The 72,089-nt window shown below is 33.9% G+C and overlaps 4 protein-coding genes and 1 pseudogene across 33 annotated transcripts in view; 1 reads left to right on the top strand and 4 right to left on the bottom strand.

Annotated features, from left to right (window-relative positions):
- The window catches only part of LOC147410704 (sodium/hydrogen exchanger 1-like), a 7,172-nt gene extending 2,351 nt beyond the window's left edge, over positions 1–4,821 (top strand). For 3 of the 22 annotated variants that reach the window (XR_015177515.1, XR_015177500.1, XR_015177499.1), the window contains 8 exons: positions 408–896; positions 974–1,581; positions 1,836–2,188; positions 2,351–2,469; positions 3,028–3,087; positions 3,198–3,244; positions 3,335–3,529; positions 3,607–3,671. Coding sequence is in view for 4 of the 22 variants with exons in the window: in XM_086439108.1 (XP_086295234.1) it covers positions 3,051–3,087; positions 3,198–3,244; positions 3,335–3,529; positions 3,607–3,687 (360 nt within the window). In the remaining 18 variants the exon portion in view is untranslated. Of the gene's footprint in view, positions 1–407; positions 897–973; positions 1,582–1,835; positions 2,189–2,350; positions 2,536–3,027; positions 3,088–3,197; positions 3,245–3,334 lie in introns of all 22 variants that reach the window. The other 19 variants (XR_015177518.1, XR_015177512.1, XR_015177517.1 and 16 more) reach the window with 17 other exon arrangements.
- Positions 4,822–15,634: 10,813 nt separating this feature from the next.
- Positions 15,635–23,991, bottom strand: LOC147410703 (ras-related protein Rab7-like). 8 transcript variants are annotated; one of them, XR_015177494.1, is made up of 14 exons: positions 23,842–23,991; positions 22,260–22,392; positions 22,054–22,184; positions 20,794–21,961; positions 19,635–19,781; positions 19,323–19,403; positions 18,572–19,223; positions 18,408–18,461; positions 17,935–18,327; positions 17,551–17,828; positions 17,155–17,471; positions 16,904–17,064; positions 16,063–16,811; positions 15,635–15,896 (listed from the first exon to the last, which is right to left on the bottom strand). XR_015177494.1 is itself a non-coding variant. In XM_086439024.1 (14 exons), the coding sequence occupies exons 5-8, from the start codon at positions 19,770–19,772 to the stop codon at positions 18,912–18,914; spliced, it is 381 nt and encodes a 126-aa protein (XP_086295150.1). In that variant the 5' UTR covers positions 19,773–19,781; positions 20,794–21,961; positions 22,054–22,184; positions 22,260–22,392; positions 23,842–23,991; the 3' UTR covers positions 15,637–15,896; positions 16,063–17,064; positions 17,155–17,471; positions 17,551–17,828; positions 17,935–18,327; positions 18,408–18,461; positions 18,572–18,911. The 8 variants fall into 8 exon arrangements, 3 of the variants coding, with proteins under 3 accessions (XP_086295150.1, XP_086295132.1, XP_086295141.1); XR_015177492.1 differs by having other exon boundaries at positions 16,063–17,064; positions 18,572–18,648; positions 18,741–19,223; XM_086439024.1 differs by having other exon boundaries at positions 15,637–15,896; positions 16,063–17,064; positions 18,572–18,915; positions 19,077–19,223; positions 19,323–19,414.
- A 2,396-nt stretch (positions 23,992–26,387) lies between these two features.
- Positions 26,388–37,518, bottom strand: LOC147410702 (anoctamin-like protein). The gene is given in 18 exon segments (XM_086438976.1): positions 26,388–26,669; positions 26,808–26,906; positions 27,361–27,519; positions 27,803–27,910; positions 28,028–28,110; positions 28,209–28,336; positions 28,420–28,490; positions 29,161–29,274; positions 29,367–29,499; positions 33,600–33,869; positions 33,973–34,077; positions 34,402–34,493; positions 34,593–34,663; positions 34,666–34,692; positions 34,767–34,893; positions 35,927–36,042; positions 36,168–36,237; positions 36,753–37,518. Coding segments are annotated over 18 exon segments (1,971 nt in total). The 5' UTR covers positions 36,933–37,518; the 3' UTR covers positions 26,388–26,651.
- A 1,117-nt stretch (positions 37,519–38,635) lies between these two features.
- On the bottom strand, positions 38,636–40,168 carry LOC147410701 (inactive glucose-1-phosphate adenylyltransferase small subunit 2, chloroplastic-like). Its single transcript, XM_086438994.1, has 3 exons — positions 39,698–40,168; positions 39,479–39,607; positions 38,636–38,950 (listed from the first exon to the last, which is right to left on the bottom strand). The coding sequence occupies exons 1-3, from the start codon at positions 39,764–39,766 to the stop codon at positions 38,834–38,836; spliced, it is 315 nt and encodes a 104-aa protein (XP_086295120.1). The 5' UTR covers positions 39,767–40,168; the 3' UTR covers positions 38,636–38,833.
- Positions 40,169–41,123: 955 nt separating this feature from the next.
- LOC147410700 (3-phosphoinositide-dependent protein kinase 2-like) lies at positions 41,124–43,749 on the bottom strand (annotated as a pseudogene). Its single transcript, XR_015177484.1, has 6 exons — positions 43,123–43,749; positions 41,985–42,164; positions 41,770–41,822; positions 41,519–41,620; positions 41,342–41,450; positions 41,124–41,257 (listed from the first exon to the last, which is right to left on the bottom strand). The product of XR_015177484.1 is annotated as a 3-phosphoinositide-dependent protein kinase 2-like (transcript).
- Positions 43,750–72,089: the final 28,340 nt, after the last annotated feature.

Below are 72,089 nucleotides of genomic sequence, written 5' to 3'. Positions count from 1 at the left end.
GAGATGCTGTAATTTTGTTATCGGTAAAAAATCTACTTTCTTTTTGTGTTTCCATTCAAAAGTTCAATCTACGCCCAATTATTCCAACTTAAAGTCCTCATATGTGCCGTAAGTTGGTTGTTTTGCCCCCATTAGTCTTTCCTTCAGGCTTTTGGCCATTCTTTACCTTAGCTCAATGATGGGTCTGAGGAGAATGGCTGAAAACCTACTGTCTGGGTACATACATCAAAGGATGGTCTGCCCCCATAATCTCTTTCTTGCTACCTCTTAATGTTGGACTTTCAAATATGGTTAGCCTTCAATTTGGTTTGGACCAGTGTGATCACCTCTTTTGGTCCTTCAATATTGATAATAAATATTAGGATTGCTCATTTTTTCTCATTCAATTCCTCAATCTATGGAACTAGGTCTGTGCAAGTGTATCATCCTAGCCTGTAAACATGAACGAACTGCTTCAGTGGAATGAACTTTACAGTGAGGGAGGATAATTATCTATACAAAAGGTATCATCTTTGTTCCCTTGGAGCTAGTGGGGCATGTATATAACATGAAAAATGACAACTACGTCAACAATTTGCATGGCTGACCTGCACTATTTCTGATTCAGTTTAATTTACATGCTATCGTCGACAACTGAGTCAGTCTGAAAAATGCCTTCTGTTATACATACAGTTAACCATAACCAAATTTTTGATAACGTGGTTGTTTCAAGCCCATGCCAGTAATAATAACTATTTCCTGTTATGTTCATTACAAGCTGGATTGGAAGATAAATAGTTCTAACCTTGTTCGTTTTACCAATGCAACACTACAATATGGTATGGGAAGTAAGACACCCATGCGCTCATCACGAACCCTGCTACATGCCTTTATGACTCCCATGAGAGATCCGAGAGGTTTGCTTCTTTTCATACCTCATCTTCATTTATTTATTATTTAAATCATTATCTAACTTAACTCATTCTATAAATAGCTCACTCTTAACTAATCAGATTACACCAAAAGAAGAAAGAAGAAAGAAGAAAGAAGAAAGAAGAAAGAAAATAATAATAAGAAGAAGCAGCCATGGAACTACAACTAGTTGCCAAGGTCTTCTTTTCACTTGCTTTGCTTTGTATATTAACTTTGTTTCTTCGTCTCTATAACGCACTTTGCTTAAAGCCTAAAAGGCTACGTTCAAAGCTCAAAAAACAAGGTATCGATGGTCATCAACCTTCCTTCCTCTATGGAAATATTCCTGAGATGAAGAAGATCCAATTGATGGTTCCAAAGGGCCCACAACAACAACCCATCACGAATCACGATTGTACTTTCATTATCTTCCCATATTTCGAGCAGTGGAGAAAAGAATACGGCAAAGTATTCATGTTTTCACTGGGGAACGTGCAACTGTTGTACGTGACCCACCCGGATGTGGTGAAGGAAATGAGCCTCTACACATCTTTGGATTTGGGGAAGCCAGCATACCAACAGAAGGAATGAGGGGCTTTGCTTGGACAAGGCATCCTCACCTCCAATGGTGCAATGTGGGCTCACCAAAGGAAAGTCATTGCTCCTGAGTTATACATGGACAGAGTTAAGGTAATTAAATAATAATAATAATAATAGAGAGATTCTATTGCCACACCTACTTTTGCTAACGCCACCCCAATATGCTTGCTCATTCTCAAGTCATGATTTACATATGAATTAGGGTGTTGTTAGCAAAAGTTGGTGTGACAATAGAACCTCTATAATAATAGGCTTTGTGCTTGTACTTTATTTTTTCTTCTTTAATTATGTTTACTAATGATATAGTTAATATAATTGAATAGCTATATATACTATTATTGTAGGGCATGGTGAACCTAATGGTGGAGGCAACCAACATTCTAACAAATTCATGGGAGACTAAAATTGAAAGTGAGGGTGGAGTTGCTGACATAAGAGCTGATATGTTGGTGAATGATGGAGAGGAGATTGTTAGGGAGTCTGAGTGCCCATATTGCAGAAGATTGTTTTGTGCACAGTGTAAGGTGCCATGGCATTCGGAGATGGTGTGCGAGGAATTTCAAAGCTTGGATGAGAATGACAGAGGAAGAGATGATCTTAAGGTCATAGAGCTTGCTAAGGATAACAAATGGATGAAATGCCCCAATTGCAAGTTTTATGTGGAAAAGAAAGATGGTTGCTTACATATCAATTGCAGGTTAGTTTGTTTTGATTAATTTATTTCCTGACTTACTCCCTAGCTATAGCTACTACATAAATATTGCATTCTCTTTTGCTGGGAGATTGGGCTTTAATTAATTTGATGATGTTCATACATATAAGTAAATTAAAAATCTTTTATGGTTGCAATTTGTTGCAGATGTGGATTTCAATTTTGCTATCGATGCGGATCCGAGTGGACTCAAACCCATAGATGTTAATTCGATCACAAGGGGAGCTTTGAGATTTTGAAGGATTATAGTTGGGGAACAATTCAAGGTCCAGTAATGTCAGTACCTTATTAAATATAAAACTATGTATGGTGGTGTGCCTTGGAAGATTAAGGTTGATGTTTTTATTATGTTTAATTTTCTTACTGTGCAAGGAACTAGTTCAATATTTTAATTTAAATAGGAAGCAAATATGTATCAAGTCAGTTTTCATTCCCAAGAGAGTTTCTATTGTTAATTTGTCCACATTAATCTCTATCAGACCTTGCCCTACCATGATTGAGTGATGTAGCATCATTGGTCCATTCTTTTTTATATGATATTTGGGGCCTTACTTCAATTATGGACTAGACCAAAGTCTCATGTAGGCACATTGTTACAGATTATTATTATTATTATTTTGTGATTTGATACAGCATCCAACGTGGATTGAACTAAAATCTAGATTTGAGCAGGCACGTGGATAGCGACAAGCTGTGTAACAAAGACACAGACATGTGCATAGGTGTCCTGCATTGATATGTTGATAGAAAACCATGACTTAGGTGTCCTGTATAATAGAGGTGTCGCATTTGTTTCTCATGATTTTCTCCAATGCATGACTTAGGTGCTAGACAAATATTTAAAAAGATGGACGTAGGTGCCCTGGAGATTGGAGATTATCTTGGTACTCTCTTTATTTCACTCTCTTCTTATCTCGCCTATATTTTATGCTGTCTTTTGCTTTAGTTCACCTTTTTTTGTGCTGTCATCTGTATCCCATTTGATTACGTTCAGCCATTGGAGCAATCTTTTCCGCAACAGATTTTGTTTGCACATTGCAGGTATGGAAAGACTTAAAAAGTTGTGTATTGTTTGAACTACTCAAAATAGGAATAAACAAACACTATAGTTTATTTCATTTGCTGGTACAGGTGCTTAATCAGGATGAGACACCTCTATTATACAGTTTAGTCTTCGAGGAAGGTGTTGTTAATGATGCTACATCAGTGGTACTTTTTAATGCAATCCAGACTTATGATCTCACTCACATCAATTCCAGCACTGCCTTGCATTTTGTTGACAACTTCTTATATTTATTTACCATAAGCACATTGTTAGGAGTGTTTGTAAGTCTCTCTCTCTCTCTCTCTCTCTCTCTCTTTCTTGTGTGTGTAAGATAAGCCTTCTTCTCTTTCTCTTGCAGAGTGGTCTACTTAGTGCATACGTTATTAAAAAATTATATTTTGGCAGGTTTGTTAATGACTCCACTGTTTACTTCTTATAGGCTATATCTTTAGAGTTATGTTTTTGTATTGGAAAATTTCTCTCTCTGTGTACCAAGTTAAATGTTGTTATCTTTACTTTTGGTACTTGGTATTTGGTAAAACAGTTTCCCTTAACATTTTAGGAGGTAAAAATTGTAGTGGTTACCCCGTAGACTACAGACTGTCTACCAGCCTCAGTGTAGCACATGTGGTGCATGTGCAAGAGAGTAGAACCTACCATTCTGTAAGGCTCCACCCTGTCTATGTATATCACATTTGGCACATCATCCTTGTAGTCTAACTGACACCACCTTCGTTTTTTTTTTTTTCCATAAAAGCTAAACTAAAACTTAGTAGCAATTAAATTAAAACTTGTTTGCAATATATGTTTCCCTACCCTCGCTCCCAAGTCCCCTCTTATACCACTCCCACTTTGTTCAACTAAGTTTGTAGTAAGACTGCTTCAACAATAACAAGTGTGAAATGGTGGACCCTCCTAATGCACCAAGTTTGAACTAGCCTTTTGGGGATTTGTTTGTTAATATTAAGACAATGAGATGAGCTCTAATCATTGACTGCATGTATCCTTTTTTCTCAGATCGAACACAATTAACTCCTATTAATTGTGACCAACCACAAGCCTTATCCAAATCTGTTTGTAGGAATATGGTCCTTTCAAGTCTTCCATTGGCGATAGTCAATGAGGTAGCTAGCAAGATGGATTTACATTTAGGGAATCTCCATGTACTTTATAAAAGGTTGCTCATTATTTAAGTTAGACACTTGGCAAGTATCTTGTCGATGAAGTTGAATGTTTTTTTACTAGATGGACTTGGTTGTAGTGGCACCCTTGAACTTTCAAATCAAGGTTATTAATGTGGGGTTGATTAATGTAGGAGTTGTTTTTATGACTAAGCTGGGATTGAACCATGTCCTGGTTAAACTAACTCCAAAAGGATAGGGATATGTGAGTTTGAAACTGGATATGGATAGATATGGAACCTTATGACATTGAGTGGTATTGCAGGTCTCTGTAGTATTGTAAGTCGAAATTGCAGGTTGATATGTTAAAATGTATGCTAAGTGGACAAATCGGGTAAATAAATAATTGCCATCTTGTTTGATTTTATCCATTTATTTGTTTCTTTGTATTTCAGGGTAATATGCCGAAAACAAGTGAGAGCATTCATTCACAAAAAGGTACAATGTGATTTTCTTTTACTTTCCATACTTCTGCATCACTTTCGCTAAATTGTTAATTAGATTACTTACCCAAAACAACGAACCTCACGATATCCAAGTATTTTGGTTGTATATGATTTATGGCTTTACCATTTTATTTTGCCAGAGTGAGCATGGAGATGGGGTGGAGTATGGGAGATGATTGGCTTCAAGTGCACACTAAATCCAAGAATCATATCACATTTGTTTATAATTCATAGAGTTGTCTCTTTTCTTATAGTGAAAATATTCGTGAATGCGTAATTTTTTTTTGGATTTCATAGATACATTTTTGGTAGATTGTAGCTTATGTTTGGTGAAATATTCATTTACAGGTTGTGGTATCTTTTTATAAACAAGTGATAAGTGAAATTTGTAGTGCCAATAGTAGCTTTTTTTATTTATATAATTGTAGGTTTTATTTTGGAATGAATATTTTATTAATATTTTTTTTACAACATAAGAGGCGGTTTTGAACTGCCTCTAATGTTGTTTTTTTTTAAAAACTAATTTGTTTTTAGGGGCGGTTTTCAAACTGCCTCTAAAATATAAAAACTGCCCTCAAATAATAATATTTCGAGGCGATTTTAAAATTGCCCTTAAATTATTATTATTAGAGGCAGTTTTCAAATAGCCTCTAAAATATAAGAATTGCCCTTAAATCATATTCTTTAGAGGCGGTTTTTAAACCGCCATTAAATTATTATTATTAGAGGCGGTTTTAAAATAGCCTCTATAAATATAAGAACCGCCCTTAAATCATATTCTTTAGAGGCGATTTTAAAACCGCCAATAATTATTTTTATTAGAGGCGGTTTTCAAATAGCCTCTAAAATATAAGAAAATGCCCTAAAATCATTATTTAGAGGCGGTTTTAAAATCGCCCTTAGTCGGCCACTAAAAGGAATCAGCGACGCCACTATAGTGGGCGGTTTGACAAAACCGCCCTTAATCATATTGGAGGCGGTTTATTCGAAATTGGAGGCGGTTTAAAACCGCCTCTAAATACCTCATTTTTTGTAGTGAGGAGAGATCTGCAAAGATGAAAATCTCATGTCTACACCCGACATAAAACTTGGTTTGAGTTCAAGACTCTCAAGTATGTGTGCTTCTATTGGAGGTTTAGATCTCATTTCTGTGAATTTTTCTTTTAAAATATTTTCACATTAATTGAAGCTAGTGTGGTAACTTCATCCAAAAATCTGTCTTATTTCAAGAACATGTTGTCTATTGGTAAATTTGGATCCTTGTATCCTCACATGTTTCTAAAAATGAGTCCACTTATGAATGATGAAGTCTCACTGCTTCCCATCAATAATTGACCAAGTAGACGTATATCCGTCTGACAATTTTTTGAATTTCGATTTTTTGCAACAAATTTGCAAATCTTGAGTGAAAATCGTTGTTGTACTCTAATAGGTAGATTTGAAGATTTGAAACCTCTTTGCTTCGGGTCAAAAATTGACTGGATGTATGTGTGAACCAAGCCCGTTGGTCCACATAATTTGAGCCAAATTGGTAAATTTTGACTCATTCAGTTCTCAGTTTATTGAATCTTATGACTCAACTTCTGTAGCCCAAGACAATTGGTGTTCGTAATAGTAACATCTTTTAAACTGTCTCGTGTGAGTATTCATATTGGTATATTTTTTAGCTTCTCACACATTTATCATGCTATAACTACTATGATCTTATTTGCATATCTTTACTAGCTTTTTAGCATGGTATGTTCTTTTGTGCTTTTGAAAATATTGCATACTTAATAGTAAAATCTGTATAATTTTATCATTTTGTGAATGTATGCTCAATAGGAAAAATTGTAATCATTCACATGAACTACATGCTCCTTGCATTTGTTCCTTATTGGCATATCGTTTAATAATTGCATTGTAGCATGTTAAGTATGTCTGTTTTGATAGTTCTATCTTTATGGACTGCTTGACTTGTCTTTGCCATGCCTAGTTGCTCCTATTGGTAAATCTAGCAAATAGCATGTCTATCTTTCCCCTAGGCTTATAGGTATTTTTTTGTGTTGGCATTGGGTTGATTACACTCCTTTTCAAATACTGATAAAAAGGGAGAGAAAGAATTCCACCTATGAAACAGTTTTTATGCAAGTATATAAGACGAATGCATTCCACCTATGACAAAGGGGGAGAATGATTTACGCCTATGAATGAACGACGATGCAGATAGTAAGGAGGAGATTCGCTTGAGGAGGAGAAATCCATATCGAGAAATCTATCTTCTTCATGTACATGTTCAACGGATGCAAAGATTGTAATCATTTATAGTTTTTCATTTTGTATTTGTAATTTTTTGTAAAAACTTTTTGTATGGGGATTTGAAAGTTTTTGGTCATTTTGAGAATATTTCCCAGTTAGTGGTTTCGATTGGTTTTGTCTCGTAATTGACAAAAAAAGAGATTGTTAGTACCTTCTTTTGTCAATCTCAAGTCAATCGCATGATGTCGAGTATGTAATAATAGGTAAACTTTGTTCAAGATACATGAAAACACATGTCGGACAAGTCATGACACATGGAAGACTCATTGTGACACATGGCGAACACATCGCGACGCACGGTGACACGTGCCGATGCAACTTAGACATATTGATGTGCACGCACTTCAACGACAAACCAATTGTGTGTCAAACCCAATCAGGTATATGCACCACCCCAAGACCCTTTAGACATACTCAAGAGACTTTAGAATGTGTCTGAATAGGTACATCATTTGTACGTTCAAAGTCCACCCCATTTGAGCCCAATTCTAGTGAAATTGGTGCTGGCGATAGGAGTGGCAGTGCCAGCCACAGCCACTGACCAATTATGGCTAAAATAGGGTTGGTAGTGGTCGAACCACTATTCTTGCGGTGCCACCACCAAGTTGGATGTTTCACCTCTAGCTATTGCCTCTAGTGCACTAACGACTTGTTTTTTTACCGTTGTGCCTCTGATGATGCCACTGCCAAGTTGGGGGTGCCACCGTCAGAAACTCAACCCAAATTACCTTTTCTATAAATTAGAAGCCTTGGCTTCATTTGGGTTTGATCAACACTTGAGAAAGAGTGCTCCCCATGTTCCTCACACTCTCTATAGCACCCTCAACACACATGAGAGTATACTTAGGTGAATCTCCCTTCAACCTTCCTAGACCTCTCATTTGATCTCACTTGCTCCATCAAACCTCCACCTACACACACATTGATTATTTAATGGAGCAAGGAGCAAAAGGAGAAGATGAAAAAGTGATCACAAGAAACCGACAAACGAAAGAACTTGATAGAGTCGAAGATGCACTTGTGGAATCAAGGACTCAAACGACTCAAGATCGGAATTGGTAAAATCGAAGGGTTGAGTCTTCCTTGATTCATCTTCATTCATCTATTCATCATCTTGCACGTATTGGCAAATCACTCGAAGTAAGGAGTACAAGTAGACGGATGACATGAAGACTCAAAGACTCAAAAGAACTCAAGATCGGAATTGGTAAATCTACGAATTGAGTGAGTCTTTGTATTTATTTTTTTTAATTCAAAATCATTGTATGTGGTTACTTGGTTCAACCCTTAAAAACCAAGGGCCCGTGTGGATACAGGAGCCGGAAGTACATAGAATATAAGTATTCCCAGAAGCACTTTTTGAAGTACTATCTAGAGTAGTTCTGACAGAGTTTTGTGTTTGGATGGAGGTTCTGAGAATTACTTCTGACAGAGTTTTGTAGTTGGGAACTATTCTGGATTATGTTAAAATGACCAGAATGCCTTATATATAACAATATAAAACAATATAAACATGTTGTGAATATTGAAAATGAATCAAATACAAGACATGCAACCTAAAAATTCCTCAATCGTAATCATTGACTCCTAAAAGTTTCTAAATTGATTCGCTACAAGTTGGACGAACATAGTGATGATAATCACTATTTTTTTAGGTAGTGGATGTTGGTTTGTGAGCAATGGAGGCCAGTGTAGGTTTATTGGTAGGCTCTCACAATAGGGTTGACCTGATTAATAAATTCAATTCACATGCAAATACATAAACTGGATACAATCACCACAATTACACAAGCTAGAACCTAATTCACCTACAAATACATAAACCCTAACCCTAAACCCATCAATTAGATCAGGTAAAGTATAGTAAAGTAAGGCGAATAATATGAAAATTGAAACCATACAAATTCAATTCAACCATAGAGGGCTAGTGACTATGGACTTTAGTGATTCTCTATGATTCTGTTAAAAACCCACAAAAATTCATAAATGGTGTCACCATGGATGATTGGACTTGTATTATTTGTGAGAGTTTTAATGTCCATTAATGACGGACAAGAAGAGAAGTTGATGCAAGTTAATCGCTAGAATTTTTGATGAATATCGAACCAGTTGAGAGGGAAAAAAAAAGAAGATAAAAAGAGATAGAGCTTACATGTTGAAATGGGTTTCCCGATGATGATGACAATGAAGGAGTATGGAAGGCAAGAGGACTCTGTCTCTGTCAATTTACGGTCTTCGCGATAAAGAGTTCTTAACTCTCACTTCTTATTGTGAAAGTTAAAAACTCTCTTTGTTGAGGGTTTCCAAAGGTAAACGATGAAGAGACGATGAATTCGCTGCTGCAATCTTCGGAGAGGTCTCTGTTGCAATCGTCGAAAGGATCGCCGTCGAAGTCACCTGAAGGAGGAGATGCGAAAGAGGAGAGGGTTTTTGTTGAGGGTTTCCACAGGTGAAGGATTTATATTTTGATGAGTTGACGAGGAACATATTGAGTAAAATGTAAAATTTCGTGAGGGTATAATTGGAACCGCTACTTATATTTGATGGACAAAATTGCTCCGTGCAAAAATAGTTTTGAAAAGAACAAGTCTCGGTACTTCTCTTAGAAGTACTATTTTTACTCTTTTGTGAAATTACTTCTCCAAGTGCTTATGTATCCAAATAATTGATATAGTGCTTCTGGCTCCTCGTAAAAGCTAGAAACACTTGGAAAAGTCAATCCAAATAGGCCCCAAGCTCTTGTAAGTGTCAATGACTCTTGACAAGAGTAGAGGCAAAATTTCGAGTGGACGCGTTCTCTCGATTTTAAGATTTAGGATTTTTCCTAGTGAAAAAATGCCATTTTGAGTGCATGTGTTTCACTTGATTTTAAGATTTATGATTTATCTTAGTAAAAATTTTATTTCAAGAAGATACTTTCTCTCGATCTCAAGGTTTAGAATTTGTCCTAAGTATAAAAATTTTATTTCAAGAGGATGCGTTCGCTTGATCTTAAGGTTTATAATTTTTCCTAAATATAAAGAATTCTATTTCGAGAGGATGCGTTCTCTCAATCTTAAGGTTTTTAGAATTTAGCGTAGGTATAAAATTTTTATGTATGATTCAAGTTGAACTATAAACTTCTTTAATAGTGAATACCAAGACCTTTGCGAAGGTGATCTTGGGAGTAGATGTAAGCATGTTGCTGAACCACTATAAATCTTGTGTCTCTTATGCATGTTTTATGATTCCACAATTTACATTTAAATGCTTTGAATGTCTTGAGATACCATGTATACCGAATAAATAAATCTTATATGAATGAGCTATTGAATGACATGACGTAATGAATGTTTATATTCTAAGTGTATATTCATTAAATGCAAATTAGAGACATAAGTGCAAAATCGAGAATCGGTGAATAACTTAGAACATATAGGAAAGTTATCAATCCAAATTAAAATTAGAAAAAATGGAATGAATTTTTAATTATCCTATTCCCCCCCTCCTCTAGGATTAGACACAATCAAAGCTTGTAATTTCAAGTGGTGCCATCGTATTGTCGGAAATTAGGTGAAACAAACTTCTTCGAGAATGGGTGTGAAAAGACTTCCATTCAGAATACTCTCCTATGATTCTTTTTCTTTCTTTTTTTCTTTTTTTCTAAACACACAAATCCTTCATCATTGTATGCATGACATTGTGTACTTCTAACATATTATTCAGAGATAAACTTTTTTGCAATTGTATCTCAAGTGAGTCCTCTAGATTTTTCGACAAATCTTTATTCTTTTTCCGGTGCTAATATATTATTATGTTTCTCCTTTCCTCGGGTTAACCTATTTATGGCTTCTCTCATCTGACTTAATTATGGCTTCAGGACTATTTTCCTATAACAGTACGTCATCTCTATCCTTATCCACCATGGGAGCTTTAGAGGTAAAGGCATTGTTCCATGTATTTATTTTCCAAACATCAATTTTTTCTCCCTCTCATCAACCCATAAAAGATATATTTACTACATCTAAATCCATCACTTGCTGATTTTTTGTCGGTACCCTATTAGCTTCACGACCTACCTTCTAACTGGTTAATCCCACCAGACAAACATATATTTGAGCATTGCCCTTGTACCGTTGGTATTGACTTAGAATTTCTTTTTCTTTAAAATCAGATCATCCGTGCTGAAAATTTAAGATTTTATTTTATTTTATTATTTTGATTAAAAAGGACAAATACTAGAAAAGATGTTTAGAACTACTAAAAGAACATCATTAACATGTTAACACTAACACTTTAGATGATCACATTATCAGTAAAGGCATAAAACCAATTTTGTTATCAGTTCACATTAATTAAAACAACAAACATTGATGCTTGAAAAACAATTATATTAACAACCAAATGACTTAAAGCTTCTTAAACCAACAACATTGCAAGTTTAATGCTTAAAATCAAAAGATAGTTATATCAAAAATTCAAAAGGATGATAAAACAAAGCAATGTAACATTCATAGATGATCAAAGTAGTCACATTAATGGTTGAAAGGCAACGTTATCATCTTTAGAAACAATTGTATTAACAATCAAGAAAATGAAATAACATTGTCATGTCGCTAGAAGAGAACCCATGTTTGATTTTCAGACATAAAGTGTGTACCAAAGAGTATAAAATAAAATATTCATATAGTAAAAGACTAGAAAAAAAAATTGGACAGCATGACGCCTTACAAAGGATTAAATGTTATCACATATGTGGCATCAAACTAAGTCTTTGATTCTCTCGAAAGAGAAAAAAATGACAAAGTAGTTACATAGCTCAAGTGATAATGTTTTCCCGAGGAAAAATGTGGGGTGTTACTCATCTCTCAATCCATCTGAAAAGTAAGAAATTAAAACAAAAAGAGAACAAGCATAAGGACAAGAAGCAAAATAAGGGTGAAAATTAAAGAATTTTTTTTTTGTTAGAGAACAAAAGAACAATAGCATAAAGAAGTAGAGAAAAGAAAACAAAAAAGATCTGAAAATCGCTATGTAACGATTTTTTGGTCGTTATATGTCAAAAATGTCCAAACCTCAATTTTTTGCAAGATTTGCACAAAAAGAAATACATGACATCTCAAAATGATAAAAAAAAAAAAATAGAAAATTAAATAAAATTAGAGGATTTTGCGTGAAATTTGGAGAAAAGACACAAAAAACGAGGTGAATCAAAGAAGAAACAAATGGAAAAAAAAAAGCTAAAATGATTATGATCCAGATTGGGATCTAAACCAATCACACAAACGAATGTAAAAAAAAAAAATACAAAACAGTAAAACAATAAGAAAATAAAATGGATACAAAGAATTAATCATTAAAGGAAGAAGAATTCAAGAGAAAAACAATAAACAAAGATCATAATTAGGTTTGATTGTGCATCAAAAGTAGAAGAAACAGAAACAAAATCTTCTAAAATAGAGAAGAACTCTAGATCTGAAAACAACATGAATTTTGCCTTAGAAAAATAATGAAAAATGGATAGAAATAGAGCATAAAATGCCCAAAGTAAGATCAATTGAAGAAAGAAAGAGAGAAGGATCCAAAAAGTGAGTAAAAATGATTAGAGGTTTGTTGTGTAACAAAAATAGAATCGAAATTGAAGCACATAATTGAAAGCTCAATTTGCCAAAATTGCATGTAAATTTGAAAGAAAATCAAAATAGAAATAACCACAATCAAGATCTCTCAATGAAAGCACCATTCATATTCCCCTCCATTTTGGTTTCATGTAGTTTCATCTCCTCCATTTTTGAAAACCTTGGATCTCTTCGAGACAAAACTTATCTTCGGAGCCATCTCGGAACAACCTTAGGAGAAGAATCTTAGGAGTCAAATAAGACCTTAGTGTCGACATAAGGTCGTTTGTAAAACACACAGAAAAACATTAGTGTCGAGTTCGACAACAATGATTAAATTATGATGAGTTAGACTCTACATCGAATTCGACTCTACAAGATTTAAATACTGTCAAGTTTGAATCTAGAAAATTTAATTATTGTCAACCTTGAAACTAAATTATTATTGAACTCGACACTAATTGGAACTACAACACCTTGACAGAAAGTATGTTTTACTCATTAGTATCGAGTTCAATACTTTATTATTGAACTTGATACTAATTAGTTGTGAATTTCAAGGTATCGAAATAGTTACAAACTTATATTAATAAAGATGGATTGACGATATTTCACAAGTCATGCACTTTTGCAATCAATTCACTACAGTAAAATAAGGATATAGCGACGGTCGTCGACCGTCACTAAAGAAGAAAACCGTCACAAATACATATAACAACAGCCACCCAGGCCGTCCGTGGTCATCGCTAAAACCTCTGACACATACTATCAACGGCCAATTAGTATATGTGAGACTTATAGCGACAGCCGTTATTGGCCGTCGCTATAAGGTATTTTATAAAAAAAATTTAATTAGGCCTTTAACTACGGTCGCCGACCGTCGCTATAGGGTATTCTTTTTTTTAAAAAATTTAATTTTACACCTGCCCCCCTCCCATGTTGCTGAATATTGAAGATACCCCTATGTTTTGAAATTGATGACCTAGACCCCAACTAGCAACATGAAAAGACCCAAATGCCCCTCGTCTTCAACTTTCATAAATCTAACTTGATGACCTTGACCCAAATACACTATGCCAACGCTATAGTGTATATAGGATGTTGAAGAGAATATTGTAGGCAAAGAGGGCTACATTTCAAATCTAGTACCATTTCTGGTCCGTAAGGTGCTGATTGATTTAACTTCCTAAATCTGTTATCAGTTTTTGCTGTTAGAATCTGCTGTCAGAAACTAAAACATTAAAAAGCTTGTTTGATAGAACTTTGTAAAAGTGTTGCGCTGTTGATCAGAATCTGGTAATTACTGTTTGATACAGCTTCAAGAATCTGCTGTATTAGGGTAAAATGATCAGAATACTCTTAAGGTTGATAATGCACCCATAATGCATTAAAAATTATCAGAATACCCCTACAAATATATAATTACACTAAATATATATAAATATAATAAAATTATATATACAATTAAAAAATAATTATTTTAATTTAAAAATATTTATAATTCTAAAAAAAATTATAGAAAAATTTATAATTCGATAGAAATTTTGACAGCATCTCGTCTTAAAAATGGACACATGAAATTTTTTTGATAAACAAAATACCTGCATAATACACAATCCAACATAATGCACCCAGAATGCATAAAAAATTACTTAAATACCCTTATAAATATATAATAATATTCATATACATATATGGGGCGGTTCATGGGACATATGTAAAAACATATATAAAAATAATGGTTATTCAAAATATGGGTTAGAGGTTTAGGATTAAGCTGATTTTTTGCGAGGTTGGCTACTATGATGAGAAGATCATCCTCACAAAAAATCAGCTCAATCTGAAACTTGTAAATCCATCAAAAGTGATTTACAAATTATTGACAAAAAAATCAACGGACCACATTCTAAATCACTTTAAATGGGGTTAGAAGTTTTAGATTGGACTGATTTTTTTTTTTTTTTTTTCAGATGATCTTCCCATCATAGAGATCATCCTCACAAAAAATCAGCTCAATCTGAAACTTCTAACCCATATTTTGAAAATTTATTATTGTTACATTGTTTTTACATATGTTTTTTCATATATTTTGAGTGAGGGGGGTTCAGTGTATATTTTCCTTCACTCTCAGGTATGTCAAACCCCAATTAACCCTGGTGGCCCTCTTATATTCCTAAATCTCCCCCTCTTCAATGGATCGATCTTTTGGAGTGGTATATTGCTTAAGATACTCCAAGCCTACTGTTCAGCTAACTATAAGTACCCCCTATTCTCAATGTTTACAAGTTCAATATGTTTTTTTTTTATTTTTATAGTAAGATTTTCATTTCAAAAGTAACCTCATTAGGTCCAGATTATAGAACGTTTTACTATCTAAGCTTCAACAGCTCAACCATAACTATGAGTCTTTGAAGGTTGTTGCTCAATCATCTGTAAAAATACCATGAGTGTCATGCCTCTACATCTTCAAATCTATTCCTTTTTTCTTCCAATTTTATATAAGCAGCTCTTATTTCTCAATTCATAGCCTTCAAAAATTCTAAATCCTTAAACCCAATTCACATCACCAGGCATATGCATCCATCACCATTTTAACCTTTAAATTCTCAACATATAACAATTCACGAAACCTCGAAATCATTGTGTTGTCCTACATCAAATTTGTATAAAATCTTCCAAATAGTGGTTTTCCAACACCAACCTCCCTGTTTATGTATTTGGGACCCTAAAATCTTTTAGAGGGTTTTCTCCAAATAGCAGTTTGTAACAAAACCAATTCATCCATTAAAGTGTATTAATAAGACATGCAAAACCATAATTCAACAAAAACCCAAAGAAATTTTTTTTTTGAAAAAATAAAAATAAAAACCTAGAGCCCAGATCAAAACAGTAATAAACTAAACGAACAACAATCCATCCCAAGTTACTCAAAACTACACAAATAAAAAATATAAATTCAACATTTATTCAAGTACAATACAATAAATATACCCAAAAAAAAAAAAAAAAAATCCTAAACTAACTCTACTAGCACACTGAGATTGTGCAGCTAATCCCTCCTTGGAAAAATCATTCTTTAAAACTTGATTTTTCTCACTACTCGACGATCCAAAGCAGAGGAAACACCTGCCTATTTCAAATCAAACAAACCCAGAAAGAAAAAAAAATTAAATAAAACCCAAAAGTTGCTCGAAACCACCACTATTCTTCATCTTCTACCGACCAGTCAAAGAGATTTTTTAAAATAATTTTTTGGGATCAATCACCAAAGAACCTAATGATGGAGACTTACCTAGATCATTTTTTCGATCGCAAACGGAGTCGTCAATGGCGTCGTCGCAAACAGGGTCGTTAATGGTGTTGATCGCAGACGGTGTCGTCAATGGCATCAATTGTTGTCGCAGACGTTGAACGAAAACAGTGTCGTCGATGGGTTTAACTTGAACGAAAATAGCATCGTCGTCGATGGGTTTAGGTTGAACAAAGAGACAGAGAGAGAGAGAGCACGTTGTGTGGGCTCTGTCGAGAGAGCACGTTGTGTGGGCTCTGTCGACAGAGGAGAGAAGATAAGAAGAGAAGAAAATGAGATCAAGGGCATTTGCGTCTTTTCATGAGACATTTTTTGGTAATTCGCGTCTCCGCAAACGCAATTTAAAAAAGCTCTAAAATACAGCTTTTCACATCTGCGTTTAGAAACGCAATTCAGCAACGCAAAATCGTAACGCGGAGGTTGGGTCGTGTTTGATTCAGCTTCAAAACTCCGCTTCACACCGCAAACACACCAAAATTTGCGTTTTGAAGCTGAATCAAACAGCCCCTAAATATCCCCTTAAGCTTGAGAAGCATCACACCACCATGCAAATTATTCCAAATTTCATCTACTAATATTCGTAACTACATTTGCCGACTTAAAATTCCTTTCATGCTCAAAGCATACCATACTCCATCGACTTGCTAGGAATTCATTTACTGCAATTGCAATCTGAGTGTACATTAGAGGAGATACCCAATATCCCCAAAGTCACCAACTATATATGTCCTCTGTTGTTCACAAAGTCAAGAAAGAGAATTTTAGTACAATATGACCACTCGACGAATAATTATATTGTGCAGAAGAACGGAAAGATTTCTACCTCTAGAGACTATGAAACCACCCAGAACAAATATGACAAGTACCGCGAAAGCCCCAAATGTGTTTGTAACAATCTGATTCTGTCCCAATGCCGCAATAAAACGGAAAAGAGAAAGTGACATTTGATGTAGGTTGAACATTAGGAGCAATTGACAAATAAATCTGGAAAACACATTATGTGATAGAATGTTTATGATTTAAAAATACAGAACCAAACCCGAATCACTTTAATTGAGATTAATCGAGACAAACCTTTCGAAGCTTGGTGCCATTCCAATTGTGTAGTAAGTAAGGATGACCCATACTGAAGACTCAATTAGTGACACTGGAATCCTTGTTATAAATGTAGGAAGTGAGTATGCCCAAGCTGGAAAGAACATGTAATCTCTCTGCTTGAAGAACACTGGTAACTTCATCAATGTCAATTAACCCTCGGCAAGCCCATTAATCATGTTGTTCACTAAACAGAAGAAAAGAACACCCATGTACTTTACCACATCTTCTAGAGTTTTGTGATCCATCTCTGTTCATATGAAAACCGTCATTGTTATTATTGCAACCATGGCGATCTGCACCACAAACAAAGAAACAAACTTTTGTTAGCTTTACAATTTCCTTAAAAAGTTGTTTTAAGTCTTATTTTCTCACTCGTATAGTTTTAAAGATGTAGATGAATGCACTCCTCTTCATCAACAGAATTTCTCGGTCAAAGCAGGCTTTAAAGAGTTCCATCTTTGTTAGGCCGTACTTTTTTCTTAGGAGAGCTGCCAGATGACACTTGGACTTGTCATAAGGAACATAAAGTTCAGATTGTAGACTTTTTCCAACATGGAACGAGTGGAAGGCTTGTGAGAATTCCTTGACAGTAATGTAGCGATATGGCTCTATTTTTAAATACCAATACTTTGATCTTTCCTCGACGTCACCTAATTTCACAATTCTTTCAATTTAGCTTGCAAGAGTGAATAAGTGAAGACACCTCCTCCCACACTCACACCAAAAATAAATAAAAATTGGCATAGGAAGCCAAACCTCTTGTAGGAAATCTGCTATGCCTTTCCTCTCCAGACATTTGAACCGCATTGTCTCAAAAAATTCGAGAATGGACTCACGAGGGCCGTGGTAAACTATCTGCCCTTCGCATACAAGTATTACATCATCAAAGATGTTAAATGTTTCCGGTGCAGGTTGGAGGAGAGAGATGACCATTGTGGATTGGAAGACACGGATGATAGGCTTGAGACACATGACAATCTGGTAAGTCGTTGAGCTGTCTAGTCCTGTCGATATCTCATCCATGAAGAGAGTTGTTGAAGGACCATTTATCATCTCACCTGTGGTCACTCTCTTCTTCTGCCCTCCTGATATACCTCTCCTCATGTTGTCTCCCACCATTGTATCACCACACACTTATAGCTCGAGTAACTGTTACATTCAGGGCTGCTTTGTGAATAAACATCTATTGTTCTATCTGTCATATATGAATAAATTACAATTTTCCTCACCTTCAAGGTATAATCAATGACAATACTGGACTTCTGTCCTTGAATCACTGCTGCCTGAGAAGGAACAAGATAAAGAAAGTGATAAATGATCTTTAGCAAAGCAAATCTAATTCTCTACTTTGAGTCATTTTGTCGTTTGTTATTGTTATTAGTAGCCTTTATACCTTCATAAAGAAATTGATATCTGGGTCTGGTTTAATTGATTGATGTTTCTCCCTTCTTGCAAGTTCAGTAAGAACATCTACACAAAGATTTGTCAAGAACATTAACAAGTTGATTTCTACAAACTTTTGCAAGATTTAATGTGGAATCTGTTGGGGATGGAAGATGTACCATGTCTCTGTAACCAACACCCTGACACCGAGCAGAGAAATCCAAGGTTTCCCTTACAGTCATGTCTCCCATATACAGATCATGTTGACTGATGCTTAATCCCAAAGTGTAGTTATTGCACTTTAATGTGTGCCCTTACGAGCACACGTTAACAAAACCCATATATATAAGTTATCTGGTCAGATCCAAGCATAATCAGTCTTATATTGGGCCTTATTTCAATGGCTGGATTATAACAGCAGAAATTGACTACTTAATCAAATGCCTATTAGTATAGAATTAATTATGGCAAGGATTTGATGATAATACAAACATATATGTAAATATCTTACTTACATTTCTTCTTCTTTTCCACTCTTCAAGGCATTCTTTGCTATGCATTGAAAAGCTTCTTCAATGTTAATGCCTTCCTTGGCGGAGGTCTCAAAGTATGGAATATTCCCCTTTGAAGCACACAATACCCATGTTTTTTTTCTCAGACACCTGGATTGATCCATGAAAACAAACATTACCATGTAAATGACAAATCAAAAGGAATAATAAACCATTAGAAAATATAAATACACAGATATTCTCCCATACCACTCTGCTGTTTCCACCATCCATGTCAACCTTGTTTCCCAAAACAACGAAAGGGAAATTTTCCGGGTCTGAAGGACTTGCCTGCATAAGTCCTGTTTTTTGTTAGCTTAACTTTTTAATAAAATTGTAGAGATGGATTGTGAGATAGTTGTAAAGCTTCTTTTATGGAAAATATACTACACCCTACATATGTGCAAACTTTTTAGTGTTTGTGGAGCTGTAAATATACTTTTTCGAAAAGGTCTTACACCTCAATAACACTACAGTAAAGTTACTAATAAAAGCGAACAACCTTAATAATTCAAAGCACACCTGAATAAGAAATTCTTCCCTCCAGTTGTTCAAGTTGTCAAATGACTTCATTACATTAACATCATATACAAGAGCACGGCAGTCTGCACCACGGTAGAAAGTAACACCTAGACTTTGGAATCTTTCCTGTCCAGCCATGTCCCATATCTGCCATAAAACAACAATTGACCAAATATTACTGCTTAAAAACTCAACCATCTGAGTAACCATCAGAATTATTAAAGAAATAAGAGGTGGTGCCCAGAGACACATCAAATTCTTTAACTAAAAAATTGGAAATACACACAATTGCAGAATTTATTGAAGGAAACAATGACCCCTGACATAACACCTTTACATGTTAACAACTTTAGAATCTAACAATGGTGTTGTTGCCAAGCTTAAACAAAATATGGTGTTTTCAATAATGCTAAAATCAGGAAGAAGCATTGCCCCTGCAAGGGAGAACATCTAGTGTTTCAAACTAATCTTAGGGAGAGGAAGATCTCGATCAATCCGTCTGCTCTGTTTAAAAACCCTAGAAATTCGAGATCGAAGTGATTGAAGATTCAAAAATTAAAGACAATTATAAAAAAATTTTACAAAACTCAAAAATACTCTAAATAGGACTTCTATAATCTATACGAACTCATCAAATAGTTGTTGAAGAACTTATAGGTTTTTCAGAATTGAAGAAAGCAGATAAGTACATCTATAGATACTTCAATAGAAATCTTCACTTAGAACATCATTTATGGAATAGGTCTAATAACTCGATCAACAACACTCCAAATAGAGCTTTTATGTGAACTCATCAAATAGTTGTTAAAGAACTTAATCCAATGCCCCACGGAGGATGAGTCAGGGCCTAAGATCGGGCCTAAAGGTGTAGTTGATGGACAACAGGCATGAATATTCCTGATATTTTTTGAATTAAAGAAAACAAAGAAGTAAATCAACAGTTACTTCAATCATGGACAGAACAGGTCAAATCACTCGATCAACAACACGCCAAATAGGGATTCCATACGAATTCATCAAATAGTTGTTAAAAAGCATTTAGGTTTTTCAAAATTGAAGAAAGAAGATCAGTCTACAACAATTAACAAAATATGTAGAAAAATCTAGGGTTTAGGATCGATTGGAGAGAAAAATTAACAAAATATGTGGGAAAACATACCTTAATTTTCGAGGCCGAGATCAGATCAATTTAGATTGAAACCTCACGCGTTTGAGAGATCGATAGAGAGATCTCCTCGACAGAGACAAATCTGTCGAGTATGAGATGAGAGAAAGACGGAGGCTTCGTTTTCGAGCTTGAGAAAGAGACTGATTTTGTGAGAGAAAGAGATCAGCAGAGACGAGAGATAGACTGTCTTCGAGTTTCAGACGAGAGAGAGTCCGATTTCGAGTTTGAGATGAGAGACAGCGAGAGTGAGTAACTGAGTCAGTGAGATCAAAGTAAGGAAATGTGGCCATGGCCAAATAAAGACTCTGTAGCGACGGTCAAACTTTGACCGTCACTAAAAGTTGTTGCAGTAGGTGATTTTTCTTGTAGTGATTCCTTGTCAAGTGGTTTATTTGATTTTGTGATTGTCACCAAGGAGAACCAATGTAAGCTTTATTGGGTTTGGGAACTCTCTTACCCAATTGAGCAAGAACTATATAATTTTCCTTTTCTAGAATACACAAGTCAGTAATAATTTCAATTATAATAGTAGGGGTACTAGGGGCCTCCTGTTCCACCTTTCTTTCATTTACCCCATTACCCTCCCCATCCCTCGCACCTTGACCATCACCATCCCTTCCAGCACTACCATCACCATCCACCTCATACCTCCTAGGATCACCATCACCACATTCACCCTCCATCCCATCCCTCCAAGCACCACCATAACTCTAAGAATCACGGTCCTCACCACCGTTTCTTTCTCTTTGGTCATTCCTTCTCTTAGCCATCTTTTTTTATTCTTTCCTCTAATTTCTTTTCCTCCATTAAATTCTTTTTTTTTTCAAGTAAAAATTTCATTTCCTTAAGAGAAGTCATCATTTCTTGTTAATCACAAACCTTTATTTAAATATTTACAACAAGTTTTATTAGGTTTTCCTCCTCCCTTGTCTCCTCAACTACATCCTCTTCAACAAACTTCATCTTCTCATCAACAATATACAAACTTCTTCCTCTACCTCTCCTCTCACTCCCACTTTTCTCCCCAGCTTCCTTTCATTTTCCTTTGTTTTTTTTTTTTTTTTTTTTGCTCTTCTTCCCATATATAGATTGATGTTCCATCTATGAAAACTTTTAATTTCTTCACCAATTTTGGTTCATCCTCCTTCCCTTATGCTTTCTGCAAATACAAAATATAACAAATTATCAAAAAAAAAATAATTAACAACTTAATTTAAATAAGTTGAACGAATCGTTTATACTCCTACTTACCTGATAGGTCTTTCCATGTTTTGGAGGGTCGTATGTTTTTATTAATTCTTCATCAATTTGAGATGTATCCAAATTCATAGTATCCTTAACATTTTTTTCTCATTGTTTGTCAACTCCAAAGATCTTATGACCTGTGTGCAAAAATCTTTCATTCCATTAAAAATTTATACAATAAAACAATATCATTAAATTTTAAATTGTTTTACCTTGCATTCTTTTGACTTGCCCTCTACAGCCTTATCCTATAAATAAGTTGTGGATTCCCATTTCAAACATCTGGGCCATGCTTCCTTCATAACCACCTTGATTATCTTAGGGGGTTATAATGTGTTTATATGCCTACACAAATCACATTACAAAATAAACGTAAGAGTTTGAATTAATGAATGAAATAAAAAAAATTAAGAGCAATGGTTAAATTTATTACTTATAAGACATATGTGCATCCATATATATTGTATATAGCCTTCTCCACCACTTCTCCAACTATTATCATGACTTGTGCTAGATCTTTATACACAACCAATTCCCATGGATAATTGTTGAAGGTGATCAAATTGTTCACAAGCTCAACATATTTTGGCAAGATAGTGTCGTTGCCAGTTGGAAACGAAAAAATATCAATAACATAAAGATGACTAAGCTTTAAAAAATCATTAGTATCTATTCTCAGTCTCTAGTGTAGCAGAAACATCCTTCGTAAGAATCTTTTGAGACCTAGGGAAATATTTCTCCCTTATGTTTTTTTACCTTTCTCCAGTGGTTGGACTACAACCTCATTTTCTACACATTTCAGTCATAATATAAGGCTAATATCTAATAAGGTCATCTTTAAATCTTGGTCAAGTAACGAAAATGTCAAAATTGGTTTATGTTTTTCCATTAACACTATAATAATGATTTGTAACTGGGTGATCCTAATCGCCTTCAAGTCATATAATTTACCGAAGCACGTACCTTAAACCCTCAAATTTTTTTACAAGGTTCTCATTACTTGATAGGGGTGTTCCTTTCCCCAACAATAATAAGAAATATATATATAATATTTAATTTAACAAATAAAATAAGCAACACAATACATATCATATTTTGAAACTTACACACCACTGCACAATAATTGCACCATCATAGAAAAGAGTCAAGCATTTTTAAAATAAATAAAAAAATGTTGAGTTCAATAAATTGTCATCAAATTCGAAAGAAATTACCTTCGCGTTCAATTATATTAGTATGGAACCCGATGTTATTACAAAATGATACCTTCTATGAAGGTTGTTCACAATATCATTACCATCGAGTTTATAATAGGCAGATTTACCAAAACATGCACAACTTTTCAATTATTTACCAAAATGGTAAACTGTAGCAATTAATTCCGAAAACTTACCATTTTCGGAATTAATTGCTACAGTGTATCGTTTTGGTAAATATTTTCCAAAACTGTACCGTTTTGGTAATTTTTCTTTATAATATTAATTATTACTGAGTTTGATAGTAATTAAACCATCGTTGAGTTCATAATATTATTTAGTATCGTGTTTGAAGGTAATTTAATTACTGCCGAGTTCATAACATTAATATTAACCAAGTTCGATAGCAATTAAAATTGAACTTGACACTGTAAAAAATTGAACTGTATTGTTTTCTCATATTAGAAAATGACAAAAAAAAAAAAAAAGAACAAAATGAGCATCTATTTTCATGTTCAACCCAAATAAACCATAAAGATTAGAATTTTATAGAAAAACCATTAAAATAACACAAAACAATTCCCTAAATTATACATACCTCTTCAAACCCAAAAAAACCTTTATCAAACTTCTTCGTCCTTCTCCGATGAAAATGGTGGCTCTTTGGCGATAATGAGTCTGAGGGACCATTTAGGAAGGAAAAGTTTATTAAATGCCCTTGTGAGTGTTATTTTGGTAACACCCACTTTAAAGACCCCGCATACCATTGGTCCACGTGGTAAGAGAATTTAAAAAAATTTCTCTCACACGGTGAGATTTTATTCTTCCAAAACTAACCTCAATCAGTTACTATTAAGATTACCAAATCCTGTCTCTTTTTTCAAAAAATTGTGGTTTCTTGCATCTTAAAAAGAGAGCTCCTATTGGCAACCCAAACTTTACTTATTACTCTCCAATTAAATAAAATAATAAATAAATGATGAGAATGAGTAAAAGTTAGGGTGCCAATATAAATCTTCTTTCTAGTTTAGAGTTGCTATTGCTACACCAATGTTTACTAATGCCACACCAATTCTCTCTTCTTTTTTTTTAATTATAGATAACTATTGAAATTGTTTGAATTAGTGCTATAACATTTTGTAATGTTGGGATTATAATTTTAGCCCAACCTTTGTGACCAATTAATATTTAATATTTTGAAGAAAAAAAAAAGGGGACGCCAACGAGTTCAACCAATTAACACTTTAAAAATGGATTTTCTTAGTCCTTAACTTTAAAACATGGCTTAACTGTCTTAAGTCGAGTCAAGTTGATAATTTTTGAGTTGACTCAGACAAAATTAAATTAAATCTTTAAATACCGTAAATAATTAAAATATTTAGTTTTGTTCTCAATATATATGTTGCTCAACTTAATGCATTTGAAGTTGACCCTAACTGAATTGATAAGTTGACTCTGTAAATTGATTCAATTAATAGATTTTCTTAAAGAATCAAGTAACCCTTTTTGTGCCAAAACCAACCAAACGTATTAATCAATTGAAAACGTTGAAGCTTATACTCTTTTTTAAGATGCAAGAAATCAAGATTTTCTTCAATATTAATTGTTTAAAGAAATGACTATTTTTTTTTAAGTTATTGATTTTACAACATTTCGGGATATAATAAGTAAAGTTGGGTTGCCTAGCAGCTCTCATTTTAAGATGCAAGAAACCACGAATTTTTTTTTTTAAGCATTAATATTTTTTATTTTAAGTATTAATTATTTGAAAAAAGAAATGGGATTTTGTAATCTTAATAGTAATTAATTTGAGGCAAAATCTTACTAGTAATAGGGCTGCCAACTGATGCTTATTGGTTCGGATACAGTAATATCCGAATCTGAATCCAAAATTTTATTTGATATTCAAATTCGAATTTAAATCCGACAGATGTTCTAAAACCCTATCCGAATTTGAATCCGATTATCGCATTGGATATCAGATAATATTCGATAAAAATTCGAATAATTTGTATATTAAAAAAAAAAAACATAATTTTTCCTTATTAAAAAAAACCTATTATATATTATACTATTTATATAATAAATAAAATAATATATATTATATTATTTATATAAAAAATAAATAAAATAAAATAATATATATATATATTAGATTCAAAATGTTGATATCCAAATCCTATAAGGATTCAAATATATAAAACTATCCAAATTCAAATCCGATATCCAAAATTTTTGAATAATATTCGTTTTTTCGAATTCGAATCCCAATCGGATTTGAATTTTTGACCATTCACTGACACCCCTAACTAATAACTGATTGAGGTAATTTTTGGAAGAATAAAGAAAATTTGTTAATTTCTCACACTCAAGTCCTGTTAAGCAATTGCCTGAAACTTAAGAAAGAAGTCCAACCACGAGGGTCCTAAGTAATTTTTCCTAAAGTAAAAAAAATTGAAAAATAAAAACGTCCCATCCTGTCAAAGGCCGTGTGTAATGTGTACAAATAAATACATATCAGGATTCACATTTAGGAGAGAACAAAAACTGCTGTTCAGAATTTAACATCTTTAGGTGGGATGCATGCAACAAATATTGTAGATGCAAGAATTTGCTCTACACTTTTCCTCTCTCCTAACTCGGGCGGACCTGCAAATCAGCCCACTCCAACGATCAAGTTAAACAAATTGATCAGTGTAATTTAGTCTTAGAGAGAAGAAGAAATCGAACCCCCTTTACCCATAGTTCTCCTTCTTTTATAGGCATTAAACTTGATCGTTTTCTGTGCCATCCTTGGAAATGACCCAAAGCAGTTAGGTTACTAAGGGTTGGTAGCTCACTCCCTGACATATCAGCTACAGGAGTGGTTGCAACTGCCCTGCCACTTTTGGGATGATTGGGACTGTTTTGACATGATGTGGGTTGCTAGGTTGCTAGTGCTGTCAATCAAATGCACATCTGACAGATCCGTCTTACCGACCTATACAGTAATTGTCCGGACTACTTAATTAGTCGATGACTCAGTTCTGAGTCAGACATCCGTACATCCGACGAGTTTAATCAACCGAGCAAAAGTTGCAGTTTATCCGAACTTAAAATCATTAATTCCGGCCTTCGCTTGAGCCACGTGTCCATGCTTAAGAATTTCCCCCACAAATATCATGAACATTCCCAATTAAAATTTGACACAATCAACGTGAAATAATTATTACAAATGGAAGGCATTGAACATATCCAATCCAACCCTACCAATTCTTACACAGACTCACTCATTATTTCATCACCACCACCAAAGATTAAAAAAAATTAAAAAAAAATTCATCATCCAATATTACAACAATCTCTTAACCTCAAAAAACTCCTCTCCTCTCCTCTAACAAAGCAGAACACCCCGATGGGCCTCATTGTCTATGTACCTGGATAAACCTACAAAATTTCATGGAATCAGCATTTATTTCACATCTCCGCAATCTAGGTATGAATGAAGCAGAGGCTGAAGAAGAAACAAATATCCTTAAAAGATTTTGTAGAATCTATTACTCCTCTCTCTCTCTCTCACACCACCTTCTTTTCTCCAGAGATGCTTCTCAGAAGTTGCTTAGAACACATGTCCTGTGCTTGCGTAGCGTTCTTCACACGGTTCGCTTTTACCCAAGCAGGTTCCTTCAAAAAAAAAAATTAATAATAATAATTTGCTATGTTAATATCTTTCATATGGTGTACTAATGCAAGCCTAAACAATACATCAAAAGCATCAAGGCGTGAATAATGCAAAAATGATGAGCCTTTAATCTCTCTTTCAAGTAGTAGAGAAAACCACAATGGTTCACACATCCACAACAGCCCACTCTGGTGGCTTCCACTTGGGTACCGTGCCCTAGGTAGCCCTTCACCAGGTCACCCCTTCCGAGGTTTGAACTCAAAATTTGGTGTTGGTGTTGGTTTTAATACCATTTGATACAAACCCAACCATTACACCAAAAGCACCTACACATTAATAGTGTTTTGGTGTTGTAAAGGAAAGATGTTCAAGTATTAGTCTCATTTTGGGAAATATTTTAGGTTCACCCAGAATGGAATATTATTTAGGATTTCAACAGCAAAGTGGGGGAAGAACCTCGGGAACAAAATGGGAGAATCCAAATTTGAACAGGAGGAGGACGTGTTCCATGATAAGTATTGCTGCGAGTCCAGGCTCTATCCTCCACTTCCCCTCCTGGTCGTACAAGCATACTAGAAGTGCACAGTTGGTGCATATTGACATCACTATCAAAAACTGAAATTCTCAACACCCAATGTCTCAGTTAGGTAAACATAAAGTAAATAAACATACACAAAAAAAAACTAATTGGTCATTAGGTATTAAGCCTTGTACGATAAGAACCTAGTATCAATGATAATTTCGGTCGAAGATTCACTTCTCTTGAAATTCAATTATTGAAACTGTGGACCATGTTTATTGACAACAAAATCGTGCCCAATGAGGTAAGAGAAAAATTCATAATGCTAGGAGACACATCCTTATGATATGACATGAAATATTTCGAACTCTTACCAACCTGAAATATGTTGAGCCAAGCTCCAATTGTTGCAGCAGAACGAGGAATAGGCCTCCTCAACATGGCAAGTAACTTTAAAGCATCCGTCCTAATTTCTGTGATGTTGTTCTACAAGTGAGTAGTAAAAGTCAAAAACCTTTTTGTTTAGAATACAAACATGACAATACGATTGATAACAATCTCAAAATTTTAAAATAGCCAAAATAACTAAGAATTGTTATTTACCAAGGCAGCAATGGAGAAGGCAAGGGGGAATGCACATGCAAACATCATGATCATACCGAATTGCAACGCCAATTCCAGGAAGTCTGCAAATAGTTTTTGGATTTTCAATAACCAAAGAAATGACGTTGGGGATGGTAATCAAAAAAAAAAAAAAAAAAACCCTATCTTTAGAACTGATTACCATCAAAAAGTCCATCTTCAAGTTCCTCGCCAATGCTCGCAGAATAAGAAGGTTTCAGACATTCTTTCTCTACTCTCGATATAACCTGAATTTTCTGCCTCGATGATCTGTTCTCACGCTTTTTCTGGCTTTATAATACATAAAAGAGTGTCATAAAACCTAACTCCAAAAAGGAGTGGGTTCATAGAGAGGGTAATGCCAAGAAGCTCACCGAACAGCTCTGTACTTTTTAAAACTGTATTTGAGGTAAGGAATAGAATTCTCCAACAGATTTTCCAAGACCTGAAAAATATATTCATTTTTCGGTTCATTTCAAAATACTTCAATTGGTACATGTTAGAAATAGGCCGATTCAGCAGCTTTTTGTTCAATTGCTCGTGGAGTCAAATTATCATCAGTACGAGTCAAGGGAATAGCCCCCTGGCCTCTGATTTCCATATAAAGGACACGACGAGGAGAAAGACCCTCTTTAACCTCTATTCGAATCGACTGGATATCTCTCATAAGGAATCGAAGGAAGATGTGAAAATTTATACATGTATGATGAATCTTTACTGAATGAGACATTGGATCTATAAACTTTAGGAACATGACCAATTTTCGATCTAGTAAAAATAAATCATATATTGTAGATACCATATGAATCAATGATTTATCAGAATTGTTTTCTAATCAATCTAGTTTTGGATCTGCTCATGAGAGAGTCCAGTTCCCATTTGTATATAATTTAACAAAAGAGGCATAAAAAAAATGTAATCTTGTTTTAAAGATATAATTTTTAATCAGTTTTAGCCATTGGTTTATATTGAGTAGGGCAGTGTTAGTAAGTTGTAAATTTAGTCTCACATGGCATACAAGTTATTTTTTTTGTACTTCCTCTAGATAGTGGAGCTCAAACCATGTAACGTTAAACTCAATAAAGCTATTTTTCTTAACACACACCTCATCTTACCTGGGACACAATTAGACGCTGAATCAAGACCTGGCGAAGGGAATTGAAGTTGCGGTGCAAAAGGGCATGATAGAACAAGCCAATGTATGATTGCATAAAATAGAGACCAAAAACCTACAAGGGAAAAACAGTCTTGCAGTCATATAAAAATCCAATAAAATAGATCATCCAAATAAGATGCTGCAATTTTGAAACAAGTAAATCACCTTGTATACCAAGCTATCAGCCCTAGATTCCGAGTTTCCATTATTTTCATTTTTAATGAGCTTTACAGAGACCTTTCCCCCAATCTTTGTTAAGTACTGAATGGAAAAAAGATACATGGCTGTCAGCCCAAACCTGAAAAAACCAAGAAAATGAACATCAATATCTAGAAACAACAGGTAGGGGCAGCAGATTGGGTGCAAAAACCTGACCCCCAAGAAGATCGAACTTAGATGAGCCATCATGCAGGTACAGATAAAAATGATACTCGAATAAAACCTTAGCAGGAAGGAACATGTAAAATACTTTTCAAGAAAAGTTGTCAGCATAGGTCATTTTCATAAATGTTTTTCCATGAGTGTTAATTATAACATTAAGTGGTAATTATGAGTATAGGTCGCTTCACCTGTGTCGAGTGTATATCTTCCTCCACTCTCGAGTGTGTCGTACCCCAGTTAAGCCCCGTGACCCCCTTATATTCATAGTTATCCTCTTCTCCAATAGATCAGTCTTTTGGAGTAGTAGGTTGGTTAACATGGTATCAAAGCGCTAGCTTCATATAGTTCATGGGTTCAAATTTTTCCACTCTTATGCGTGAGGGGGAGTGTTGAGCGTATATTTTCTTCCATTCTCGGGTGTGTCATACCCCAGTTAAGCCTTGTGACCCTCTTATATTCATAGTTCTCACCTTCTCCAACAGATCGGTTTTTTGTAGTAGTTGGTTGGTTAACAATCTGAATTAAAAAATGGGTAAACGAGAATCTCCAATGTAAGTAAGCTTTGAAGGTGATTACATATTTTCTATTTAGTGAGATTAATATAGTTAATGATCATATTGCAGAATACTTTGGACACTAGATAGAATTGAGAAAATTCTTTAGTCATTATGTAACACCAAGACCTAATGAAGATACCAAAGTCTTGAAGGTAGTGTTCTACCTCCACTAGAGAACCTGGCAGCTGAAAAACGGAAGACATGTAGATGAGAAAATAGGCTGAAAAAAGAAGAAAGACAATGGATGAGGAAATCAGTGTTCGAAATAAAATATCTATTGCGAGTGGAAAAAAAAACTATGAAGATGAGTAACAATTGAAAAAGAAAAACATAGCCGCAAGAACCAATATGGCCAAATATGAGGACAGACTAGAAAACAGTAAGAATCAAATATTTTCGTGGATACAATGATACATACATTTCACAAATCTGTTTTACCAGGTGAGACCAAAAGGAAGTTGAGGCACCATACTATAAGAAGAAACTCAACACTAAAAAGTCAATGACTCGAGCTTATTCTACACAAGAACTGAAGCAAGAAACTTCTAATTTGAGGAAAACTAAGCTCGGACCACAGCAGAAAAAAACAAAGTACAAACCTTTACTTGGGTTGTGCCTTGCCAAAGACTCAAGCTTATTCTACAGAAGAATTGAAGCAAGAATCTTCTACTTGGAGGAAAACTAAGCTCAGACCACAGCAGAAGAAAATGAAGTACAAACCTTTCCTTGGGTTGCGCCACTATATCTGCACCGAAGAGTGCCCAAAACTTTCCCTTCCACACAAGGGGGTAAATGATGGCACAACATGGATCCCACATCATGTGGTATGAACAGACACAAGACAACCTTAATCAGGGCTAAGGACATTGCAATGCCACATATAAGTAAATTGATTTGACAACCAATAGTAGGTGCCAAGCATGATCATATATGATATCATGGGCCCACTAATTTAGTAGCTCATAGGTGAGCTCAATCACTGTACGAGGTCACCTCACCCAACCTTCCAATCAGCGTGCATGTTCACACGTGCAAAATGACAACCAATGTGTAACACCACTTGCGAATGACGACTAATGCATAAATTTTGTGCCAGTGACATCTGACAGACACATCACGAGTGAACGACAATTAACATGTATGGTCATGTGCACAACAACTTATCTGCTCCCTTACAATAGGTACCACCTCTGCAAGGTAAGAAGTTGGTCCATATTGTACTCTGAATCAGCAATAAGTCAAAAGAAACAGAGCAAATATTGCATCAACACAAAATACAACAAATCCAAGAGCATGTGGACAAATAAAACAAAAAATGGTACTTCCAAAATTCGGGAAGACATGAAATAAGTGTTTCTCCACTAATGGAATTAATTATACGGAGGGTGGATAACATTTATAACAAGCTCCTGAGTGGTGAAGTTGCCACTCCCATGTGAAGTTTAAAGATCAACTTCTTGATTTGTTTACCGAGTCATTTGGTTGTGGTAGGATGGATAATATTTATAACAAGCTGGGATAATATCATATATATTCTCCTACTTGAGGAAGTGTACTAGGAGTAGTTACTATTAATACGGGTAATATTGCATTTTTTCCTTTTGTTATTTGGTGATGATATGTAATAGATGGTACAACCAAGGTTGGAGCTAGTTTTGACTCCTCCCACATTTTCTCCAATCTCTTCTTTCCTTCTATTTTTCTTCTCCAAACTTTTAATCTACCGATGGAAATCACTATCCATTCCATAAAATATTTTGGTGAATGGTACCAACCGAAATAATCTAATTTGAAGAGTAAAAAATTTATTATAAAAACAAGAATTATAAATTACATGTGAAAATGACTTGTAAATTACAAAGAATATTCATTCATTAGTATACATGTGATTACTTAGGTATCAAATATAACATCTTATTTGATATATATTAAGTATATTAACATGTACATGCAAATCATACATAAGTCGTACACATTAAGGCTTAAAATGGGTTGGATTTTATCCGAAATCCAAGTGATCCGTATCCGAATTTAGTGGGTTTGGTTCCTTCAAGTATAGCCGAATTAAAAAATGGGTCGGATATGGCTTGATGTCCCTTGACCCGAGTTGGATACGGATCCATCCCTACATCCACCTAGATCCAAATGATATATTACTTTGTAAATTATATTTTTACAACCCACAAGTGTTGGGCACAATGGTTAAGGCCTCCCTACATAAAGGAAGAGGTCTTGAGTTCAAGTCACACCTTTAGTGATTTTTACTGAAATAACCTTGAATGGATCGAAATTATCTAACCCAAATCAATTGATTTGGTCGGGTTAGCTCTGGACCGGACAAGGGTTTAGTAAAAATAAAATGGTTCGGATATGGTTTTACCTATTCGATCCGAATAGGATTCAGTTATGGATTTAAATAAAAAATCCAGATATGGATATATTCATTTCTGGCCCGAACCCAGCCTGTTTTAAGCCTTGGTCCATGCTCTTTTTAGTTGGATATTTTAGAATTATATATGGGAATACTAAAAACAAGATACATAATAATATCTGAATTTCAATACGTAGTACTTTAACATTTTTTACATTTGAGCAAGTGTTTAGATATTAAGGATTTCATAGTTTGTATGACATCATTCTCATTTTCATGTAGAATATAGTTATTTTGAGCTAAGCGGCTATCAAATACTTGTTCCAACCGTGTAGAGGAACTCTATGTTTTAATTGTAGTTTGATGACTTATCAGAGCATTTTCATATCTGTTTTATCATTTTTTATAGTTTCAATGAAAAATTTTCTCAATATTTCCAACATTTCCATGAAAATTATATTAAATTCTATATTGATTGATATATTTCTACAAAATGTTTCCATTTTTAGGCTGACCGAAACAAAATTGACTGCCTTAAAGAGGAAAGTAATGAGTGATAGACGAAGAAGGAATTTTCTTTTAGCACGTGAAACCATGGAAAATATATTATTTTGATATGCGTTCCCATTTCGTAGTAATGAACCATGCATCTTGTCCCATTCAATAAGAGCCTCACCATAAAAATAGTTGTGTTGCTATCAGATATTAGAGACACCTTTATTAGACTGGAAGGCAATTCTCTTTGGGAAAAGTTCTCTGTGCAACAGTTACACAGTTAGGAGCACCTTCTCACAGAAGGTTTATCTAAAGAATGATCTCATACAAGCTTCGTTAGCATATAAGAAATGGTTTAATGTTCATCTAAGGAAATAAATGAAGACATAACTGGAAAAAAGTATATATGGCATACTAAGTATATCTAAATCACTACCCTGAGGAAACTTGGATCTCTGGAAATTACAGAAAGGGGAAAAACAAACAAACAGACAATACATATGTCCTTCTAGTAGTCAGTAAAATAACTAAAAATTATCTTAGGAAATCAAAATAATACCAAAATCAAAACTCGAACATACGTCAAATTCTTACCTCATAATATCAGATTCCATAACCTCGTATAGATGAGCATAAGCCAACTCAAATGGCAACTGGAGACAAATAATACTCAAGATAACGATTGCGTCATTTCTAAATCGCAGTAGATGTCCAAACCACTCATCCCTTTGATATTCTTCCTTTTCTTTTGTTTTCTCCATCCCCATTTTCTTCATGAGTTCCAAACGGGATTTGAAGGAACTCTTTTCTGTATCCGGAAGTTTAAATCGTGGATCCACTCCTGCTGAATAACTTATCTGCCATCTATGAAGAAATGATAAATAAATAAAAAATGAGCTTTTTATTGCTTATGAAAGTGATGAAAGAATGGCTAAAGAGATAATAGAGCCAATATGAATCGAGTTACCTGGCTAAAAGAGCAGCATTCTTGCGCTTCCAGAATTGGAGAAACATCACAGCCCATAATATCACAAAGATAAAGAAAATAGGAAGTACCACTAATTGCCATGAACTGAAAGGAAATTGATCAAGCTAAGTGTTTATAAGAGCCCAAATCCATAAACAACCGATGCAAATACAAAATAGAATTGAGTCGTGAACGAAAACGGTGACCTGTCCCTATATCTATGTAGCACATTTTTATTGGAGTTTAAACACATTGGGCTGTGTGTTACATTAAAAATGGCCTGATTAGGATCTCTAGGTGTTTTAAACTGCAACAAAACCGTGCCACATAGTCACCGTACCTAGTCTATAGGAACGGAACACTGTTCTGGATACTGATTCAATAGAATTTAACAGCCCATAGTCCTGTTAAGCGTGTGAGCAGACCTACCCAAAATCAACCAACTGCAAAATAAGCCCAAAAGTTGCTGGAAAAAACATCCACCGTGTATACTTTCCAAGAAACGCAAAATATGTTGCGATCTACATACAGGAGTAAAGATTTCCTGATTTATTACAAGTGAAAGGAAAACATAAGAGAAATAGAAGATAAAACGTGAAAGAACCATGGCTACTTTCCACCTTTGTGCCAAAATAAGAATAAATCTCATCAATTGGCTGCCACGTGATGTCTGACCAGTTGAGTGCCCAAGTTTCAAGAGATGCTTCCTCCTTGTTTCATCTATAAACAAAAAGCTTGTCATGCCTTAGCTGCCACCGATATACCAATAATAAGTTGGAGCGGAGTCAGCATACCATGCAAAGGAAAAACTTCTTTAACAATGCCCTCCGATTCCATTCTCTCAAGTAAAGACTCGCCTGGATCCCACCTGAACTCATGGTTATCAAACCTTAGAGATATAACTGCCTCATTCTTGTTAACCTGTAAGTTTTAGATCATTTTCAAAAGATGTAGAAATAAGGGTTTGGTCTACAATATAGTGACCAATCGCAACTTTCTTCCCTCACTGATTTCATTATGATTTAATTGCATATTTTCAATAAGACACAACTTTCATGAACTTCACGATTCAATCACATACTTTGCAATTAAATCAGGAGAAACGAAATATGACATTGATGCACTAGTTGGAGAATATGACCTTGATGAAGATGATGGTGACAATTTTACTGATAAAACGTAAGATAATAGTTATGTAAATGAAGATGACATTGTTTTATATTTTTTTGATCAGTTGATAAATCCTAACTCAGACGTATGAATCTTATCTTTTTTTATAGTTTGAACAAATTAAACATTAACTATGGTGTGGACATGTGGTTACTGGTTGTGGATACATGGATGAAATCATCATGGGATTTGGTGATTGATTATTGTAGTTTAATACGAGATTTAATCACATAATATGAGAACACCAACAAGGAACAATTAACAGCCCCAACCTAACTTGATTTTTTCCCAAATTTTTTTTTTTCTTCCAAATTTTGACTTCTCCTCTTTCTAACTTTTCCCAAACGACTTGGTGACTATGGTAAGGAAAACAAGACTCAATGCAGATACCAGCTAACAAAGTCAAGTCTAGGTTAGTGATCGATTCAATAAATAAATAAAAATGGAAAAAGAAAGAAGTGAGAAAAGTAAAAGAATATCAACTAAGCAACAAAAAAATTCATAAATCTATTTATTAAACAGGAAAATTAGAAAATGACATCCAATAGCTATCAACAGATGACATTTGCAAGAAGTTTAGTCATAATTCATATCTAGAGTAACTTGATTGACCATTGAAGTTTTAAAACTAAATTGATTTTTGCAATTTTTAGAACATCTGAATTCCAATCAAAATCAACTTGATTTTCATTTAATGAAACGAAACAATCAATTGAGCTATTTAGCACTAAAAGGACAATATCAGTACTGTATAACACAACCGATGAGAGAATATTTGGCTCACAATTCCATGTATCAAGTGAATGAAGCAACGGTAACGCTCACACCAACTGAACAAAGAACCATCAGGTTGTCTCACGAATGCTTCAACTTCATCCCACTCAAACTGTAAATCCATTCCTGAAATAGAGGAAATTAACCCATCCATTCTTACTAAAAATTAAAGGGCAAGAACAATTTCCTCTCATCTACTAATAGACCTCTAAAGCTGAGGTTCAAATCAATGGAAATGATCAATATATCACCTAAGCAAGTTTGCTTTTTTATTTGCAACTCAGCTGCAGCCCTGCCCAAAGTTTGCAAAGGTGCTGCCACCTGAATGAAGGAAAAAAAGATAAATGATAACAAAACAATCCAATCCAATACTAAAAATATACCATATGCTTGGTAAAGAAGAAGAAAAAATTATAGAAATTCAATTCCCAAGATTACCAATTAAAAATCTATTAGAATACTACTTAAAATGGATTTTAAACTATTACATCATGAATTGGGAACCAGATGAAGAAACAAACAACTACCCCATAAAATCTCTCATAGAACACAATTCAGAAAATGCCCATGGATTAAGAAATTGGAAAACGGAGCAAGAACACAAGGATTGCAATAAGAAATTTAAAATTAGAATGAGAATTTTTTTTTTCTTTGTTCTAACTTCTAAGAAATGCCCATGAGCAAGAAATCATAGATAAGAATATAAACATATCAAATTCATCCTCCTAAACAAGTTTCTAAATTACATGAACCACACAAAACTAGATGATAAAAAATAAAATAAAATAAAATAAAAATAGAGGAAAAGATGAGAGGAGAAAGAATTAAAACTGAACCTTAATAAACACATCTGTAAGACCAATTACTCTCTCAACAATCAATCCAACCTTCCTCAATTCGGAAACCAAAAACTCAACACAATCAGAGCTCTCATCGTCCTTTTCTTTCACACCCTTCTTTGAAACCACCACTGCAATCTCAAAACCAGTTTGTTCTTCTTCCCCATACTCACTCATCTCTTACCCAACCTAACAAACCCAAAAATAAAAAACAACAAAAGAACTCTCTTTAATCGCTCAAATGGAGAAAATGGGTCTGTATTTTCGAAACCATAAAAGAAACCACCCCACCAAACCAACCAAAACAAAATTCAAAAAAAAAAAAAAAAAAAACAGAACTCTCCTAAATTGCTCAAATTGCCATAAAAGACTGATCAACCAGAGTTTTATTAAAGTGGGTATTTTATTTGTCTCTTTTTGAGAAGATAAACACAAGAAAAATGTCGGGAAACAAAAAGAAAAATGAAAAACAGGTGTGGGTATTGTGGGAGGTAGAGAGACGTTGCCGAAGAAGAGGTACACGTGGTGGTGTTAGAATTGTGAAATCTGGCGGTTTCTTTGGTTGATGATGACACGGGTACATCTCCCTATGTGCCATCGATTTCCGTAATATTTGAGAGCGGTTGAAACGAAGAATCACTCGTGACTTTCCTTTCTCTCGATTGCCTACCACCTCCAAATGTGATGATGATTCGTTTATGTCCAAGGTGTGGCAAGTTGGTTCAACATTTATGAATAATGCTTCCTCCCTGGCATATTCTGTGATTTTGGATTCTTTCTCTTTTATCAAGTGGGGATTGAATTTTTTATTTATTAAAGAAGGGTAATCCATGATATTAACGCTGTGTTTGGATTGAGGGAAGGGAAGGGAAGAGAAACTCATTAAGGGAAGGGAAGGGAAGGGAAGAGAAGACTAATTTCTCTTCACCCTGTTTGGATTAAAAGAGAAGAGAAGAGAAAAAATCAAGTTTCTCTTGTTTGGTTAGGATTCATAAGAGAAGAGAAGAGAAATTATTATTGTCAAATGACTATTATACCCTTCATAATCTAAAAAACAAAATTCTACTTATACAATGATACAAAATATAAATGACCAAACGTTCAAGATCAATTTGAGGGGTACCTTTCATTTGAAGACGTATAAATGAGAGTTTCTATTGTCACACCCACTTTTACTAAGAACATCCTAAGCAAAAGTTGGTGTGACTATAGAATCTCTCTAATATAAGGATTTTGTTAACAAGTGCCCTAAGGAAACACGTAGAAATCCCTTATATTAGAGATGGATATTTCTAGTTACACTTTTGAATGACTCGTGAGGGAACATATGATCCTGGTCATTTAACTCTTCTACAACGATATATTTTGTTATAATGTTTTTGAAATATCCAAACTACATTTTTCTGCCCTTCTTCACATACTTTCGTTTTTAAATAATGATTGCAATAATTTCCTACAGTACTCTATTGTAACTTAGAAATGGAGAATGATATACTCTTAATTTTCACAACTATGATATATATATATACACTATTAAAGTCAAAAAACAATAAAAAAAAACAAATAAATCTGAATCATTTTTACAGTGTCAAGTTCAACATTTTTATTATAGAATACAACAATTTTTCAAAATTGTCAACTTCATTACTACAACGGATATATTTATCATTCTGGCTTTTATTGTCGAACGACACTTTTAAGGGATTTTGCGGTGGATATTTACTGTTATATCTCTTTTTTCATTTTCTTTAACAAAATTTCAGCTTCTTGGAATTCTTAAGAGGGTTGCCCATTTCCTAATGCTAACCTACTAACCATAGCATGCTTGTTATCTGCACAAAAATATCATCTGATATGTTAAATATGAAATTAAAACAATATACAAAGAAATCTAAAACTTTCCTTTATTGACATAATATTATTCACTAATGACATATGGATGATGACATTGGCTTGCTCCCAAAATATAGAATTAAAATCCTACCAAAAAAATTAATTTTTTGATAGTTACACATTCGCTTATTTTAAGTAACGAATACAAAGGATAACGTGAATTGCAAGGAATGAAATTATCTTCATCATAGGATGCTGTCATCTGGGATCACTGCACTTTTTAGAACAATAATTATTCCCCCACTAATAATGTACCCACAATCTTCCCTGTTTCCTTCTTGGACATTGTCTCTATTAATAATCTACAAAAATACAGAAACCCCATATCAGCTACACAAGATATTAGTTAGACACGCAAGAGAAGCTAAGAATAAACATTATTATAAAAAATAAAAAATAAAAAATAAAATGAAAAGTCAGGAAGCCAAATTAAGAAAATATGTTGATCTAAAAATGCAAATACAGAGAATGAGATTTACAAAAAGAATGATACCATTTGGGTATTTGTTTTTAGGGAGAATAACATTATAACATATTTACAGAAAAACAAGAAAACATAAACGGGTATTTGTTATTGAATAATGATGAATGCACGCAGTAAATCATACGCAACTGATGTAGCAAGGGCATATAACCACAGATCTTTTTCCTTGTGTATCCCGAAGAAAAATATATGGTTGTGCATTCATCACAACTCTTTGTTATTATTTAGATATTCACTGAAACAAATATTTTGGATCAAGTAGATCACTTCATTTAATATAGAATAAAATGAAGTTGCTGAATTTTTATACGAAGAAATTCAAAGATTATTTTGTATCGTTCGGTACCCTAACATTTTTGCCAATCCTTGCATTCTTATCTACTATGGCTTTCCTTATGCGAGACCCTTCTCCAATACCAATGGGGACAAGGATGACATTCCCCTCCATCCCATTGCTTATTTGTATGTCATCTGTCTGTTGAAGAAACACAAACATGAGAACAAAGACAGGACAAATATGCAAAAGGAAAAAAATTAAAAATTAAAAATAAAATAGTAGGCTTACTTGGTAAATATCAGCACCCATGACCACTGAATCCTCAATCACAGCTTTATCACCAATCCAAGTCCGCATACCAATTACCGAGTCCTTCGTCTTGCACCTCTACTCTTGATCAAGTTCCAAAGATAATCCAAACAATCATCGAAATCTAGGGTCCTATGTTGAAGGAAATGAGCCCAAAAACATAGTAACAAGCTAAATGTGTTTCTTTATTCAATTCTAACTTATAAGAATAAGAATTTTAATGCACCATAATCCTCCAAAATATCTGCAATAGAAATTATGAATTCAGTCCAAGTATTATGCACAATGAAAAAATCAGCATTGCTTAGAAACTTAGGTTCAACCAAGTAGAAACTACTATATTTTCTGATGTAGAAACAAAGTAAAAGTTTCACGACTTGCCATTCAACACGTTGATCAACCACATGGCTGTTTGGAGCCTCCTCACGAAGATATGCATTTGTTAAGAACCTGCATGGGCATTGATGATAAGAAATGGATTTAAACATTCCAAAGTGGTATTCTGATAAATAATTTGCAACATCTAATTTCACACATCAGGTCAGCGATTCAGTGTAGTAGTGGGAGTAACTATAAATATGAACTTTTTGGGTGGATAAAATGTCTAAGATCCAGATCATTATGGGTAAGCCCATTAAGAACCTAGATACCTGAGAGGACAAGCCTCCTCATAAACTATCTAGAGATAAGAATTAACCAAAAAGCACAATTATCATCTTTACCTATAAAAAAAACAGCACAATAAGATTATGAGGGTGGTCTGGTATCCAAACTTTTGATACGATTCCAAGAATCCAAGCTATGAAGTATAGACAGAGATAATAAGTAGTAACTGCATCTAGAATGAGCTAAAATGGGTTGGACACAATTGTTAGTGTCAAAGCTGGTGTCCAACATTCATTCAATGGAACCACATTCTGCTTCTTATTAGAAAGATGCATCCATGTAGAGCAGAGTCAAAAGAACAGAAATGAACTTAAATAAATTGATTCAATTGAAGACCAATATCTTTGAAGTGAGCACAATTAAACAGTCAATACTTACTCTTGACAGTATTGAATTTGCAATCTTGATCCTAAATCAGAGGATTGGTTGGAGAGAACTATCTCTTTTACTCTTTAAGAGGTGTTGGAGGATTATGGTTAATTTTATGGAAGTTACAAAGGAATTCCTTTGTAGTAATGCATCCTCCTTTTTATGATGAACTTGAAAGAATTCAGTATGCCGATGCTTCAAAACGTACATACCATACACTAACATTATATTTGTTAATTAAAGCTGGCTGGGGTCCTGCCTAGCCTAAAGCTTACCATCCCAAAAAATGATGTAACCAGTTTGAGTCTAGTGATGCATCCCTAGAATTTTGTTAGAGAACTTATTAGGATGAAGATACCATAGACTGCAACATACATTTTGTTAGTTAAAGTTAGTTGGGTAACGCCTAAACACCAAACTACCATAAAAACAATAAGAAGTAATTAGAGCTCTTAAAGGTGCAAGATTTGTCATCTGTTCCCACAAAGGTGCAAGATTTGTCATCTGTATAGTGCATCAAAATAAATAATAAGATTTCACCCAACCATCCAAGTCAATGGTTTCCTAATAATAGAATGATAACCTTACCTGATGCTAGAGATGTAAGGAATGCGATTCGACTGTCCTTCATAGGTTTGACACTACCAAAATCAGCAATTTTAATATGTCCTTCTGCTGTAAGTAACAAGTTCTCTGGCTGCCATTGAAAAAAATTGTTAGAAAGCTGAAGGCCGTTGAAAGACAATCACATATACCTAGATGTACCTTAATATCCCGATGAATTAATCCAACACCATGTATATACTCAAGAGCGTTAACAACTTCTGCTCCATAGAAGCGAGCTTCATCCTCCAACAAACGGCCTTTCTGCACCCATGCAAACAAGCTGAATAATATAAAATGACCGACTTGGCTGCCACCGCATGACCGTAGGATCCAAAAAGCAAAAGAACAAACATAATAGATCATCTTTGCATAGCCTTCCATATACTTTGGAGAATTTGAAATCAACTTACCCTGGTTATTTGGTCGAAAAGTTCTCCACCTTCACAAGATTCAAGTGACATGTCTTCAAGGAATAATAAACAGAACCATGTCAGATAATGAACCCAATTGAGTAAACTTAGCAACTATAACAAAGTAAAAAAAAATATGGGTTCTATGTGAAACTATGGCAATGATACACAAATATAACAGAATACATGATGATGACTAAAACCAGAATACCTACACAGAGAAAAGGTGTCTTGAAATGTGAAAAATAGCCTAACAATGCCGGATGATCCAACTGATCAAGTATAACGCATTCCAACTTCACATATGATGTTTTGTTTTCTTTGGTGATGAACTTTTTATCCATAATCTTCAAACCATACACTTTTCCCGTATCCTTCTTCTTTGCCCTCACAACCTGATGAAGAAATTTCATATAAAGAAAATACTAATAACATAATGCAGACAAACCGAAAATGAGAAGTAAATACTATGCTCCATGATCTAAACTGCTGCCAATTGTGCAACATTCAACCATGCTAAAAATCTAACAATAATTTAGACCTGGACCCATAACATGAATAAAAACTAGTTTATTATTGCCTACCCATCCTCCAACATCACAACAGTTATAAAACCATTAAAGTCCCCAGAATGTGAAAGGGAGAAATAGATGTGAGGAAAAGAGGTACTCAGGTGTTCAGTACACAAATTAAAGGAGAGATACTTGTCTGTCACAATATACATAACTAGTATTTCTGATGCATGTGTTGGTCATAAAATAGGAAGCACAAAACTCATTGTCGATTTATCTATCTTCCAGTAAATTCATAAGAAAACATCCCAATCTTGGAAAATCTTTCTGTCCTAAAACAAAACACGATTCAATTTTAAATTTTAATCACACAAGGTGTATGAACACCAACCCAAAGTGTTGAGATGAGATTCTGCAAGACTTGACGAAACATAAGATTAAATAGTTTCTCTAAGGCCTTGATGATGATGATTGATTCCTCATCCATTCAAAAAATTACTTGTTAAACTTTGAACAAGAGCCACATTTCTGTAGGGTTGTTAATTGAAGCCATCAATAGAAAAATATTTTCTCATTGTATTTTATTTGTGAAGGGAAAACCTACTCCATGCAAATTGGGGTGGGGGGAATGGACTTCCCATTGCAAATTACTTGTACAAAACCACATGGCCCTTGAATAACCAAAATTTCTATCCTTCATCATTGCGACAAACCATTTCTCCATCTTATCATTTACGTAACTTAATCAACAACAACTGAAAACCCAAATTCACTAATAAAAAAACCAATTTGAGGGATAAATAAATAAAATAATTTCATCAGCATCAGATCAAGATCAAACCTTGGAATAGGAACCTAAGCCATAAATCTTTCCCAATTGGAAGTCGTGGATGGTGAAATTTTCTTGTGGGGCTCTGAAAGTGAAGCTTTTGGATCGCTGGAAGGATTGATTAGGGTTCTGAAGAAGAAGCTTGGAATCGAAATCTTTCTCCATTTCTGTTGCTACACCTTCACCACCAACCAACGCCAACATCTCTCGATTTCCCTCTCTCAATCTTTTGGACGGAAATTAGTTTCACGGCCTCCAAAGAAGGAAGATTGGTCAACGAAATCGCTAAAGAAACACACCATCAGATCAGGATTTTTGAAAAAAGAAGAAGAAGCAAAAGGTGTGTGAGGTTGAAGAAGAGAAATTTGTGTGACGTTGAAGAAGATTTCTTGAAGAAAATCAGAAGAATGAGAGAGAGAGGTCGTCTTCGAGTTCAGTTCAAGTTCGGTCCCTTCGTTTTGAAAATTTCTAGGGTTTCTGAAATCAGTTTAATCTGATTTATTACATGGGGTGTAAGTAGTAATATATGGTCTGTCCATATAAATAAGTTTTGGAAATTTTAAAAAGAACGAGGGTAAATTTGGAATAGAAAAGTCACTCTCTTCTCTTCCCTCCGCGTCTCTCCATTTTCGGAGGGAACAAATTTCTTACTTTTTTCCCTTCCCTTCCCTCCATTTTTCTTCTCTTCCCTCCTCACTTAACAATCCAAACAGGAGAAAGGGTGCTATTTTCCCTTCCCTTCCCTTCCTTTCTCTCAATTCAAACACAGCGTAAAACTCATCCGAGACCAAGGCGACTCGTTCGAGTCATATTGATATCGTCCAACAATAAGATGGATGAACAATACATATGGGTTTGGCCGTATCTCATGAGACAAATGAGATGTCTCGGACGAGTCGCCTTGAAATCTTCATTCTCCTCATCCAAATCAAACTAAAAAAATATCACTTTCTTCTCGAAAAACATGAGTTTCTTTGCATTTGAATATCTACATCAAAATTAACAAACAAGATAAATTCTAATAGATTTATAGATTCCTCATCCAAATCAAACTAAAAAAATATCACTTTCTTCTCGAAAAACATGAGTTTCTTTGCATTTGAATATCTACATCAAAATTAACAAACAAGATAAATTCTAATAGATTTATAGATTCCTAGATGAATTTTTTAAGGTTTGTGCTTTGTTTTTCTTTAGTTTTTAGTTAGAATCAATTCAACATTTTTTCAGAATTTTTAAAGAGTAAAAAAATCATTGTCTCATTGCCAAACGAATCATTGTCTTGTTGCCGAATGAGGTGACTCGTTCGAGACAACTCAATCTCAATCATAAACGAGATGAGATGTTAAAACGAGTTTTAAATACTAAAATAGAAATATCTTGAAGTATATATACTCAAATTAAATTAAAATTTAAAAGAAATGTTATTTCTTTATTTCTTTTGCTTTCTCTTTACTTGAGCGACCTTTCATATTACACACTTTTACACAATTTCAATCGCATATAAATGGTCTATACAATAATTTTCTACAATTTTATTCTCAAAAGCTCAATTTACTTGAAGAATTCATTGTTAATCTTAACTTTATTCAGGAATTACAAGTAAAGTTGTTATACTTATAAATAATTGTCTATTTCTTTGGATTCTCATTTGAAAAAAAATATTATCTATCGTAACGGGTACTTGATGGCTATTGGGTATTTGTAGGGTCGATTTTGGTATCAAGGATCTCGTATCCAGAACCAAAAACCATAAAAATCTGAATTGAGATTTTATTTAGGTTTTGGTTCTGGGTATATGTGGAACCATTGCAGAACCGCCCCATTGACACCCATAATGCAAATAGGCCAAGTTCGAATTAAATCGGGCTTGGTTACCAAGCTAGGCTTCCAACATCTAAACCGGCCCCATGACCTATTCTAACAATTAGCTTTGCGCTAACGAACTTGATTTGATTCAAACTATTTTCGAAAAAAATATATATATATTTTTAAAATAAAGTATTAAAAATACCAGGGATAAAAGTTTCAGATCCTTACAAAAAATCAGCTCATCTGAAACTTTTAACTATTATAGGACAAAACATGATGGTTTAGAAGTTTTCAGAATGGGCTGATTTTGGTGAGGAGATCATCCTCAACAAAAATCAACCAATTTTAAAACTTCTAACCTCAATTTACAAGTTGAAGAATTTTGTATCGTCTATATTTTTGTAAACCATTTTTTATGGGTTAAAAATTTCAGAATTTGATGATTTTTAGTGTAGATGATCTTTATAATGAGAAGATCATCCTCACCGAAAATCAGCCCATTCCGAAACTTTTAACCCATATAGGACAAAAACCTTCGTCTCGATTATTGTCATACTCATAGTCCCTTAAACCGTCCCATGTATATATATATAGGGTCTCGTTCAGGTGCCAATGTTTTAGCTAACACTTTTTGTCTTACATGGGTTAGAAATTTCATAATGGGTTAATTTTTTGTGAAGACAGTTTTTATGATGAGGAGATCATCCTCACCAAAAATCAGCTCATTCTGAAACTTCAAACCCCATGTTTATGAGTTGAAGAATTGTGGACTGTCTATTTTTTGTAAACAACTTTCAATGGAGTTCGAAGTTTTGGAATAAGCTGATTTTTGATGATGATGATCTCCTCATCATAGAGATCATCTTCACTAAAAATCGGCTCATTCCAAAACTTCTAACTCATGTTGGACAAAACGTGTTGGCCAAATAGTGGACACTGCAACGATGCCCCTATATTTATATATCACATATTTTTTATATAGGCTTCCGTTATTATTTTATTTTTATATATATATGCAAGATATCATATGTATGGTTTATGAGGTGTTTGAGTGCCTTGAAATGCTAACATAAGCAGAGGAAACCTTGCCAAAATTTGAGAAGCCACCTAGTATCTTGAGATTTGACATTGGGATTTGTGCTACTGTTTTGATGGGTACCACAATAGTGATGATGGGGTCGTGCGGCTGAAGAAGAAAAGAAGAAGATGGTGATGATGGGGTTGCTAGGATGTGAAGAAGAAAATAAGAAGTAGTGAGGTTTCCATTTTCCCTCTCTCTTCCCTTCTTTTTCTCTTTTTTTCTCAACTCTAGAATTTTTATTAACCTTAGTTCGGTGGTTGCCTTTTTATAGAGTTGAGAGGTAGAGTTAATCTCCAACTCTTCCTCCTTGATTTTTTTTGTTGGATTATTAAGTGTCTAATTTAAATTAGAGTCTCGACAGATCTGTGATTCTATGAGGAAGAATATTTCTAACAATGGGAATTTCTTCTTGGTTGTGTGAGCAATGTGTAATGATCCCATACAACACAATTACATGTAACAAAAAAACTCCCTTGATTTAATTGGCTAAAACCTTTAAATTTATTAATTCATCATTTGACAAATTTTACTTAAGAATTGATAACAAGTTTAATGATTAATATTGATGGGAAAATTTTAATTATTAATCATTTGATTGGTGACCTATTAAAATGATTATATTATTTCATTCGATTCATGATTAAATTGATAAAATTTTCATTTAATTTTTCAAATTGGCCTTATTGGTTGATTGGGTTAAATTTCACATTGATAGGTTTGATTGGTTGAATTTTATGGAGAATTTATACATAAAATCAAAGTTAAGGTCGGGGTCATATATCAAATTGTAATTTCTGATTCCATGATTAAGAAAATTAATGGATTACTTTCAGTCGAAACATTAAGGTTCAAATATTTTTACTTTAAATCAAAATTTTCTTAAATGTTTCAATTTTCGATTTAAAATTTTAATGTTTAGGCTTAAATTTTGTTATTTCATGAGACAATAATTGTTATTTTATGTGGTGAGAAGTGCCATTTCAAATAAATGAAAATTGTCATTTTATGTGAAAATTTAGTATTTTATTTGAAAATTTTGTCATTTTATATGACGGGAGTATCATTCCAAATAAATGGAAATCGTCATTTCATGTTAAAAGTTGTTATTTCATTTGAAAAGTTTTATCTTCCCTAATGTAAGAGATCTCTAGGTTTTGTCAATTTGTGAATATTGTTAAAAGGCTTAGTTTTGTCTCAAAATCACGTTTTTCTAGCAAAATGAGATTTCTAAGTGTGAGTCGAATGTTGGGGTATTTTGGTCATTTTGGGTTAATTTTAGCAAAAAGTTTCATTCGGATCCAATGTGATTATTTTTATGGCTCGAGTTCTCATTTTTCTAGTATGGCAAGGTCTTGGAGGTTATCATAATGTGTTGCGATCCTAAGCGTACGAACTTGCTAAATCAAATGTAAAATTGCGGTAATCTTAAGAGTGTGTAATTTCTAAGTCAAAAACTAAGGAATGAGATAAAGAAATCATAGAAAACACTAAGAACTTTGAGGATTGGGAAGAAATTAAAAAAATCAAGAGAAGGCCTCTAACAAGCTTTCGACTTCTCGAATATATTCGTTCTTATAATTATGAATCTATAGCAACTGGGTGATTGTCAAATTAGGCAGATGCAAAATGGGGTGTCTACAAGTAACATGAGTCTTTTGAAACTCGACATTTTCTTCTTCTCCTTAGACAAGATTTTCCCCCTTTTTTTGAGAGTTTCATGTCGCACCTTTTTCGCTCAGGAAATGTGTGTGAACTGGGTTTGGGATACCCTTGTTGACAGTAACAAGGCATCAAAGTTGGAGGCCACAAGCATCAAAAGCGTTTGGTGGCTAGTCTGACAACAAGGCAGCTAGGCAGAAAATAGTATCCATATTCTCTAAAAAAGAGTATGAAGAAAGATTGCTCTAAGTAGGCTAATTTTGCAGGGTGGGTGCATCATTTTCATGCCCATCATGCTACTGATGGGTTTCAAGATGGTGAATACATAGGATCCAAAAGCAGCATTGCCGCGTATATGTCTTTCAAGACGTCTATGAATATGTGTCATTCAAGAAGGTGCTTAAGATCTATTTGGGTAAATCATTTCCTTTGGTCCCAGTATTTCTTGGTAGCATTTATCAAGTACTAGATTCATATAGAGAGGATTGTAAAAAATCGACAGACTATTGTTTAGTGCAAACCTTCGTCTATACCTTGTTCCTTCAAATGTGGTTTTAGGGGCATTTCCCTTTTTTGGCGGTGATACCAATGTTCTTCACAATAAGATCGATATTGGTGAAGATTTGTGTATGGGCACTAAAGTTGTTAGAGAAGTAGGTTTAGATCTCTTAAGAACGTGGTAGTAGAGCCAATGTTGAAGTCCTTTTTTTGCTTTCTACTTTAGATCAAGTATCAATGTTCGTCTCTCGTTTTTTTGTTAGAATATTGAAGGGTGTTAAGCACAATAGGGTCGCCCCTCAATGGCAAATGAATACATCGACCTTCATGATAGGGAGAATTGGAGTATAGCAAAGGTGCATTTCCTGTTTGTCACCTCTTCTGTCTATTTGTCAAGTTATATCGAAGGTGTATTCGACGTTGTATCGTACAACCTTGATAAGTTTTCCAACCAATTGGGTTTTTATATCGGCTTCCCACTATTGGTTTCTAGGCCGTCCTCCCTAGTCGAGGCCATGACATGTTATACAACTGACTTCATCTTTACTAGCCTACACCCTGATGACCCTCAACTTCATTTCCCTTAAGTTAGTGATGAGTTTCATATGACACTTCTAAGCAAAGTCTTCTAGTAGACAATGGTTAAGTACCTAAAATTTGTATTTTCCCATTATTTTATAGAGTATTTAAATAAATTTTCTAACCTAGAGTTAGGATTTTTTTTCATGAAATCATGCATAATAGTTAATTCATCATAAGTTATATTTTATCTACTAAATTACATATATTTTCATGGATTTTGAAGGTTTAATTATATCTCCACTTTTTGTAGGCAAAATAGATGGAAATTGAAGAATAAAATAATAGAAACTAAAGTCAAAGTATGGTCTGAGAGAACCTATAGTCCCGAATTGATAAAATGAAATTTTATTTCTCTTTAAATCTATTATGTCATATCATTTTATCAATAACTTTTGACTTACTTATTAAGTTAAGACAAGGCCACTGAGATTAAAAATTTATTCAAAGGAGAATAATTTCATGTCAAATGAAAAAAAGGCTAATTTGAATTTTTTATTGGTCAAACAAATACGTGACATAACTTATATTTTACTATTATGGACATAACTTATGACTCGATTACTAGAACAAGAAAATGTTAGTAGGGTTGGAACCCTAACTGAGAGACGATGAATATTTTGTTTAAATATTTTAAAGAGTTCATTAATAATAAAAATAAATAATTTGTTAATTTTTATTATTGTGTTTCCAAGATCATACTTTACTAATCTTCTAATCTAGGGAGATTGTTGAAGTTATATTAAACTAATTGGGTTTAATTCTAATATTTTTATTATTGTATGTATTTTTAAAGATTTAAGTAAATCTCTTCAACAACCTTGGATCTTAACTATTTTTCAATTATTTTTTCTTATCCGTTGTGCTTGACATGATCCGTTACTATCAGAATATGATTTATTACATCAAATGCTCACCATGAGGGTGTATTATTGGAAGATAAAATATTTTAAGGAAATGAAATTTTGACCAATTAATTAGATTTATTTCATAAGGGATTTTAATAAAAAAATATTCCAAATCAAGTTCTTTAGTTGGATTTTAGATTTCAGTTATTTGACAATAACTTGAATATTAAGATTAAATTTAATTAGGTTATTTTGATGGATTCATTCTTTCTAGGTTTTCTTGATAAAATTTAATTTTTCTCCAAAATCAAACTATTTTTTCCTTTGGTTTTCTAAAATTTGGAATACACTCCCCCTATTATAAGGAGATTGATGAAGCCATATTAAATTAGTTAGGTTTAATTCTAATATTTTTATTGTTACATTTATTGTTAAAGATTTTTAATAAATTCCTTTTCAACAACTTTGGATCATAAGTATTCTTCAATTATTTCTTCTTATCCGTTATACTCGGTGTAATCCATTACTATTAGAATAAAATCCATTATTTCAAATGGCTGCCATGATGGAGGATCATTGAGTAGTAAAATATTTTAAGAGAAGGAAATTTTGATTAATTAATTATATCTATTTCACAAGGATTTGTAATGAAAAAAATTATGAGTTAAGATCTTTAGTTGGATACTTGATTTGAGTTATTTGACAAGAACTTGAATGTTAAGATTAAATTTAATTATGTATTTTGGTGGATTCATTATCCCTAGGTTTTCTTAAATTGCAACTTTATCTTAGTTTTAATTATTTTCAATAAAATTTAGTTTTTCTCTAAAATAACACATCTTTTTATTTGATTTTATAAAATTTGGAATATTAGTCCCCTAAATTCGTGGAACGACCCTACTTGTTAATCTTAAGTAAGTTTTTAATTTTATATTTGTTCTTGTTATTTTCAAAGACATCTTTATGACAAACAAATTGATGTTGTAGCCAATCATTAACGTAATTAATTTTTCGAATAAAGAAAAATAAATAAAGTTTTTTAATTTTCTTACATTTTGTTTTTTTTTATTTCTATTAGTTTTTCTTTTACTTTAATTTTTATTTCGCGGTTCTAAAATTTTCTTATCTATTGTAGTATATTATGATTAATTTAGGTTTAAATTTGAGCAATACTTTTTACTTATTATTTTTTTAATTATTCGGGAAGGCCCAGATTTTACTATTAATTAAGTACAGAGTGATAGTGGGATGCAATTGTCTCAACCCCTCTAATTCGAACACTATAATTGGTGTTGGTGGTCCAAGTCAACTAAACAAGGCATCTCCTGTTTAGAACATGGAGTATCTTTCGACACCCACGCCTTACTATCAGTGGGTTACTATATTGCTTTTCTCTAAGTATCAACTTTACACACTAAGTGCATTGTTATTTTTAGATTAAAGGGTACCCCTACGGGAAGGACACACGATATGATATGAGTTGGATTTTCTCACTAATTCGTATCCTTCAGGTTTACTAAAAATTAACTTACATCACTCAAAAACCCTAATTAAAATTTACGTAGCTTAAGACTAGCTCTTCATACCCATTAGGAGAAGCCCTGCTTCGAGTTAGTCCAACGATTTTTCTTAATATTTAATCAGTGTTTAGCCTTGATGCCAAGGAAAAATATTGTAAATGTGCTTTTAGCACCGTCCTTTCATTTGGTTTACCAAATTGATCAATTTTGGTGTTAGAAATCCAAGTTAGAAGGATTGTTGCGTAGTTTCACCCAGTTAGGAGTAGTCTAGTTACTAGATCCTATTAGTTGGTAGGTTATGTCATTTGTGTGTGTGTGTGTGTGTGTGTGTGTCAATGCATGCTAGGTAGACGTAGTCTAGAACCTGACATTTTGCTTGATCCTGAAAATGAAAAGACATTTTTACGTCTTCATCGTTCCTTAGATATTTCTATTGTAATCGAGTTAGAGATGGCTAAAAACAATGGTGCTCATGATTAGGGAGAAAACCATGTAGGAGCTTGTAGACACCCTCCTTTTGCATTTGCTTGATCTGATAATCCGTCACTCGATTGTTGTGGATTCCTAATGATGAGTGTAAAATATGTGAATAACTCGAATGATTGTGAGAAACCCTCTTCTAATCTCTTCCCAATCGTCGTGATTCAATCTTTTTCTTTCCTCAGCACGCTTGATTCGAAATTACCCATGCTTAAGATTGCTACAATCTACACTCAATTCAATAAGTATGTATGCCTAGGGTCACACGCATTTCAATAACCTAGAGACCTTTGAAGCCTCTCAAAGTGTTTTGGTATAGACTGCCACAAACCCGAGGCACATTCTATAAAAAACAATGCACACTTTAATTCTGTAAAGCTAGATCATCTTGCCTTAGGGTGCTAGCATTGCTATCGGCACTCCCATACGCCTCTCAAGAATCTGACAGACTAAGTGTAGAAAAACTAGCGAGCGACCTTTCTTGGGCTTGACAAAATCGTCGATCAGAGTCTCTAAGATGAGACGGGACATGTAAAAAGTAAGATCCCTAGTCTGGATTGTGTGCATGATGTACATATGTTTTGTGAAAGCAAAGTATTGTTCTACGTTCTTAAGATGTTTAATGTCACCCATCGCCAACAAAGATACTAATTAGCTCAAAAACTCTTTGATAATAAACCTCCACTATTCTTGTTGATGCGGTGTGAATTATGACCCAATTGTGTGACAAAGAATTCAAATGGATGATGTGTCTAGCAAGTTCCATCCTTGACCTCTATTTTTTCTAAGATCATGTTGATATATTCAAAATCAATGGTAAGCGTGATGCCACATAACTCGATGGTAAGCAACGAAATAGCGGGATTGCCTAAAACAATGGAAGTGCAAAATTCTCTTACTAATTTCTTGCAATAAACTTTGGAACCAGTATAGAGCAAATTGCTCCATCCTTATTCGGTGATGGTCTTGCTAAATCATGTTCCATTGATGCCTTGAAAGTAATGGCCGAAAATAGACTTTTCAAAAATTGTTCATTTGGAAGAAGACATGGGTACCACTATAATCAAGAGGGAAAAATAATTGACTGTTGAAAATCTGATGATGATTGGTGATCAAATGGCTACGATGCAGTGAATATTAAATGTGATGCAGGGAATGTGATGAATTGCAAATGTAGTAACTACGAGCTGGTCGTAATTTGATGCTGACTACATTGATCATTTTAATTTTGCACAAACACAATTGAAGAAAAAGATCTACAAAATAGATCTTTGATGACTATAGTTTTGGACAATTTGGAAATGGAGAGGGAGAAGAAAAATTAGTGATTAGGGCTTATTATTTGATTTTAGGGGTGATAAAAAATTTTCAAATTACCCTTGAGTCAGAAGAAAAATCCTAAAATACTAAGGTCCTGTTCTTTTGAGCTTTAAGAGCCAACTTTTTTTTTCTTTTAAGCTAAAAAAGCTAGATAAATGATGTTTTTTTGGCTTTTATGGCTCTTGTGAATTTCAATTGAAACCTAAAAGTACCTCCTAAAAGAAGTCGCCTAAGAGAGGTTTCTTCAAATGGTTTTTGCAGGAAGCTAAAAACGTAAAACGGTTTAAGTGTAGTTACCAAAATAACTTCATTTTTAATCAAATTTTCAATCAAACTTAATCTTAAAAAATGAAATGAGATCACTAAAATACCCTTCATCTTTACCAATTATTAAAATACACTTCATCTTCCAAAATACCTTCCATTTTTACTAAAATACCCTTCATTTTTAATTAAATTTTCAACCAAACTTAACCTTAAAAAATAAAAAAGAATTACCAAAATACCCTTCATCTTTAACAAAATATCCTTCATTTTGAATCAAATTTCCAACCAAACTTAACCTTAAAAAATAAAAGAAAATTATCAAAATACCCTTCATTTTTATCAAAATACCCTTCATCTTTAATCAAATTTCCAATCAAACTTAACCTTATAAAATAAAAAGAAATTACCAAAATACCTTTCATCTTTAATCAAATTTTCAACCAAACTTAACCTTTAAAAATAAAAGGGAATTACCAAAATACCCTTCATCTTTACCAAAACACCCTTCATCTTTTTTAAAATATCCTTTATTTTCAAAAATACACTTTATTTTTATCAAAATACCTTCATCTTTAATTAAATTTCAAAACAAACTTAACCTTAAAAAATAAAAGAGAATTATCAAAATAACCTTCATCTTTATTTTCTAGATCAAAAGTAATTCATCATCACTACTTTATTATCAAAACACCCTAAATCTTTATGTGGATGTTGGATTGTATATTATGTAGGTATTTTCTTTATCATATATTCATTTTTAAGAGGAGATGCTGCCAAAATTTCGATAGAATTATAAAATTTATAAATTTAGTTAAATTGAAAATAATTATTTTTATAATTTTCTAATTTAAATTTATTTTATATATATAGTGTAATTATATATTTATTAAGGTATTCTACTAATTTATTGTGCATTATCAACATTAAGGGCATTCTGGTCATTTTACTAGAATCTAGTAATAAGAAGTTCTCAAACGAACATCAATTTTTGGTTTATGTGCTTCTATAACGAACATGCTTATGCTGAATGTGACTTTTCAGGCTCTAGGCTTCTACTTCTTCTAGAAGTCAACTTCTGGAGTTGGAGCTAGTTTTTATAAAGAATAAACCATAAGAAAACAATCCTAAAATGAAAGAAACTGTAATTAAACTAGAAAAAAAATTCTAAAAATCGAAAGAAAAGAAATACTAAAGAGAAATAGTAATTTCTACTGTTTTGGATGGGAATGTTGTTAATTCTATATTTTGTCAATCTTAAGACTTATGTTGAGTGTCAGATCGATTTACCATTGAAGACATAGGAAGACTTCGGTAAAGTTCCTCAACCGCACGTGTCTCTATAAAAGCTCCAATGTGTGTACACAAACCCTAAGAGGTAATGAGACCACCCAATACCATTTCCCAACACTTAGATGATTGATAGGTCAATCCGTAGTGAGTAGAAAAACTCTTTCCTTGACCCGTTCTCTCATTGGACTTTTTGGGAATCGAAAGTGGTCATAGATGGGACATTAGAGATTTAACCACTCTAAAATTATTTTCTGTTCTTGGTATTTTTTGGTAGTATTATATAGGTAATATCTAGCACATCTTCGAACCATTTTACCACCGATATTCTCGAAAGCTCGATTTAATCCTAAAAGATAAAAGGTATTTTGGTCATTTCACACAGTTATTCTATGATCCCCCCTTGGTGATAGTTTGGGGATGTTCTACATAATAGGATCTATCAGATCCTTGATTGACATGTGAAACAGAGTTACCTTTTGAATGTTATGGCCAAAGTACCACTTAATGGCATTTTTATAATTTACCCAATGGCATTGTTCACCAAAACCGGTAGGACAGGTAGCAACAGCCAAACAAAACTGGTAATAGGCTTTTAAAAACCGATTCTACTATTATAGCCGTTTGGAGCTTGAAACTGACTTTAAAATGAGTTATTTTGCTCATTTTTCACTTGGATTGATCCCTAGAGAACTTGTGTTCTTCCCTCTCTCATTTATAGAAAATTCTCTACACATTGGAAGTTCCAAACCTTAGATGAAGCTACATTCAATTTATGCCCTTCCCTTGGATCAAACCCTAGAGAAGATTATCTCTCCTCTCTCCATACTTTGAGAGTTTTCTCTATTCTCATGAAAGTCTAACTTAGGTAAACTCCTTCAACCTTCCTAGACTTCTCACTTGATCCCTCTCCAACACCTTGCACACACATTGATAAAATCATGGAACAAGGATCAAAAAGAGACGATGGTAGGAGTAATTGCAAAAAGCCGACTAACTTGAAAGCTTGATTGGAAGATCCAATCGTTGAGACGTACTTGTGAGCTCTAAGACTTGAAGAACACAAGATCTCCATTGATTAACCTTATAGAGTTGAGTGAGTATTTGATTTTATTTTTATTTTTAAAAATATTTGTATGTGATTACTTCGTTCAACCCACAAAAATCAAGTTCTTGTTAGAACCGAGAATTCTTAATAAGAGTAGAGGTTCGTGAATTTTTGAGGAACAAAATTCACAAATTTCGAGATGATGCATTCTCTCTATCTTAAGATTTTAGAATTTAGCCTAGGTATAAAAATTCTATGTAAAAGGTTCAAGGTGAACTATAAACTTTTTTGATAGTGAATACCAAGTTCTTAGGTAGGAACCTTAGGAGTGGATATAGGCACATTACTGAACCACTATAAAATACTTGTCTTGTGTTTGTGGAAATGCCTTTATTATTTTACACTTAGATGAATGTATACTATGAATGAATACTATGCTAAGTATGTCATGCCATGAATGTTTTGAATGCTATGCGATATCATAAATGTCATATAGGTAAATCGTATATGAATGTGCTATTGAATGTCATGATTAAATTTTAAGTGTATTTTCATTAAATGAGTTTTAGAGACATAAGTGCAAAGTCGAGGTTAGGTTAATGACTAAGATCACATAGTCAAATTATCAATCTAAGTTAAAATTGAATAAATCGAAAGAAATTTTAATTATCTTATTCACCCCCTTTCTAGGACTAGAGACGGTACGAAACACGTATTTTCAACTGGTATTATAGCGGGTTACTCTTGATAGGCTTAATGTCATAGAGTTGATCCCAAGACTTTGAACCTTGTCTAATTCTAACAATGGTCATCCTTTAGACTTCCATCAATCCATCAACTCAATTATGCATATTGGTAAATTAGAATGATGATTTTTATCAATTCCCTTGAGTTGTGATTTTTGAAACTTAGTAGAGGAAGGGTATTAGCCACCCAAACAATTAAATATTGATAGTTGTTATAATCTGAGAATACTAAATTCTATACACGGTGGCATTGCTCCAAATGAACTCAAACATATTGACATATATCGGTCAACTAAACAAGCTTGGCTTCCTTAGAAATCTACGTTGTCAAAACTTCAAACTTCAAATGTTAACAAATTGTTTTGAGAACATTAAGATGGATTAAAATAATTTTATCTAAGAATTTTATGCAAAATTTAGAGACTGTTGTAATTCTATGTACTTCCTAAGATAGCTTATTCTGGAAGGAAGAATTTACACGAAAGTTCTTAGGTCCCTTCCTAGGTGATTTACTCCTATTATAAACTCAAATGTAGTTACGAGATGTGAACCATAAGTGTTGAAGAACTTACTGGATTGCTCACCATGGTTGAGATCCATCTTGAAGGTACTCCCTAAAAGGGGTAGACGGTGGTCCTAATTCTCCTTTTCAAAGCCATCCTCTAAATAGGTAAATTTCATGTCATCTCTTTCCTTCTTGCAAACTCATAGTACAAATATCCTTGAGAAAAATAATGAGAGTGACTTAGATGTTGAGGATATGATTTTGATGGGGACAAATTTTGTTCATATGAAGAGAAGATCACATAGCTTCAGTAAAATGAGTTATCCTAATGATGAAAGACAATCCATTGGTAAATCCCCATTTATGTCAAATGATGATACTGAATGCCATCATTGTGGAGGCATTGGCCATTTTACAATAGTTTATTTCTCATAGCCTAGAACAATCGATGTCCAAATATTTAGGTTCAACGGAACAATTGGCTGCACAAGCTATGTGGGTTGACTCAGATGAGTCAGAGGGTGTTGAACAAACATCTTCGAATTTTTAAGACTACAACACCTCAAAAACCATATGGAATTCATCATGGTCTCCATCTCTTTTGTGGATGAAGTTGAGGATGAACAGACATTGGTAAATTAATCTTCTATTCAAATAGCCTTATTTTCTGATGAGAAGAATGAGGAAGGCACCTACAACTTCTCTGGATAAATCGATCACATTAAAATTGAACACAAGATCTTTTTCTTTAGAACCACCCTAATTTTTATTGATATATCTTCAGTAGTATAGTAAAAGTTGCATGGGTTTGGATAGGCTTTTTTATAAAAGATGAATTACCTGTGGAGTAAAAAGAACCAACCATGTCCAAGGAAGTGATGAATTCTTCACCTCCTAAAGTGGACAATTTTGTGAAAGACTTATTCAAGATCAAGATCACCAAAGGAAAGTAGGTCCCCCACTTAAAACTCACCAAAAAAAGGAGAAATCTGAGCTTTATAGTTAAATCCCTTCTCCTCCTAAAAACAATCTCTTATCCTGAAAATCAGTTTTAAACTGAAAAGTTAAATCTAGGGATAACCAGTACCATGTGATTCACATCCTTCTTAAGGTGAGATATTTCACACAATGATATTTGGATAATGGTGACTCCAAACACAAGACCAGTGACCAAAGTTAATTTAGTCACTTGGTAGATTTTAATAGAGGTTTTATCACTTTTGGTGATAGTTGTATCTCTAGGATTGTTGGGTGTGACATTGTTAGTGGATCGGGGATGTCCAAAGTTGAAATTGTTTTTTGTATGGATGGTTTAAAATAAAACCTCCTCAGCATATCTCAAATATGCGACGGAGAATAATCGATGAGCTTCAACCATAAGGTGTGTGAGATCTTAGATATTAATGAAAAATTTGTTATGAAAAGTCTCCTTACATTCGATGACTATTATGTTATTGAAGACATCGGAAAAACCACCATTCTATGTGTGAGCAATATGGCTCAAGTTGACGAGGTTCAATTGTGGTTTTAACATCTTGACCATATTCACTATAAGAACCTGTCTTAACATACTTAAAAAAGTATTAGTTAGAGGGTTGCCCCAGTTGGGCAGTAAATCTAGAAATATGTGTGGGAAGTACCATATTGGTAAACAAGTTCGTAGTACCTACAAAAAGATAAACATTCTAGCTACCTCAAATACTCTAGTATTATTTCACGTGGATCTCATAAAAGTTCAAATTCTAAGAGGTGAGAGACATTCTCTAGTAGTGATAAATGACCACTCCAGATTTTGTTTGGTTGCATACTTGAAGGAAAAAATTAGATACAGTTGACGATTTCAAGAACATCATTAAGCAACTTCAAACAAAAATTAAAGTCTGTTGTTGGACGAATTTAAAGTGATCATGGTGAAAAGTTTGAGAATTGTCAATTTACTAAATTTTGTGACAATTGTAGGAACTGACATAAATCCTTATCTTTAAAGATCCCTTAGCATTATGGTGTTGCTGAAAGGATCAACTCTGTTCTGCAAGAAATGACTTGGTATGCTTCATAGTAAGATTATTGAGCCAAGGTGGTAAACACTACCTGATACCTTATTTCTTTGTATATTATAGAGCAGGGTTGATCAACAATCGATGAACTGTGGAAACGATTTTTCTCCCAATATCAAAATTTTAAAGGTTTTTAACAACAAATTTTATACTCTTTAGAGACGATGAAAACCTGGGAAAGGCTTACTTGAGAAATGACAAGGCTATATGTTGATGTATTCATAGTCGTTCTTTATCGAGTCTCCAATCAGAGAACCTACTCCATTCAATAGTCCATCAATGTTGTGGTTGACGATCAACCAACGAAGGATATAGGTTTTATTGATTCTATGAAAAATGATGAGGAAGTATTTCCGATCTCTTTCCCGTCGTCATCCCCGTTTCTCATGTCAAAACTTTATTGTTATTGGAGACATTCACTCTTGAGTCCAAAAACTCATAAATTGATTCAAATTGGTAAATTTGAGTGAGTAGTAGGTGTTATTCTTGCAAAATTATGTTCTATTGTCTGAACAAGTTTCTATAGGTAAATTTGGGATCGTAGACCTATATTTGTTCTAAAATAGAATCATTTGAGGAATTAAAAGACTTTTCGCTCCCCGACATAAAACTTGGTTTGAGTTTGAGATTCTTGAGTATGTATACTTTTATTGGTATATCTGAGGTTCAGACCTCATTTTCATGAATTTCTTTTTTTTAGAAATTTTCACATTGTTGGAGTTAGTGTGGTCATATTGTCTAGAAATCCATCTTATTTCAAGAACATATTGTTTATTGGTAAATTTGGATACATGTATCCTCACATTATTCTTAAAATGAGACCATTTAAGGATAATGAAGCCTTATTGCTTCCCGTCAACCATTGCCCAAGTAAACATACACATGTTGAACAATCTTTGTTTTTCAATTTTTGCACCAACCTTGTAAATCTAATGTGAAAATCATTTTTGTGCGTTTATTGGTATATTCGAAGATTTGAAGCCTTTTTGCTCCAGGTCAAAAATTGATCGGATGCTCGTGTGCACCACGAAACTTCGTTGGTCCATCAAATTTGAGTAAAAATTGGCAAATATTTGAGTACTTAGACTCATTCTATGTTTTTATAGACAAACTTGAGGTTATGACTTCTTTAGGTGGAAATTTCTCAATAAGGAAATTTTTCATGTCACTTTTGGCCATTATGGCCAACTTCGTTGAAACTTGAGCAATCACAGAACTTGATTTTATTGGTAGATTTGGGTTCTTGGACGCTTCCTAAGTTAATTCTCGTGCTTCTATAGTTTTCATTGCTTAGTTTCAACGTATTTCCTCTATTTTCAATTTTTGAAAAATCACCCATATTGGTCCAATCTTGGTTAATTTTTCGAGACTTCTTGAAAGTGATTTGATATACGTCCATAGCATTTTTGCATATAGATCTCATGGAAAACTAAGAAAATTTTGAAAAATTTTTTGCCAATTTTTTCACAAACCTGATGAGACCGGTGGAATCAGCAGCACCTTCAAAACTGTGATTCGGGTAACTTTTGATTCCCTCATGTGTTTTGTTCGCCTCTTGTGCTCCTAAACTTGATTCTCTTATATTTATTTCTCATATTTAAAATCATGTGGTGGCATAATGACCAAACGTGATCACATGGCATAATTTATGTATTGTTAAGCTGTCTCGTGAGAGTATTCATATTGGTATATTTTATAACTTTTCACACGTCTATCATGCTACAATTCCTATGCTCTTATTTGTATACTTTATTATCTTGTTAGCATGTTATGCCAATATTTCAATAGTTAAATCATTTTGGCATTTATTTTTCTTACAGTCGTTTTTAATAGTAAGATATTTTATTTATGTTTCATGTGCATTTGATCGCTTATTTGCATATCATTTATATTGTGCACGCTCATATGCATGTTCTGACACTGGTCTATTCTGTTATATTTTCTATTTGTCATTTCAACAAGCCATGCCTATGCTTAATAGTCATACTATAGTTGGCATGTCTATGATTGCTTTCATCATGCATTTTGCTCTGATCGTCATATTAATTGCATGCATGTATCCTAACCCCTATACTTATTGGTATATATTTTGTATCGACATTCGGTTGATTACGCCTATTGTCAAATACTGACAAAAAGGGGGAGAATGTTGTTTTCACCTGTGTGTATGGTCTCAATTGACTTTTATAGGTAAATCATTCAAGGGAGCAATACTTAAGGGGGAGCAAAGTAGTTAAAATCTTAGGTTTTTTACTTTTAAACACTTTTGTAAGATTTTAATCGGGTATAAGTCGTGTTAATCATTCTGGGAATGTTTCTCAGTTTCTTTAGTCTAATTAGGGTCGTAATTGACAAATGGGAAGATTGTTAATTGACCCTAAAAGGCAAAAAGGGTATATTGGTTATTTCACCTATTTATTCCATGATCCACTCTTTAGTGGTAGTTTAGGGATGTTCTACGTAGTAAGATCTATCACAACCCCGAATGGCATGTGAAACAAAGTTACCGTTTGAAAGCTATGGTCAAAATACCCCCAATGGCATTTCTATAATTTACCCGATGAGGCTATTCACCAAAATTGGTAGGACTGGCAACAATAACGAAACAAAATCAGTAGGAGGCTTTTAAAAATAGGTTCTACTGGTATAGTCGTTGGGAGTTTGAAAATGACTTTAAAATGAGTTATTTTGCTCATTTTTCACTTGGATTGATTCATAGAGAAGTTGTGTTCTTCCCTCTCCCATCTAGAAAGTATTCTTTACACATTGGAAGGTCCAAACTTTAGATGAAGCTACATTCAACCTATGCCCTTCCTTTGGATCAAACCTTAAATAATATTGTCTCTCCTCTTTCCATACTTTGAGAGTCTAACTTAGATGAACCCGTTCAACCTTCTTAGACTTCTCACTTGATCCCTCTCCAACCATCAAATCTCACCTTGCACACACATTGGTACATTCATGGAGAAAAGAGTAAAATGAGACGATGGTAGGAATAATTACAAGGAGCCGACAAACTCAAAAGTTTGATTGGAAAATTCAAACGTCGAGACGTACTTGTAAACTCAAAGACTCGAATAACTCAAGATCTCCATTGGCAAACCTTTTAGAGTTGAGTGAATCTTTGATTTTGTTTTTATTTTAAAAAATATTTGTATGTGGCTAAAAAATCAAGTTCTTGTTAGAATCGAGGATTCTTAAGAAGAGTAGAGGTTCGTGAATTTTTGAGAAACAAAATTCATAAATTTTGAGAGGATGCAGTCTCTCGATCTTAAGATTTTAGAATTTAGCCTAAGTATAAAAATTATATGTAAAAGGTTCGAGGTGAACTAATAAACCTCTTTGATAGTGAATACCAAGTTCTTAGTTAAGAATTTTGAGAATGGATGTAGGTACGTTGCTGAATCACTATAAAATGCTTGTCTTGTGTTTGTGGAAATACCTCTATTAGTTTATACTTAGATGAATGTATACTATGAATGAATACTATGTTAAGTATGTCATGCAATGAATGTATATATTCTAAGAGAACTTTAATTGCATTACAAGCTAGAGACTTGTCGTGAGAATGGATGTAAGCACATTGCTGATCCATTAGATATTTTATGTCTTGTGCATATTTTTATAATTCTACAATTTACACTTGAATGTTTTGAATGTTATGCAATGAAATAAATGCCGAGTAGTTAAATCATATATGACCATGCCATTCAAAGACATGATTAAATTTCAAATGTATTTTCATTAAATGCATTTTAAAGACATGAGTGCAAAATCGAGGTTAGATGAATGATTAAGATCACATAATCAAATTATCAATCTAAGTTAAAATTGGATAAATTGAAAGAAATTTTAATTATCTTATTCACTCTCTTCTTGGAATAGACATGGTACGAAGCACGTATTTTCAAAGATAGTTGAGAGTATCGGTTAACGTGATAAGGGATCAACTTGTTACTTTTTAGCATGTAGAGCTTGGGTGCATCGAGTATGCCATCCCGATTTGTCGGTGATTATTTAATGAAGGCCAACAATGGAGAAACCTATCGATTGGTAGACCATTCATTTTTATTAAGTTTTGTATAATCCTAAACATATAAGATCAATTATGATTTTTCTTTTAGAACTTACTAGTTTGGTTTCAAATCGGTAACTATTTCCGATGAGGAAAATAACCAAATGAAAACTCGAATAATCTTGAAAATTTGATTCATCGAGGAGAATAACTTTTTATGGGTGTACACACTCGAGATAAGATTTAAGATGCTGACCATTCATTTTGAAAGTGGATCTGTCTTTAAGATTAAGGACTTCAATAACACCATGATAGTAAATTGTTTGGATAATAAAAAGGTTAGTCCAACGAAACTTGAGTTTTCTTGGAAAAAGATGGAATCTGTTGTTATACAACAAAACTCTTTAACTAGGTTTGAAATTTCGTCGAATAATGTGCTTATCATGATAAAATTTTCTATGCACTTTAAACGTTTAGAATAATCATAAGAGTCATTTTTGATCTATTCTAATTCATCGAGTTGTAATTTACAATGTTCACCGATTTTATCAAGATCAAAGTTGAGGCACTTTCTCATCTAATAATCTCGATGCTCAAATTCTACAGGGAGATGACAGACCTTGCCTAAAACTAATTGGTAGGGGGACATCCCTATTGGTATTTTGAAAGTAGTTTGATAAGTCCATAATGAGTTATTTAATCTAATCTCAAAGACCAATATTTTCTTGAAGGATTGGTTGTTTTCTCTAAAATGATCCTGATTTCTCTGTTAGTGTAACACCCCGAATTTTTGACTCATATCTCGAGGAAATTAAATGGTGAGATTTGGAGGAAAATATCGAAGGAGAAACTTAGAGTAAAATACTCGGATATTATTATGATTAATTTCAAGGAAAATCAACTTCGCCATTAGATTCAAAAGGGTTGGAATATATACATTAGCCTGTAAGCAAGTTTGAATTCGAGTTCGGATGAAAAAATTGTAAAATCCTCGAATTTCACGTTAAGTGGGATCCAAAATAGTAAAGTTTCGTTAGAACAAGAATCAGAAAAATTTGATGACACCGTTAGGTCCGCAACGAAAAATTATTCGAAATGGTATACTCGTTTGTCATTTTTCAAGTCCGAATAATCGAGTTATCGCAAAAATTATAAACCATGAAGGGAAATTACAAGTTTACCCTCAAGTCTATTATTTAAAGGAAAGTGGAGTTTCTTTTATTTCATTTCTCTTCTTCTCCAAAGCACCAAACGACAGCCACTTCTCAACCCAAGGGTTTCAACCCATTCCCGCCAAGTTCTAGAGCGAACGAAGCCGAGTTGAACCTCGACGAAGAAGGCAATATTGTCGGCGTTGTCGAGTTCTACGTCCTCACCTCATCCAACCTCCATTTGCTTTCTTTTCTCTTAGCCTCCCACAAAAAAATCAGGAAGTGGGTTTGTTCAAAATCACTTGGAGCCTCATCCAGATCGTAGGAGAGTCGTTGTTTGCCATTAAAAAAGGGAAGAACACCTTCAAAGAGGGTTTCACGACCAACCAATCCGTAGGCACCCGAGTTCAACCATTTTCAGGAATTCGAGCCACCAAACATTGATCCTTAATGTTGATTCATCACCATTGACAACCACAAACAAGTAGGGGACTTTCAATTCCTATTGGTAACTTTAGATTTCCGAAATATGCATTTAGGTTATTTTAACAAAACTTATTGTTTGTTTTGAATCGTAGAAATCTTTGTTTAAATTGAAATTCATGTTAGAAATAAGCATTTGATGTGTTTAATCTATGTTTTAAATGTTGAATTCGTGGGTGGATTGAGGGATTTGAAGAATGGAACAAAGATCCAAAGAAGGGATCGAAAAACCCAAAAATCACATGTGAGGTTCAGGCTGTAGGCGGGAAGGGTCGGTGCCACCGGCACCTGCCAAAGGCATTCTGTCGGTCCCACCTACAGAATGAAGCTTCTGCCACCGACGAAACGTGAGAAAATTTTATGTTGTCGGCAGGACCGTCGGTCCCACCGACATCTATCGATGACCAATCTGTCAGTTCCACCGACAGCCACCGACAGAAATAGTTCTCTTCAGAACTGTGTTCTGACTCTTGCATTGACCTCCCCATTGCCTATACACTATTTCTAACCCTTTATTTCATTAAAAACATTTAAGTAAATGTCCTCTACTTTAAATTCTTTAATTAAATTAAGGTTTTACCCCCCATTTTGGAACAATGGGAATGGATTCGAGATCCGAATCTCAAAGAATCAAAATCCAAATTTTGGTTTCAAGAACAAAACGTATTTTTCGACGTTTTCGGCAAGTTTTCAAAATGTAATAACTTTCGCATAACTTTGAATTAGATTACAAAAACTATATAGTGTCGAATCTTGTGATTGAGACTTTCATTTTTAAAAATCCATTTTCAATTTCGAGAACTTTGAAAAATTGAGTTTCCGATACTTAACCAAATTTTCACCGACTTTCTCTGTTTTTAACAGCTTTGATCTCGTGCATCGCCGAGACCTTATTTTTGGATAAACTTTGATGATTTTCAATGGAAAGATCAAAAGAATGACTTTGAAAGATTGGAAATGGATGGTTGATTTGAAAAGATAAAAAGTGAGAATGTCGAGAGAATGGGAAAAGAGAATGAACGGTAAAATATCAAAATCACACCCAAGGGGTGATGTCTGCATTTTACATTGTATGTTGTGTGTAGGTTGGTGAAAGGATATCCAGGTTATTAATGAAAGGGTTGCATGTTTATTTTCGATTATGTTAGCGCGTGCGCTGAGTACTGTTATTTATTTTTAGGCCGGGTGGCCATAGTTGCATGGTAGGAATTGGATATCCGTTCTCAACCCTGTTCTGTTAATTTCTCTTTTATTTTAAATGAAAAATCATATATATACGTAGCTATTTTGTGAGCTGTTAAGGGGTTTGTGAATGCCTGAAGGGATAGTGCGTCACATCATCCGGAGGGGTGCACTATCCTGGGATGTATGGTAGGGACCACCAAGCTCATACATGGTATGGGACGCGTATGAGAGTGGAGTCACAACTAGAATCCGGGTCCATTCCTTTCTGATCTTTACCAGTGAACGTGTATTGTAAAGGTGGTCGTATACGAGTGGAGTGTCATTTGGGAATCACATGCACGCCTGATAGGCATAGACGAAGATGATTAGTCAGTGATCACTAACAATCTAGTAGTAGTCGAACGTTCTGACACATCAAAAAGAGACCCATTGCTTACGGTCACGTCAAACGGCCAGCCTGAACCGGATAAATGATCCCGCAAGCGTGGTAAACAGCGACCAGCCACAAAATCAGGAACTACAATGTTATTGAGGAATATCATATCCCGACTGGGAGCGATCTAGTCGTGAATCCCAACTCTTTATTTCCAATACTCCACCATTTGTATTATGTATATGTCGTTATATTTCGAATTACAAACTGAGAAGCATGTCTATTATTTCAATGTTGTCAACATTATTTGCATAAAATGAAAAATGTATAATGAGTATGGATGATTGATATTATGTGTAATTTTAAACTGTTTTATTTGCTCATCCCTGGCTATATGTACCAGTTGATCGTATTTTATCTTGTAAAACCTTGCATGTATTAAAATGTTCAGTATGCTTTATTCGATCATGCTTAGGAAGGGTTATTAGTAGAAATTGGCTGTGGACTTACTGGGTAACCATTGTTACTCACCCTTTCCTTCCTATTTTTTTAGTTTCAGCACTTGTAACTACCGAGGCAGGCGTAGAGTCAGTAATTAAGGAGTATCTGGTCGATCAGATCGACGATCAGAGTTTATTGCCTGGTGAGCACTAGGGCCACATCCCTTAGTGTTGTCAATTTCATCCAGGATGTATGTAATTTTTGGATTGAGAGTTTAGGCCTATGTTAGAGTGAGAGTGTTTTGGTAAGTCTGTATATTGATATATCTTCTGCACTCTAATCTACTTACATGTTAGATGTAATTAGTCTTCCGCTGTTATTTTCCTGTATCTACATTTTTATATACAGGTTTTGTTATAAATTGGTTTATCAGGTTTGAGTTCCGTGAAACGCTAACATAAACAGAGGAGACCATGCAAAAATTTCGAGGCATCACTTAGTGCCTCGAGGTGGCCTTGAGATTTGTGTTAGCGTTTGGCGGGGCGTCACAGTTAGAAATCTCTACCTGTCCACACGTTTGTGGATGGTAAGGTGTTGTAATTTTATGAGTTATGAGATATTTCCTCATCAATGATGTAAATATTTTATTGAAGAAATGCAAACCACCATCACTTATAATAGTTCATGGAGTACCAAATCTTGATAAGATGGTCTCCTTGACAAAGTTGATTACCACCTTGTGATCGTTTGTTTCACACACCACAAGTTCTACCCATTTGGATACGTAATCAACGGCAACGAAGATATACTGGAAACCCTGTAAGATAGGAAAAGGTCCCATGAAATCTATGCCCCAAATGTCAAAAATCTTGATGATTAGGATATGATTTTAAGGCATTTCATTTCTCTTAGAAAATTTTCCTAATTTCTGACATCGACTATACGATTTGCTAAATTCGTGGGCATCTCAAAAAATAGATGGCCAGAAGAAATCGCAATACAACATCTTTGCAGTGGTTTTCATACCATTAAAGTACCTTCCACAGGCATGCTAATGATAAAACTCTACGATATTGGCTTACTCACAAGTTGGAATACAAAAATACCATTTGACTTTCAAAAGGAGATGGAGTTTCTGTTGTTTAGTCAGTAAGACTGGCAATTGACCTGTAATTGGGTAGTTAACAATGTTAGCATATCACGGATTGTTAAAGTTGGAGATTTGCAAAAGTTTTTTATTAGGAAAAGATTTAGAAATGGGTAAAGATTCCTCAGACGACTCTATAACAATCCTATATAGGTGATTAGTTACAACATTTTCTATACTCTTTTTATCTCGAGTATCTAGATAAAACTCTTGCAAGAGTAGAATCCAATGGATTAACCTTTCCTTAGCATCCTTCTTAGATATAAGGTATTTCAATGCAACATGGTCTGTGTTGACTATGACTTTCAATCCTATTCGATAGGGGTAAAATTTATCAATAGTATTGAGTAGTTAAGCTGAACTTTACTGAGGGTTTTATTGGCGTATTGGATAACGTGAGGATGTTTATCGATTCACTGACCCAAAATAATGCCTATCGCATAATCTGAAGCGTCGTGCACAACCTCAAATGGAACATTTCAATTTTGAGGTTAAATGATGGGTGTCGAGGTTAACTCGACCTTAAGCTTGTTAAACGCAAAAAGACATGTGTTTGAGAAGTTAAAAAGAACATCCTTGCCTAATAGTTCACATAAAAGCTTCGAGATTTTCCTGAAATCTTTAATGAATCTACGGTAGAAACCTACATGGCCTAGAAATGACCTAATTTCTTTGACTGTTCTAAGAGGTGGTAACTTCTCAATTAAACTTACTTTCGCTTTATCTACTGCAATCTTTATTGTAGAAATAATGCGTCCTAGCATAATTTCGGATGTTACCATAAAATGACATTTTCTCAATTGAGGACGAGGTTGACTTTACAACGTACGGGGACTAAACTAAAAAAATAGAAGTATTTTTCAAAACTTGATCTGAATATTGAAAATCATCTATGAACACTTCAAGATATCTTTCTATCATTTCTGAAAATATACTCATCATACACCGTTGAAAAATAACTGTCTCATTGCGCAACCCAAAAAACATGCAACGATATGTGAGAGTTTTGAAGGGACAAGTAAAAATTATTTTCTCCTGATTAGTATGAGGAATGAGTATTTGGTTATACTTGGAGTAACCATCTAAGAAATAATAGTGGGAATATCCTGTTAGACGTTCTAACATTTGGTAAATGAAAAGTAGCAAAAGTGATCTTTGGGAGTTATTGAGTTGAGTTTTCTATAATCGATACACACTCTCCATCTGGTTTGGACTCGAATGAGAATTAACTCATTGTTTTGGTTCACTACCATAATGATACTAGATTTCTTAGGAACAACCTGAATGAGGCTCACCTAACGACTGTCAGAAATGGCATAGATGATAACCGTATCTGAGATTCTAAGGAAGGTTAAACGAAATCCTCTAGACAAATGTGGTACATTACCACAGAAGGATTAACTCATTTAATGTCAGTTATGGTCCAACCAATAATTTCTTGATGTTCTTTGTAAATTTTTAACAACTTTTCCTCCTAGACTACACTAAAATAAGAGGAAATTATCGCAAATAAAGTTTGATTTTTGTCATGAAATGCGTATCTCAAAGTCTCTGAAAACATTTTGAATTTTAATTTGGGAGGCTCAATTTAGCAATGAATGAGAATGGAAGTACAAACAGGAAGACTTTTGACTTTTGCATGCCAACGCGTAAAGTCTAAGTAAGGAACAGATTCAAGTAAAGTATTGATTTCGCTTATGGACTCTTCTATGTCAAAATTGTAATAAAAATGAATCAAATATTTTTCTAAGGGATTATAATACCCTAAATCTTTATAAGTTCGATTGATTAGCATATCTAACATGTTCAGTTCCTCCACATCATCGTCTACATCAATTCTTTGGAAATTGTGGAAAATGTTTCATTTGATTTTCATATTTCGAAATGCTAAAGTTATAATCTCGTTTCTACAATGAATGACTGCGTTAGAAGTTGCTAAAAATAGATGTCCTAAGATTATAGGAACATGACTATACGGATTGATAACTAGCTCTGTATCTAAGATAACAAAGTCAACTGGGAAATAGACCTTGACTTTCACTATCACATCTTCAATTATACGTTTGAGAACCTTAATGGATGGTGGGACTATTATTGTTTTTCCCATCGGAGTTAATGTTAATCTTACTTTTACTTTATTTGTGGGGCAAGTAGGGGATTGAACCCAAGAGAAAGGGGGAGTAGAGTTAAGCTAAGAGGATAAAATTCGAATTAATCAAAAGGAATTAAAACTATTTTTCTTTGTATTTTTGAACTTATTAAGAAGATTTAAAGTTGTTAGTAAATTAAACAAAGTAAATGAAATTAAAAGCAAGTAAACTTATGAAATTAAAGCCCTATTGGAGGTGGATCTACATAGAACATGTTGATGAGTAATTCCTAGTCTCTAGCCTTTTTATTACTTAATCGTAAGGGCTTGGTGTTAGCTCCTTAGATTGGAAAGTTTAGCAAATGAAATCAAATGAGGGAACATAAATAAAGTAGAATTCCTTGAACTTCCTACTAATAAGCATATTTTATCTTAATCTAATCTAAGCATAAAGTATCTATATTAAAAATAAAATGTGCAAGAAATCTTAAAAAGAACTCATAAGCATTTTAGATAAAAGAAAGGCATGAAACTAGAAACAACACAAGAATTTACTCTAGGCTTTTCCACTCTCCAATGGAAGAAAGCTTAGCCTAATGTCATTGCAAGAGAGGGAAGATAAGAGATGAAAGAACTTTTCTTCATTTCATAGAGAAACTTATAAATTCTTTTTTTTCTACTTCTTACAAGACTATTTAGCCAAAAAGAAAATAACTAGAAGATAAAAATACAAAACTATAAGAGAATAGGCTAAGAGCCTTAGATTAAAGAAAGAAGTCTTGGATAAGAGAACCAAGAGGAAGGGTTTCTCTAGAGATTGAAGCTCTATTTATAGAGAAAAATGTGTATAGAAGAGTCTAAAAGTAGCATCCACTTTTCTTTGCACAAAAAGACAAAAGAGAAGAACATTAGTGAAGGATTAGGGCATTCCAAAGTGGGCCCAAATATTTTTGCCTTGAGATTTTGATTCCAAAATATTGATTTTCTACACAAGAAACACACCTAATTAGATTTGTCTAGTAAATGAATTTATTTATGTATAATTAAGCCTAATTAACATGCAACTTGGCGTTTCGATGCTTATCATGACTATTACCTTAATACAAAGAAATAGGGATAAAAATCAAGATAAATGTTCAGGAAACGTACGTATAATTAAGTGTTTCGAGACACTCATCAATGGACTTATCGACTAAGCTCAACGTGATATCGGTGGGTTTCAAAACCCCCAAACTTAGTTGTTTATAAATCAAGTAAGGTAGAAGATTCACACTTTCTCTTAAGTCTAAGAGACATTTTTCAACCACATGATCTCCAATGTGAATGGAAATTGTCGAACATCCAAGATCTTTAAATTTTGAAGCAACAGTTTATTGGATAAGAAACGAAGCTTGGACTACCATAATGGCTTTTCGAGGAAGTGCTGTTTTCCTCTTAGTTGTGGTCAAATCTTTAAGGAATTTTGCATAATAAGGTATTTTCTTAATGACATCTAATAATGGAATATTGATGTGTACATTTTAAAAAATTTTGAGGACACTCTCAAATTGCTTACTCTTCATATTGTCTTTAAAATGATGAGGAAATGCAACTTTTGGAATTGGTGAAATAATGAGAATTTTCCTCTTCAATAGGCTGGACCTTGTCGATTGCAAGAATGACTTCCTACCTTGTATTGACCCTTCGGTTTGTTGGGAACTGTAAGTTGACCTCTAGGGTTAGGAATAAATTGATTGGAGAATTGACAATTCTCTCTCCTTCCTAATGAAAGAGTTTCCTGACCCAACTGAACTTCTATCTTCGTTATGGACTAAGCAGTGGCCTGATTAATCTGAATTTGATTTTGATTGGTCTGTTGTTGAGTTTGGATTAGGTGCTATTATTTCTTCATCAACTTTGCCATCATAGATTCTAAAGATGATTGTTGTTGGCCAGGTGGATTATAATAGAGCATGGAATCTAGATTTATGATTCTATATTTAATATATTATCGAGATTGATACGATACTTGTGGAACAATGGCTTGGTTCATAGAAGGACTAGTTTGTTTAGGATGGCTTCTATTGTAACCTGGTAGACTACTAGATTGAATATGTTCGTTTTGTTTGTACGAAAAATTCAAATGAAACCTACTATCTGGATGATATGTTTAGTTATATGAATTCTGAGTAGGTTTCCTAAAAGTACTGTAACCATTAATAGCATTGGCCTATTCGACTTTAATGTATGGCAAGTTGGGATAGCATTCAACCAAATAGTAATTGCCATCGTGAAAGAGACATAAAAAAATTTGCTCGATGGAAACTTGTGAAATTGAGTGACAATCATAGTAAGGATTAAATGCTAAAATGGTAAAAGCATCTAGATTTTTTGTAAGACTATGCATAC

This window comes from Akebia trifoliata, chromosome 1 (genome assembly GCF_017979445.1).
Source record: "Akebia trifoliata isolate Shusen 1 chromosome 1, ASM1797944v1, whole genome shotgun sequence".
In the NCBI taxonomy this organism is placed as follows: domain Eukaryota; kingdom Viridiplantae; phylum Streptophyta; class Magnoliopsida; order Ranunculales; family Lardizabalaceae; genus Akebia; species Akebia trifoliata.
Note: the sequence above shows the minus strand (reverse complement) of the source record. Positions and strands in the feature narration are given on the sequence as shown.

Excerpts from the sequence above, each read along its gene's own strand:
- LOC147410703 (XM_086439006.1), bottom strand. The coding sequence starts at position 19,772 with ATGGCTGGACAGGAAAGATTCCAAAGTCTAGGTGTTACTTTCTACCGT. Across the intron at positions 19,415-19,634 it reads GGGAAGAATTTCTTATTCAG|GACTTATGCAGGCAAGTCCT; the intron begins GTGTGCTTTGAA and ends AACAAAAAACAG. Across the intron at positions 19,224-19,322 it reads ATGGTGGAAACAGCAGAGTG|GTGTCTGAGAAAAAAAACAT; the intron begins GTATGGGAGAAT and ends GGATCAATCCAG.
- LOC147410701 (XM_086438994.1), bottom strand. The coding sequence starts at position 39,766 with ATGCGGACTTGGATTGGTGATAAAGCTGTGATTGAGGATTCAGTGGTC. Across the intron at positions 39,608-39,697 it reads TGGGTGCTGATATTTACCAA|ACAGATGACATACAAATAAG; the intron begins GTAAGCCTACTA and ends TTTCTTCAACAG. Across the intron at positions 38,951-39,478 it reads GGATTGGCAAAAATGTTAGG|ATTATTAATAGAGACAATGT; the intron begins GTACCGAACGAT and ends GTATTTTTGTAG.